This window comes from Octopus sinensis, linkage group LG2 (assembly GCF_006345805.1).
Source record: "Octopus sinensis linkage group LG2, ASM634580v1, whole genome shotgun sequence".
Classification (NCBI taxonomy): domain Eukaryota; kingdom Metazoa; phylum Mollusca; class Cephalopoda; order Octopoda; family Octopodidae; genus Octopus; species Octopus sinensis.
In genome coordinates, this window is record NC_042998.1 from 204,976,000 (window position 1) to 205,035,999 (window position 60,000).

The 60,000-nt window shown below is 39.7% G+C and overlaps 1 protein-coding gene across 1 annotated transcript; it reads right to left on the reverse strand.

The window, feature by feature from the left end:
- Positions 1-14,060: 14,060 nt before the first annotated feature.
- LOC115229454 (galactokinase) lies at positions 14,061-39,690 on the reverse strand. The gene is made up of 7 exons (XM_029799805.2): positions 39,410-39,690; positions 31,791-31,968; positions 30,597-30,852; positions 27,903-28,084; positions 24,259-24,409; positions 18,074-18,236; positions 14,061-14,780 (listed from the first exon to the last, which is right to left on the reverse strand). The coding sequence occupies exons 1-7, from the start codon at positions 39,575-39,577 to the stop codon at positions 14,709-14,711; spliced, it is 1,170 nt and encodes a 389-aa protein (XP_029655665.1). The 5' UTR covers positions 39,578-39,690; the 3' UTR covers positions 14,061-14,708.
- Between the last annotated feature and the right edge of the window lie 20,310 nt (positions 39,691-60,000).

A 60,000-nucleotide genomic window follows, 5' to 3' on the forward strand; every position in this document is an offset into this window, starting at 1 on the left:
AACGTTTTGTGAAGGGAAACAAAAGGGTTTTGTCTCGGCTGCTTTTTCATCTTTTTATAGAAGGGAAGTTAAAAGATGCAATTCATGTGTATGTATATATATATATACTAGCAGAACCGCCCGGCGTTGCTCGGGTTTGTTTCGACCCTTTAGAATTGGAATTTATGAAAAGTAAAAATTTTGCATTATGTAGCTTGTTATTCTCTTTGAGTGAACATTTTTCTGGTTGAAATACACCGAAAAATGGCGATACAGCAGTCAAAAAATCGTAAAAAATAGGGATTTTCATAGAAAAAAAAGCACCTTTTTGATGTAAATAATTTTTGGTGTTAACATGTCGTCTGGGTTCTTCCAATTCTTCGTGTGTCGGCGTCCATGCTCGCACCTGCACCTGTCTTGCTCCTCCCCTTCTTTCCCTCCCTCGTGAAGCTGTGGGGAAGGGGAGGGGAGGAAAAACACACGTCGTAAGCGTTGCCAAGGAGACCACCGTTCTTCTCGAAGAACGACTTCATGGCTTTGAAGTCGCCATGCTCAAAGCAGAGAATGGCGAGGAAAGCCGAAGACGAATTTACAAAATGGGGAAACACGCCACACAAAGGCAGGTTTCCGTGCAAAGAATTTGCACAACCGAATGTATTTTGTATTTATTAGTTGTTGCACAACTTTTACATAAAAAATATTATCCAAACACAAACTTTTGAAGACAATAAAAATGCAAACTTACTACTATATAGTAGCCCTTTGGCTGCTATTTCTAAAGTTTTCGGTATGTGGTCAAGCAACTTGTTGCAAAAACCCTTATTATTATAATTATATAAGTTTTTCACCGAATATGGTCTTTTTCCATACCGAAATACTACTAGGTGAAATTTGTTGATTTTATTAAATTAATTATATTTCACCCTATATCTGTAATGATATATATATTTATATATATAGTTAATCCAAACAGGAAAGCTCAAAAAAACACAACAACGCGAGGACGTGGAGCAAATATAGTATTATTGGACCCTCAGGAAAGAAGGAGGGTTTAACGTTTCGAGCGGAGCTTTTCGTCGGAAACATAGGAGAAGGAAAGATCCAGAGAAAGGAAGACAGAGGGAAAAAATCGCCAACGGTACACCCGAGGTCACATTTTGATATATATATATATATATATATATATTATATATATATATATATATATACACACAAACACACACACACACACACACACACACATATATATATATATGAGAGAAAGATATGGAGATATATATATATCTTGTCCTACATCTTGATGGCAAATTTGGAGTCCTAGTCACCACGCAGTGGCGCCCAGTTCTGGCATTTGTGTAACTCTCGATGCCAAAGTTTGGGACACGTCCCTCCAGGATCTTCCAGATGTGTATTATGGCATATCTTTCCCGCCTACGCTCCAAGGAATATAGTTTTAATCTCTTGAGTCTTTCCCAGTAGCTTACATTCTGCATAGAGGCTATCTTCTTCGTGTAGCTACGCTGGATCGCCTTGAGCTCTGTGATCAACTTGACACTGGATGGTGACCATAACTGAGAGCAATAGTCAAAGTGGCTTAGGACAAGTGTCCTCCAGAGGACCATCATGGTTTCTTGTTCTCTTGTTCTAAAGGTTCTGAGAATCCAGCCAGCCAGCCGTCTACATTTTATTGCCAGTTTAGCAACATATACATGAAAGGTCGCGTCATCACAACCGATTTTTTCCAGTAATAAAGTATCATATTGGAATAAAAAGGGCCATATAGCTCCTTGGACCAGACATGATGCTCGCTGTGAATTTAAAAAAAAAATTCCTGCAAATTTGTGAAAGATATTGTCGAAAATATGTCATCTTGAATTTGAACGCGATTTCCCAAAATGGCATGATTTTATCGATTTTTTTCTGATGGTATGGTATTGCATGGAAAACTAACGTCAGAATTAAGTTTCTTAGGGTAACATTAAGCTTCACCATGAGTTTGGTGAAAATCGATTGCAAGTTGCGAAAACTACAACAGAAAATGTGTTGCATATAAAAAGCTTAGATCCTCGACCCATGTCGAATTTATCGATTTTTTTCAGAACTGGGGGAACTTTTCAAAATTTTCGCTGCGTTAGTTTTGAATTATGACATTGAGCTATGTGTGTGTCAAGTTTCCTCAGAATCGGTTGAAAGCCGTGGTCAGGGTGAGGGTACAACCTGACAGACACACAGACAGACAAACTGCCGTTTATATATAGAGAGATGGGTATATATGTGTGTGTATATATGTGTATATATATGTGTGTGTGTATATGTATATATGTGTATATATATGTGTGTATATGTGTGTATATGTGTGTGTATATATGTGTATATATATATGTGTGTATATATGTGTATATACATGTGTGTATATGTGTATATATATATATATATATGTAAAGGACTAAACTCTTTGTAGTTTGATCATTGGTGATCTACTTCTAGCATACGGCTGACCACTTAGTGGTTTTTTAGCCCTTTAAATATACACATGTATTAGAATTTTCTGTTTTTTGTATGCTAGGCCACTGGTTTTAAATTGATATTAATTAAATTAATATTCAATTTATCTCCCTCATTATTAAAATTTTTATATATATGTGTGTGTGTGTGTGTATATGTGTTTGTATATATGTGTATATATATGTGTATGTATGTATGTGTATATATGTGTATGTATGTATGTGTATATATGTGTATCTATATGTGTGTGTGTATACATGTATGTGTATGCATATATATGTATAAGTATACGTGTTTATATATATATGTTCATGTGCACTTCATCATCATCATCGTCGTTTAACGTCCGTTTTCCATGCTAGCATGGGTTGGACGGTTCAACTGGGGTCTGGGAAGCCAGGAGGTTGCACCAGGCTCCATTCTGATCTGGCAATGTTTCTACAGCTGGATGCCCTTCCTAACACCAGCCACTCCGAGAGTGTAATGGGTGCTTGTTACGCGCCACCTGCACAGGAGCCAGTCAGGTGGCCATGGCATTAATCACATGCGTGTGTGTGTGTGTGAATGAGTGGTGTATATGTATATGAAGGACTATGTCTGTATGTATGACTGTGAGTGTGTATATGTATACAGTCGTACGTCTATTTGAATATGTAGACATGATGTAGGCGCAGGAGTGGCTGTGTGGTAAGTAGCTTGCTTCCCAACCACATGGTTCTGGGTTCAGTCCCACTACATGGCACCTTGGGCAAGTGTCTTTTACTATAGCCTCAGGCCAACCAAAGCCTTGTGAATGGATTTGGTAGACGGAAACTGAAAGAAGCCCGTTGTATATATATATACTAGCAGTATCAACCGGTGTTGCCTGGGTTTGTTTCGACCTTTTAGAATTGGAATTTTTGAAAAGTAAAAATTTTGCATTATGCAACTTGTTATTCTCTTCAAGTGAACATTTTTCTAGTTGAAATACACCGAAAAATATACACACATATATACACACATATATACACTTATATATATACACATATATACACACACATACATACACATATATATATACACATATATACTAACACAGCAGTCAAATATCATAAAAAATAGGGATTTTCATAGAAAAAAAGCACCTTTTTGATGTAAATAATTTTTGGTGTTAACATGGTCCGATTTGAATTTTATCTTCTACAGAATGAAGAGCAAGCCTTCTTCTATCATACTCTCAATTTTGGTCAACTTGCGCTGCAGGGTCTCGAAGGAGATAGTGTTAGTTGAAGGCTACCAAACCTGCCACACACAGACAACTTCAGCTTTATATATATAGATTTGATACACACTACTTTCCATCCTTAATAATGAGACTTGGTAGATCCAAAAGTTAAACACACAGACACACACACAGATATACACACAGACACACAAGTTGAGTTTTATATATATAGATTTCTCAACGGGGATTTCAGGGGAGAGTTTCAGGGAGTCGCTGGCGATGTATCGTGATGATCAAAAATCCGGCCTGCTAAGATTTGGTTAAAGTGATTCAAACTGCAGACTCAACGCAAAATAGTCACATTTAATTCAAAGCGTTAAAAATGTTATGAAAACAATTGGTATGTGTTCACAAAGTCCAAACGATTAATACAAAAAAACCCTCCAGGCTTCATCCTGAAAATTCATTTCTTTGCCGAATTTCTACAATGTTTATGGCGATTCGTTTTTGTATCTTGATTTTTTATTTTTCATGCAATTTACGCATGCTTGCACACGTGGTGAACACAGTTCACGTCAAACATCTGACTGAGTAAAGTTCACTATTCAATGCATGGGATAAGGTCTAAACACACATTATCGATTTTTGCACTTGCGAGATGAATTTCGGAACAGAAATAGTGCAGTTCAATTTTCATTCGCCTAAACTTTAAGTGACCCATTTTTGGTGGTTCTACGATTTGTTGGCTAGGAGGAGATGTGCCGGGAAGTTAAACACACGGACACACACACAGACATACAAGTTGAGTTTTATATATATAGATATGTATGTATGTATGTATGTATGTATGTATGTGTGTGTATATGTTTGTGTGTCTGTGTTTGTCCCCCCCAAATCGCTTGACAACCAATGGTGGTGTGTTTACGTCCCTGTAACTTAGCGGTTTGGGAAAAGAGACTGATAGAATAAGTACTAGGCTTCCAAAGAATAAGTGCTGGGGTCGATTTGCTCGATTAAAGGCAGTGCCCCAGCATGGCCACAGTCAAATGAGTGAAACAAGTAAAAGAGTAAAAAGAGTAAGAAATGCCTTGTACCCTCGAACCAAAGCAATAACAAGAAGATGGGGAGACGGGGGTGGGGGTATGTTGGCCAAAATAAGTTTATTAAAGATAAAAATTTAAAAATGGATAAACAAAGAGAAGGATCTTACACAAAACACAAAAACTCTGTTCACAACTGATTATTAATGTTAATTAACTGAATAAATATTAATTAACTAATTGATTTGGTATCTATCAATATTATTGAAATTATGATAGTGGAATTGGTGAGAATGGGTAGGGTGTTTAACGTCCATTTTTTATGCTTGCATGGATCGGAGAGAATTTGTTGAGACAGATTTCCTGCTGCTTGATGCCTTTCCTGCCACTAACCCCCGACCAGACATATCTTCCATGACAGATTGGAAACAAATAACCAATATATATATATATACATATACATATATATATTTTCAGTAAAAACAATTAAGATTCAAGTGAATTCCAATGAATTCACATGAATGCAGTACTTAACTTAGATGCACCAGAAATCTTTATGGTATTAACCATAAAATAATATGGGGTGATTATAAACAAGAAAAAAGCAACAAGAATGGATTAGTTGTTCAGTACAATTGTTTCATACGAAGAACAGATTTATTAAAAGCTGCAAATATTGCAGCAAATACAAGTGTCCCGTATTCATCAGCCAAAACACATATGAGTTTTCCAAACATCCTAGGGGGTGAGGCTACACTCATGAAGTATCGAAGAGAGTTCTATGAAAAGCAAAGTTAGATTGTAAGCAGACTTCAAAAGTTCTCTAATGATGCACAGTTTTATAAAAGGTTTTTAAAAAAGTTTGTTAGCTTCACAGAAAAGGTAAATCCATCCATAATAATGCAGATGTAATTTCCGGAGATATGAGGAGATATTTCATATATAGGAGATATATATACATATATATATATATATACATATATATATATAAAGTAAAAAGTAAAAGAGTCAAAAGGAAGAGTAAGTATGGATAGGCAGCTTTTTAATAATCACTACAAATGTATTGATGCATACTTTTTACTTTTTATTTTCACACTCGAAGAATTTAGAACCGCTATTATTAGAAGTAAGAAGGTGAGGCTTGTGTAGGATGAAAGATTGCAAAGATAAAGCATTGTAGAAGCACTTGAGAATGGATGAAACTGAAAATAGGTGGATAAAGAAAAGACTGCATGGTCAATTTCATATGGATGTTGAAGATAAGACAGACAGAGAAAAAAGATGGCTAAAAGTGATTTAAAACCAGAAATGGGGGCTCTAATCTGTGCTGCCCAAAAGCAAGCATTAAGAACCAATTACATCAAATACAGAATGGACAACACAACAGAAAGTGACAAGTGCAGAATTTGTGGACAGAATGGTGAAACCGTATGGCATATTACCAGCCAATGTATGCCACTAGCCCAGAAGGAATATAAGAGCCATCATGACAACATAGCAAGGATTGTCCATTGGACACTTTTGCAACAAGTATGGACTTGACAGAGCAAAAATGTGGTACGAACATAAACCCAAAGGCATCATCGAAAATGATAATGCAAAGATGCTATGGGATTTTGTGATTCAGGATGACCATGAGATAGAGAATAGGAAACCAGACATAGTGTTAATTGAGAAAGAAAGCAAACTATGCTGGATCATAGATATAGCATGCCCAGCTGACAACAAGGTATGCGATCAGGAAGAGAGAAAAGTCGAGAGATATGACAGGTTGGCTTGGGAGGTTAAGCAGTTGTGGTCGATGAAAAAGGTAGCAGTAGTAACAATAATTGTCGGAGCCCTGGGAACAGTGAACAAAAATCTCAAGAAGTACGTGGAACAAATAGGGGCTGCAATGAGGGTGGAGCACTTGCAGAAAACAGCACTGCTTGGAACTGCTCGAATGCTCTGGAAGGTGCTCGAAAATAAGAGGTGTTACCTTAGTTCACTGGTAGTGAACAGCTGACACTGTAGTACATCTCCAGCGTTAGAAGCTGTAATATTTATAATAATAATAAAGAGTGCATTGGGATGTTAGTAAAGTTTGTGGCTTCAAAACAAGAGAAAAGTGGTAAGAACACGAACCAGAATCTGTGATAGAAAATGTGATACACAAGATCTTGTGGTAAATCCCCATAAAACCTGGCCTTAGAAGTAAGAAGTCTGGATCTGATCACAGAGAAGAAAATAAACAGTGTAAGATCATAGGTTTTGTGATTCCCTATGAGAGAAGAGTCGATACCAAAGAAATAGTGAACATTGAGAAATAGCAGGATCTAGCTTGAGAACCGGGGAGATTGTGGGGGACCAAGACAACAATTATTTCTGTGGCAGATTGGGACACTTGGCACAACACTCGAAATACTACCACAGAAAAAACAAAAAAAAAAAGAAAAAAAACAGAAAAGAAAAATCGGAAGAGATTGGAATTGAAAGTCACATTATCAACTTGCAGAAAATTACCATCCTGTATTCTGCAAGGTTCCTGAGGAAGATTCTTGAAATTTAAGAAGACTTGTTGCCACTTTACCTCAAAATAAAATACCTGCTAACTAAATTAGGATACACTAATAATAATAATAATAATAATAATAATAATAATAATAATAATAATAAAATAAATAAATAATGCTTTCTAATTGATGTATCAATACCGGCAGATGACAACGTGTCTCTAAAAGAAATGGAGAAACTCTCAAAATACAAAGACCTGGAAATAGAGGTAACCAGAATGTGGAATTTAAAAACAGAAACAATTCCTATCATAGTAAGTGCATTAGGCATGATAAAAAAATATTCAGACAAATACATAACAAAAACACCAGGACTTACAAACACATATAACATACAGAAAATTGCACTACTAGGCAGTGCATACATCCTACGCAGAACACTTTCCATACAATAACCATCAGAGCATCACAACAAATCACAGCACATACCCAAGGCACACAGAGCTGCGCTCGGTAGTGAAGTGAAAGCACGATATAAAAAATATACTACTGAATAATAATAATAATAATAATAATAATAATAATAATAATAATAATAATAATAACAACAACAACAATCATAATTTAGGTAGAAGGTAACAATTTTGAGCAGGGAGTGTTAATCAATACCAATGACACTGGTCAAGTACTTGAGTCAATGGTATCAATCAGCCCCTCCCGCTAAAATTGCTGGCCTTGTGCCTAAATTAGAAATGATGATGATCATCATCATCATTATTATTATGGTGTTCTGTGTGTAAGTTGTTAGCAGTGAAATCAAGATGAATCACAGCCTCGATACAGGGGTCAGTTTCGTTCTTCTGACTCTACAGGAACTGACCACACAAAACTGAATAAAATAGAAAGAAAAGAGGAGACTTACCTATTATTTCCTGGTTTCTTGTGCCATTTTGGTCTCTTCTTCTGTTGGACATTTTTGACAAAATAATTACAACATGTTTGATGAAAATGTCTTAAGAATTCAACTTATGGTTGCTGTTGTTTAGAATTTACTCTCCAGACTTTTGGCAGTTCCAATAAACTGAAATATTTCTGCAAAGTCAATGACAAGAAATTGTCAATAAAAGACACCGGAACTGAAAAATTGTAAAAGTTCTTGTAGACACAGGAAATGGAGGTCACGTGTATGAAACAAGTTGGTGTTTCAATCTAAAATTAGTTTACCTCTTACTAATTGCAATCTCTTTAAAAAAAAACTTAATTAACTCAAGTAGTTAGAACAGATGCAATTATTGTTGGGAGGGGTCTCGTCAAGAACAAGTGCTTTTGACAAGATACTGAAGACTCCTGTAGTGTCTAGAGAAACAGCGATATGGCGTTTGGGGACATAGATTTGAAAGACAGACTCTAATAGAATCAAATAGATATTAATATTCTCGTTAAATGTCGCTATAAATAAACTCTATGACAATTTCTTTAATGGCATCAGGAAGAGGAATGGTCTCTGATCCAGGTTAAACTGACAACATCATCCTTAAGTGTTTTATTAACATATATATTAACACTTTACATCAATTTTCTATGCTGGCATGGATTAGATGAACCCTTCACAGTCTGAGTCAGTCTCTCACTGTCCTTTGAGACTGGTTTAGGGACCGTTTTTGGCAAAGTTCCTGACACCAACCTCTTTACAGGGTGGACATGGGGCTTCTTTATTATAGCAACAACACAGAAGTTGCCTTGTCTGATTGGAGAGTTCTCGTTGTGTTGTCTCCCTTTGTTTATCACCCATTTGAAAGAGGGAGGGAGAGAGGGAGAGAGAGAGATAGGGATCAAAGAGAGATTGTGATGTGGGAAGCAGAATGATGGAGTGAGAAAGAGGACAGAAGAATGGAAGAGGGAAGAAGGCAACGGACAGCTACATGTTGGTTTCAATTCCAACACCAAAGGAAATAAATTTCAATCTTGTTCCTGATTTCTTAGGGAAAGGCATGAACATCACACATTCCATGAGGCCAATGGAAGGGGTTTTAGATCTGCATGACTTGTTAACAAAAACTTTCAACCAGCTATTCAGTTAAACTACTGTATAAAGGATTTACACTACTCATGGTACCTATTCCGAGTGAGATGAACAGAGCCATTTTTTCCTATGAATATGATTGCAGTATTGTTGAGATGGAGAACTAGTTGATTCATTGACTGACATTTTGTCTTCAGCTGTTCACTCACCATGGGGCCAAATAGTAAAAATAAATCACAGCTGGATTTGAACACATAGCAAATAGTTTCATTCCTGGGGATACGCATACAACTGAAGTTGACTCACATGTTTTTAAACTAAACAATATTTGTCCAGTGCCGGAACATCTGGCACCGTTTCAACTAGAATATCAGAAACATTGAAAGAAAAAGACAGAATACAGAGAACAAAATCTATTCTATAAGAAATAATGGTAATTTCTTTTCTCTTGAGGAATCTTGGTGATGGACATTGGAGATAAGAGACATTTATCTGTGACAGCATTGTCTTAATGTCTGCTTTTACATACTTGCAGGGATTAGATGAAAATGCATTGAGGAAGGGTCTTTCTATGGCCAGATGCCCTTCCTGATGCCAGCACCTCCTGCCCTTTCCTGGTTTCCAAGTGAGGTAATAAATCTGCCAGTCTGGATCAACAAACAATTTGGACGTGGTTATGTGGAGAAGTGGAAACAAATGACACCATGTGAATGAGCCTTTTGTTTACAAAGATCGCACAATGTGACAAGATGTCTCAAGAAGCCCAGAGACATTTTCATGGTGGACTGTAAGTAAACGATATGTGAGGAAACCATTGTTTACCAAACAAGAGAAAAAAACTCCTTCACGCAAACATATGCAATGGCAGCTCCTTTTACAAATGCCTTTCATTATGAATGAGAACATCAGTTGGGGTCTATCTTTTGGCTCAGTACACATCCCTGCTTGAATTTGCCCAGGGTCTCCCTTGAATTTCCCATGGAGAAAATAGTTTTGGTTTACAAACATTTCAAGTGATGATCAGCCTTCAGGAATGAATTCAATTCATAAACCAAGATCCCACTGCCTCATCAGCAATTATTCCCCCAGACTTTTATGAGCTGGTGAGGGTTTATTGAGGCAGATTTCCCATGGCTGAATGCCTTTACTGTTGCCAACCCTTATCTTTTGCCAAACAAAGTAATATTTCTCCATGGCCAGGCATCTATTTATCGAATAATATAAATAATATAGACCCCTGAGATCTGCTGTGACTTTGAAGACCCAACAAATGAAGTGAGTTCATGGCTTGCAGGTCAGCCTGCTGTGCTTACCTTGGATCGTAGAGTGACCTGCTGTGCTTGAGGAGACCTGTTGAGTCAAGTACGTCAACACCAACATCAAAATGAAAATCAAATGTCAATTGTAGTTAAGATACCCGTGCCAGTAGCACGTAAAAAGCCCCAACCAATTGTGGCCGTTTGCCAGCCTCCTCTGGCCCCTGTACTGGTGGCACGTAAAAAGCACCCACTACACTCACGGAGTGGTTGGCGTTAGGAAGGGCATCCAGCTGTAGAAACACTGCCAGATCAGACTGGAGCCTGGTGCAGCCTCCTGGCTTCCCAGACCCCGGTCAAACCGTCCAACCCGTGCTAGCATTGAAAACGGACGTTAAACGATGATGATGATGATGATGATATCCAATGATATATATATATATATATATGTGTGTGACCTCGTGAGTACTGTTGGTGATTTTTTTCCCTCTGTCTTCCCTTCTCTGGATCTTTCCTTCTCCTATGTTTCCAACGAAGAGCTCCGCTCGAAACGTTAAACCCTCCTTCTTCCCTTCTTTCCTGAGCGTCCAATAATACTATATTTGTTCCACGTCCTCGCGTTGTTGTGTTTTTTTGTGTTTTCTTGTTTGGATTAACTATATATATATATATTATATATATATATATATATATATATATATTATATATATATATATACATACATATATACATACATATATGTACACACCTACATATATATGTATATATGCATGCGTATATGGGTATAGCACATCAAAAAAATGTGGACAAAATGAAAAATGAGAACATAAAAAAACAAAAACATGAAAAACGAACTTTCTTTTGGACAACAAAAGAAATAGAGAAAGGAGACAAGCAACACAAATAACAATCCCTTCATCAGTGGTCCCCTGTTTTATCTACTCTGTGTTTCGAAGGTAGGGACAAGATGTGACTTTGTTAAAACAGTCATTCCTACAAAGCAAATCAAATAAAATTTGGGATTTTTGCAGAGGGTTTAAAGTGGAAACAAAAACAGGACAGAAAGAACAAAACAGTAAAAGGGTTAAGCCATGACGAGGTGAAGTGGTGGACGCTGGGGAAAAGAGAGATGACAAGAGACAGGCAAAAGTAGGTCTTGTCTCTTGTAAAGCAAGAGGAAGAAAGGATGATAGCCGCTGGTCAAACGTAAGCAATGGGAGAGTCAAGGAGAGAGATTCATGCATGTGTGTATATATAAATGCATGTATGTATATAGATATACATACATTTATATACATACATTTATATATATATATATATATGTCATAGCAAAATGAGGAAAAGATCCTTCAAAGGGGTGTGTTTAACATTCAGTTCTCCATTTAATCTTTACATATCATCATCATCATCATCATCATTTAGCGTCCATTGTATGAGTTGGATGGTTTGACCAGAATTGGCAAACTGGAAGGCTGCACCAGTCTCTAGTCTTATCTGGCAGAGTTTCTACAGCTGGACCTCCTTCCTAATGCCAACCACTCCGAGAGTGTAGTGGGTGCTTTTACATGCCACCTGCATGGGTGCCATTTGGGAGACACCAGTGTCTGCCATGACTACAATTTCACTTTGCTTGATGGGTCTTCTTCTCAAGCACGGCATATCACCAAAGATGTCAGTCATTAGTCATTGCCCCTGTGAGGCCCAACATTTGAAGACCATGCTTCACCACCTCATCTCATGTCTTCCTGGGTCTCCCTTTTCCACTAGTAAAGATTGACACTTCTTTACACAGCTGTCCACATCCATATGCATCACATGACCATACCAGCGCAGTTGTCTCTCTTGCACACCACATCTGATGCCTCTCATGCCCAACTTTTCTCTCAGGTCACTTACACTCTGCCATGTATGCACACTGACATTACACATCCAGTGAAGCATACTAGCTTTATTTCTTTCAAGTATGTCCTCAGCAGTCACAGCCCATGTTTCACTATGGCTGTTCACACACAGGCTTCATACAATCTACCTTTCACTCTGACAGAGAAGCCCTTTGTTACCAACTGAGGTAGGAGCTCTCTGAACTTTGCCCAGGCTAATCTTTTTCTAGCAGCTACACTCTCAGAGCATCCACCCCAACTACTGACCTGGTCACCTAGGTAACAGAAGCTATCAACTACTTCTAGTTTCTCCCCCTGGCATGTGATGGAATCTGTTCTCTGTACATCTTCAGTGTTTATTGCCCTTGTGCACCTGCCACACACAAAAACTATCTTCCCAGTTAACTCTCCTCTGATATCACTGCACCGCTTATACCAGGTACATAACTTACCCTGGGTGCACCTTATGGAGTTTCTACCTATGCCTTTTCTACAGATTGAGAAGGGCCATCTACCTGAAGGGATTTGTGATTTGTCTGCCTTCCTGCTTCCTAAGTCTTTGGTTTTTGCTAGATTGACTCCCCTCGATTCTAGACCTTTCTTCCACACCTGAAACTTCTTCCCTAGTTCAGGTAGTGATTCAGCTGTAAGAACAAGGTAATGTTGGCTTATTTAATGAAAAGGACATTAACAAATTAATTAGAATTAATTATGTGGCTAGGATTAAAACAATATTAGTCTAAAAATGGTTTCAAAGACTCTTTAGAGCATCAGGCAAAATGTCTTTTGGTGCTTAGTTCCAGCTTTTTGCATTCTGAGTCAACTGTCTTTCATTCTTCTGGAATCAATACAATGAAGTACCAGTCATGTACTGGGGTTGATTAAATCAACTAACCTCCTCCTTCATCCAGTATTTTTTCAATCACGTGTAAAAGATAACTCCTGACATGTTTTGGCCACCTCAGCAAAACACAGCCACCATCCTAATTAATGAACAAATCAGTAATTAAATGCCCAAAGTTTCTTATTTGGGTCTGTCAGGCAGGGAGTGGGCAGAGTCATGTCGATGGCTTTCAGAGACACCCTGCCCCTAAAACTCGTGTAGTTAATGTTTTTCTTTAAAATACTTACATATTGGTGATTGCAGGGAGGGAGTTCTTGAGGGTCAGCCTGGGGGGGAAAAAAGGACTGTTCATAGTGTAGGATTGGTATGTGGGTAGGGGAGGGGAGATGGTATATGGTCAATGATTGGTGGAGAGACGAGTGAGTCAAGAGAGCATGAGGTGGAGGAGGAAGAGGAGGAGGAGGTGTGAAACATCTCTGAGGATCAAAGGCCATTGTAGTTGCAGTAAAATAGATGGAGAGTGGCCACAGCAGGTGCTTGGGTCATAGGCTGGGTCTTTTGTCTCTTGATGTCTGAGTATTGTAGAAGCAACAGCACAGGCCCAGATATAGCAGCAGGTCCTTGTGGGCCACACCTAAGCATAGGTCGGCCATTTTAAGGTTATTCAAGACAGCAGAAATAATTGTGCTCAAATGAAAAACCCATGGAAATGATCCTCCAGGAATAAAAATTCAATCAACACAAAAAGAAATCTTGAAGTCAGGAATATAGAAAAAATATTTTATTGGGACATCCTCAAACACCATCATCATCAGCATCATCTGCAATTGGATTTAACTTTTATAAGTGTGTGTGTGTGTGTCCATATCCATTCTTATAAGTGTCTGCATGTGTATCTATCCATGTGTGTGTGTGTGTGTGTGTGTGTGCGTGTGCGAGACACCTCAGATTAACCATTATCCGTTCATGGAATTGTAGCCATGGTAGAGATTCAACAGCATCACCATTAAAATTAAAATTCCTCCACAAAGACCAGCTTCCACACATGTCACTTCAGGTAGGTATTGAGTACTTCAATGTTTAAAGACATGAGATTTTATAGAACTTATCAACATTTTGAAGGAGAAATCCAGCCCAGGTTTAAACCCTATCAAAAAATACTTGTCCCATAGACAAGTTCACACAAACCCTGCTATCTGCCCCTTATTTGCATTAATAAATCCTAACCATTGTAGGTTAATTCCCTGATTATGGCTGCTCTCTAGAAGTCAATTCCAATCATTAAACTCACAATTCCTTAATTACTATAAAATATATAAATTAGATTTGACCTGTTTCAGTTATACAAACCCATTTAATTCCATTTTATTTTCAGATTAACAAACCTTCAAAATGATTACAAAAAAAAAAAACATTAAAAAAAATAACAGTTTTCAAAAAAAAAAGAAAAGACAGAGTGTTTAATGTGTTTGTAGTTTAAATGTGTCATAGCTTCAACTGACGGGCACCCTCAGACGGGGGACATACATAAAAAGTAGGCTGACCCGGGTATTTTTTCTGAAAAATAAAAAGATAAAAAACATTACAAAATATTTTAAATAGGAAGAAAATTATAAAATAATGAAATTATTGTGTATAGTACTCAGGTGCACATACAACTCGTTAAAGGTGCATGTACAGTACATCACATAGCTCACTCCCTCCATCAAATCAACATTGCTTTAACCCTTTTGTTACTGTATTTCTGTTGACATGCTCTCTGTTTCTTTCAATTAATTTTAAATAATAGGCGAAGGAGTGGCTGTGTGGTAAGTAGCTTGTTTACCAACCACATGGTTCCGGGTTCAGTCCCACTGCGTGGCACCTCAAGCAAGTGTCTTCTGCTATAGCCCCGGGCCGACCAATGCCTTGTGAGTGGATTTGGTAGACGGAAACTGAAAGAAGCCTGTCGTATATATGTATGTATATATGTATGCATGTGTGTGTTTGTGTGTCTGTGTTTGTCCCCTTAGCATTGCTTGACAACCGATGCTGGTGTGTTTACGTCCCCGTTACTTAGCAGTTCAGCAAAAAGAGACCGATAGACTAAGTACTGGGCTTACAAAGAATAAGTCCCGGGGTCGAGTTGCTCGACTAAAGGCGGTGCTCCAGCATGGCCGCAGTCAAATGACTGAAACAAGTAAAAGAGTAAAAAGAGTAAAAGAGTAATAGAAAGAATTTACTAAAATAACTTGATTATTATTATTAAGCTAGTTTTCGGAACACAAATTGTGATTAAGGTTTGGTGGAAGATTTTAATTCAAAACTTATGAAAACAAGACATTTGTATTACAGAGCCAGAGACGGTTTCAGCTGGGTTGTTAACGAAAGGGTTAACAGGTGCATGGTGCACTATGCGTCAGGTGTCAAAGTGATTGTAGAGCAGCATGAAATGAAGTGTTTCCCTCAAGTACACAATGCACTACCTGGTCTAGGAATTGAACCCACAATCTCCTGATCATGAGTGCAACACCCTAAACACTAGGCTATGCATTCTCACAAATAATAATCATAAATGCCCTGACGCAGTACCAGGCAGTGGCTCTCATGGCTTCTGATCTTAACTGATTGGAATTGTCATCATGTACATTGTTTTGTCTTGGTATAAAAGATGGGCTACAGCAAATATTCTGCTCAATACCACAGATTTGCTTGTCAGTTGTTTGACCTTAACCAGTTGAGCATGTCCCTTAGTGGCTGACGATATGTGCATCTCTGATCACGAGCAGAAGTAGTGGGGGAGCATCATAGCCATGTCTTGAGAGGGATTCTTTGGGGTTTGGATAATTCATCCCTGGAAATATTCTTAAACATCTCTTATTCAGAGAACTTTTGAGCATGATGGGCTACTTGACCTGAAGAAAATTGCAACTGGGCGCCACCTGCAAGGTCATGTGTTGTTTATCTGGATAAGAGATCACCATGTCACACACACGTATGGTTGTGATGCATATACCTTATCAAAAGAGTAGCCATGATGGGTATGTTGGACTTCATATATTTGTACCCTGATGTCATTTTGATGGCATGTGTTGCTCTCTCACTCAACAACAACAACAGCAACAGCAGCAGCAACAACAACAACAATAACAATAATACATAACAAAAACACCAGGACTAACAGGTATATATAACATACAGAAAATAGCACTACTAGGCACTGCACACATCCTACGCAGAACACTTTCAATACAGTGAAAATAAGAGCACCACAACAAACCACAGCACATACCCAAGGCACACAGAGCTGCACTCAGTAGTGAAGTGAAAGCATGTGATAAAAATAAAACTAATGGATAATAATAATGATAATGATAATGATAATGATAGTTGTAGAGAGAAGAAAACTAATGGCATAGAGAGTGTAGTAAGTTTTGTAAGGGAAACCATTTCATCAACTGTCATACATTTTAATGAGGACATAACCATATATAATAGATATGTATAAACACTGTATAAACACAGATGTATAAACACTGTCCCCTTTATATAGCAACAGTAAAGAAACAGTATACACACACACACACTGTTGTCTGCTTTTGAATTGCCCGTGCCACTCAAAATCATTGCTTTATCGCCATAAGCTTGCCAAAGCACGTTCAATGTCTCTGTAGCAGACTTCCCAAGTTTAACGCAAAAACTTCATGTTGGTTCTTTGTTCCAACTTCCTGACCATGAAAGAAATCAGGCTAAAGCACACCCGTGATCACAAGAACAACACAACTTGTGAAATAAACACAACAATGTCACTTGGCACACTGACTTATGAAGGTCACTGCTAGCTGTCACTGAGCACGCAGCCATGTGCTGCCATCTGTTGGCATGCTACGGAACTAGTCTGGGAACGTTTTGATACCACCTCGTATATATATAATGACACTCTGTCAGTGAGAACAATGAGTGTTCCAGTTGATGTGAGGAACAGAGTAAGTGGTTGAGTATCCCACAGACATATGAATCCTTAATGTAGTTCTCAGGGAGATTCAGCAAGACACAGAATGGGACAAGGTTGGCCCATTGTGAATTACAGGTACAACTTATTTTTACCAGCTGAGTGGAATGAAGCATCATCATCATCATCATCATCGTTTAACGTCCGCTTTCCCTGCTGGCATGGGTTGGACGGTTCGACCGGGGTCTGGGAAGCCAGAAGGCTGCACCAGGCTCCAGTCTGATCTGGCAATGTTTCTACAGCTGGATGCCCTTCCTAACGCCAACCACTCCGTGAGTGTAGTGGGTGCTTTTTACGTGCCACCGACACAGGGGCCAGAGGAGCTGGCATCGACCACAATCGGATGATGCTTTTTACATGTCACTGGCACGGAAGCCAGTCAAGGCAGTGCTGGCATCAGCCACGTTCGGATGGTGCTTTTTACGTGCCACCGGCACGAGGGTTACAACTACATGAAATAAAGAGTCTTGCTCAAGAACACAATGCACCACCAGAAATCCAGCTCAGAACCTTATTTATCCTGATCCAAATAACCAAACCACTAAGCCAGGCCACCTTCATGTGTGTGTGTGTGTGTGTGTGTGTGTGTGTGTGTGTACATAGATCGTATCAGTACAATTCCCCCCCCCCAACGACAACTACCCCCTAGAACAATTACCCTCTCTTTTCAACATATCAAGAAGTTTTAAATCATCATCTGTTGTCCTCAGGGGTCATTTGTCTTTAGGGGTTTATTGTCCATGGGGTGGGGCGGGTAAATGTCGTAGACTCGAGACAGGAGCATAGACACCCTCCTCCTCTTAACGAGGCAGAAAAGAAAAGAGAGAAAGTAATGAGCAGGGAGGAAATTGATGCTGACCCTGATGTGTTGCATGACAGATGCAACTGCACTCTTGGTTACCAACGTCACTGTGCAGCCACCGAAGCCGCCACCGGTCATCCGTGAACCGTAGACACCATCCATTTGTAAGGCAGCATCAACAAGTTGGTCCAACTCAGGACAGGAAACTTCATAATCGTCTCTGGAAACGGAAGAAATAATAATAATAAAAATAAATAAATAAAAAAATAAATAAATAAAAATAAATAAAAATAAATGAATAAAAAAAAATAAGTAAAAAAAAGGAACAAAGAAGAAGAAAAGGAAGAAAAAGAAGCAGGGGAAGAGGGGAAATGATGATGATGGTGATTATGATGATGATGATGATGATGAGGAGGAGGAGGAGGAGAAAAGGAAGAAGAAGAAGAAGAAGAAGAAGAAGAAGAAGAAGAAGAAGATGAAGAAGAAGGAGAAGAAGGAGGAGAAGAAGAAGAAGAAGATGAAGAAGAAGGAGAAGAAGAAGAAGAAGAAGAAGACAGTAAATCAATTAAAACAACTTGACTTAATGAAAATATTAAAACAGGAAATGTGAGTCATTAAATGACATAACGAACTTTTTATATTATTTTAGGGATGGAGGAGGAGGAAGAGGAGGAAGAGGAGGAAGAGGAGGAGGAGACAGAGGAGGAAGAATTACAGATTGTGTTGCTAAGTTTAGTGTTTGATCTGGGTGGGATAATAAGGGTAAAGCACTACAGCCATACTACTGCTACCATAACAATAACATCTACTGCTGCTGCTGCTACAGGCAGCCATTATCACTTCTAATACGGCACAAGTTCTGACTTAAAACTGAAACTAAATTTACTTTCTCCACCCCCACCCCTTCCCCCACCCCCGACACCTCCCCCATACTCTGATACAACAGCAAAACTAATTGACCTAATTAGGAAAAGGTCATTAAATGCCTAGAAACAATAATTGCTAGCATCGTAATTAGTGTTAATTAAAAGAACCTATGAGAATGAAGGTTAGTATAAGAAGGGAGACGGCGGGGGGGGGGGTTATTTAACCCCAGGTCAACCTGCAGTGACCACATTTTTAATGGTCTTCTAGCCATGACCAAGTGTCATCTGAGGAAGGTCGCATTACTATTTCTAGCAGATGAAGCAACCACACAGAAGGTTTGTGCTTTTGTTTGTACTGGAATCCTAAAGTTTAAGAGAGAGGAAAGGGTGAGGTGAAGGGGATAAGGTGCAGCTGCATGCATACATGAGTGCACATGAGTGCACATGAGTGCACATGAGTGCATCTTTGGTTTATGCCTCATAAATTCATGTATGGATACATTATATACACTGTCTTGTATATCCTGGTTTCGAAATGTGTGTGTGTGTGTGAATCAGTGTGGGAGAGGAGAGGCATTAGGCCACCACGTTGAAGGCGTCTCGAGCAATTGTATATTCGCTATGCTGCACCTATAAGACTTGGACAGTTTACAAATGTCACAGCAAAAAGCTAAACCTCTTCCCCATGAACTGCCTGAGAAAGATGATGAAAGTGATGTGGCAGGACTAAGGTCCTAGTCATAGAGATCCTCTCTGGAGCTGATCTGCCAAGCATTTACACATTGCTGAGCAGAGCACAAATCAGGTGGGCAAGCCATTTTGTCCGAATGCCTGACACAATGTGGACTGAAAAATTACTTCAAGGGCACATGCAAAGCCTCACTGAAGAGCTTTGGGATCAACCCTGACACCTAGAAATGCAAGCACAAAACTCTCCTTCCTGGTGAAGCTGCACCAACAGGTGTCACCTCCGATGAAATGAACAGGATTTCAGGGGCACCAAAAAAACCCCAAAAAACAAAACACAAATTATGCAAGTCCAGCAGAATTTGGACTCAGAACATGAAGACAGATGAAATGCTGCTAAGTATTTCAAATAATGGTACCATGATCATCAGCACTGTTTCTATCTAATAATGGTAGTCAAAAGGAAAGACTTACTTGTCAGACGTAGAATCAATGTTGTTTTAGTGCCAAAACAGCCAAGTATTTCAAGCATGAAAAATTCTAAACAATAAATGTTAACAGTTCAAGACAATGAACGCCCTATGCTGAACGCTTTACTTCCCTGGGCATGGATACATTAAAACTCCAACGTCTGGCAGCTGACTTGGCAGACATCCATAAAATTATTAACCATCTTACAAACAATAACTCTGAGCACCTCTCCAAACTCCACCCGTCTAACACCCGTGGACATATTTACAAAGTCAGAAAACAGCACAGCTCCCATGACTTCAGGAAACATTTTTTCATGCTGAGAGTTGCTGAAGCATGGAACAAACTGCTGGCATCAGATGTTAGTTGTCAGAGCACTGCATCCTTCAAAACTTCCATGCTTCCTGAGATTCGCCAACACTACACCTGATTTTCTCCCCTCCATACACATGCAAGCATGTATCTGACTCATACACTGTTCACTTCCCAGACATTTGTACATTACTGCATACACTTTATACGCACTTTCTGACAAGTTGTGGGGCACCTGAGCACTGTATACAATAATTTTATTATTATTATTATTATTATTATTATTATTATAATGCTGTATATTCTAGCAATAACTGACCATGGGTGAGTGAGGAGTGTGGTGGCCGAAGCCCAATGACCAACAGGAGACATGGTCATGTGACTTGATCATGTGATAGTCAGACATTATCAATTGTTAAACAGGAATCGAATATGATAAGAACTGTTGTCAATGTCTGCTTCCCAGCAACGATGAGATGGCCACAAGAAGTATGGCAATTTTTATGATGACACCCAAAAGTGCCGTGGGGGAATTTGGCACCCAAACCTTCCTCACTAAGGCATCTTTTTTGTTCAATATATCCAACACATAAGGTGCAGACACGGCTGTATGGTGAAGAAGCTTACTTTCCAACCCTGGGGTCTTGAGTTCAGTTCCACTGCATGGCATTTTAGACAAGTGCCTCCTACAATGACCCCAGGCTGACCAAAACCTTGTGAGGGAATTTGGTAGATGGAATCTGAAAGAAACCCAACATGTGTGATTGTTTCTGTCTTCAAATTATGGGATTGTTGTAAACGAGTCTCACCGTTATACAAGCAGTGTCATTCACTAATAGTCTACAAGGGTTGGCAACAGGAAGGGCATCCAGGCACAGAAAATCTGTCTTAATAAACTCCATCCTACTTATGCAAGAAAGAAAATGATGATAATGATGGTGATGCTATCAAATATAAACATGAGATATCCCAGCACAGGTGGGTTTGCTAGGTTTGTGTTCCACTATTTCTGTGTTCAAAGTCTGAACAGACACAGTTTAAACCGACTTCAACGTATGATTGTATTTCTGTTGTCAGTTAAATCAATCTTCTCTTTAACCCTTTCGTTAACAACCCGGCTGAAACCAGCTCTGGCTCTGAGTACAAATGTCTTGTTTTCATAAGATTTGAATTAAAATCTTCCACCAAATCCTAGTCACAATTTATGTTCCTAACACCAGCTGAATGATAACGAAGTTATTTTATTAAATTCTTTGTTATATTTGAAATTAATTGAAAGAAACACAGAGCATCTCAGCAGAAATGTGGTAGCAAAAGGGTTAAAATATATAATAGAGAAACAATTCTTAACCTTTTTGATACCAACCCAGCTGAAACTGCCTTTGGCTCTGAGTACAAATCTCTTGTTTTCATAAGATTTGAATTAAAATCTTCCACCAAACCTTAGTCACAATTTATGTTCCTAACGATAGCTTAATGATAATAACTAAATTATTTTACTAAATTCTTTGTTATATTTAAAATTAATTGAAAGAAACACAGAACATCTCAACAGAAATACAGTAAGGAAAGGGTTAACGACCTTAATGACCCTGGGGAAGCATGAACATTGTATTATCAACTTTTTCCTTTCCAGAAATTAAGTAAATTCATAATGAAGTTCCTGAATCTTAATTATTTTTACTTCAAACCACAGCAGCAACAGGGTCACACGATATTAAAATAATAATAATAATAATAATGATGATAATAATAATGAAATTATTGTATCAGTGCTCAGGTGCACCACAATTCGTCAAAAGTGCATATAAAGCATCTGCAGTAATGTAGAAATGTCTGGGAAGTGAGCAGTGTATGAGTCCACCAAATCTTGCTCTAACCACATCTACCTGCTTAAAAAAAGAAAGGAAACATTGAGAAATGAGCTTCAATAGGGACTGTCATGGCTGGAACAATACCATCGACCTGTCCAATCAGTTAGGCCTCGGGTTAAACAGAAATAGTAATCGTTTTTGAGCTAATAAGGGTGTCTCTTTGTGGTCGAAGAACATGCAAGAAACGGCAGCTACATCTCTCTTTGAAGAGTGAACAATTGAGCCAGAAAGAAAAGGAAGTGATGGTCACGGCTAGAATACTTCTGACCATAGGTCTTCTCAGTCAGGACTGACCTGTGGTTAAACAAACAAATAAACGAACAAACAACAACAACGGCAACAACAACAACAACAGCCACAGCAACAAAAGACCTGTTTGCAATAAGAAACATCTTTCAAGAGGTTCCATTGGGTGGAACGAAAAATTAGAATTGAGACGTTCTTGTTCCCCGGGACCCGCCAAAATAAAAATATCCTCAACAAAATAAACACTGAACCAAAAATAAAGATTCGTTGGCGATCCGATACAAAACTGGTTTTGTTTCTTTAATTCATCCAGTTTTGTTTTCTGAAAACATTTTAGAGACAGGACAAGAGACATTACAAGGGAGGTAATTACGAATACAATTAGTTGCAAAGAGTGCTCTCCCTTGGAAACTATACGCGACTCCTATTAAACACGACAAACGAACAAGGAATTTTAATTAAAAATGATTAATTAGTTAAAAAAGGGGAGGAAACTCTTGGAATTATAATGAAAGCCTTACAGACACAAAAACGGAAATGAGAGTACGAGAGCAGTAGATTGTATCCACTGTTACCCCAGCGTATGACTGGTACTGATTCTCACCCTTGTTCACTATATTTTGATTCGTAGCTCGTAAAACCCTCATAAGCCATTTATCTACTAGTTTCCTTTGCGACCTTGAAATCAAAGCACAGGAGACCTCGTCAAAAGCTCTTCCCCTGCTACACCCAACACCAGAGACAGCAGTTTACTCATAGACATGAACTCCTTTTCAAGTTGTCTCACAAGGAACAGGGTGACACTTCGTAGGACAAAACCGAATTCTATGTTGTCTCAATTAATCCAGTCCCAAATCAGTTTCGCAAAAACCCTTTTCTGTAATTTTCACAACTTTCTCCAACATGTCCACCCATCTAACACCTGTGGACATGTTTACAAAGTCAGAAAACAGCACAGCTCCTTCCATGACTTTAGGAAACATTTTTTTATGCTAAGAGTTGCTGAAGCATGGAACAAACTGCCAGCATCAGTTGTTAGTTGTCGGAGCACTGCATCCTTCAAAACTTCCATGCTTCCTGAGATTCGCCAACACTACACCTGATTTCCTCCCCTCCATACACACACAAGCATGTATCTAACTCATACACTGTTCGCTTCCCAGACATTTGTACATTACTGCATATGCTTTATATGCACTTTTTGACAAGTTGTGGTGCACCTGAGCACTGTATACAATAATCTCATTATTATTATTATTATTATTATTAATGTCTCCATAGTTTCCTCTCTCCCTCAACATCATCTACTTTACTCTTGCAGAAGGTTATGTGCGCATGTCACTTAGAACCCGTGGTGGACAATGCTGACCCACACATCATTCCAGTTGATGCAATCAGCACAGGGCAGCCTGCTTGTGAAAGTGCAAGTGGCTGAGTGCTCCACAGACACATATACTCTTAATGTAACTCTCAGGAAAATTCAGCATGACACAGGATATGATCAGGCCAGCCCCCATGGAATTACTGGTACAACTCATTTTTGCCAGCTGAGTGGAGTGGAGCAACATGAAATAAAGTGTCTTGCTTAAGGGCACATGCTGCCAGGAATCGAACTCACATCCACACAATCCTGAACCAAATACCCCGGCCACTAAGCCATGTTTTCACACCGTAGGATATTACAGAACTGAGGCCTAACTGCTTTTTGTGAATTTCAAAATATTTTCTCTGTCGTTCAGACGAAAATAGTGAAAGAAAGGAAATGAAAAAAAAAAAGTCAACTGACCTGAGAGAGATGTGACTGTCCACCATGAGTTTACCAAATTTGGTCATGTCTCCAGAAGAAAGAGCTTTGCCTGCTTCTTCAGTTCTGCTAATTTCTGTTATTACATGGCGTATCCGTTTTACCGTTTCTTGGTCCAGTTCATCTTTACAAGCTGGGGAAAAAAAAGAAAAAAACACATTTTTTACTTCTGAATCAAATACAGCTTCATGATGATGATGGTGGTGGTGGTGGTGGTGTTGGTGGTGGTAGTGGTGGTGGCGGCAGAGGAGGAGGAGGAGAAGAAGAAGAAGAAGAATTCTGATATTATTGGTCTAAGAATTGTATAGAGTTAGTCACATCTGCTTCCAAACCCCATGGTTTCAAGTTCAATCCCACTGTGTAGCACTTTGGGCTGGTGTCTTCTAGTATAGTCTTGGGTCAGACAAAGCCATATGAGTGAATTTGGCAGGCAGAAACTGTGTGGAAGCCCATCGTCATGATACATACATATATGTGTGTTTGTGTGTGTGTGTGCATGTGACTGTATGTGTTTCAGTGTGTGTAGTGTATGTCCATTTGTGTTCCTCAGTCTTCATATTACGGGGTGGCTTTATATGAACATAGCCACCCTTTATTTTTCATCTTCTTTGAAAACATGTCCAGCCATGGGAAAGTATTACCTTGTCTGGAAACAGACGAGGATTGGTGACAGGAAGGGCATCCAGCTGTAGAAAATCTGTCTCAACAAAATTCCACCTGACCCTTAAATGTACGATAACGATGATGATGATGATGATCATCATCATCATCATCGTTTAACGTCTGTTTTCCATGCTAGCATGGGTTGGACGGTTCGACTGGGGTCTGGGAAGCCAAGAGGCTGCACCAGGCTCCAGTCTGATCTGGCAGTGTTTCTACAGCTGGATGTCCTTCCTAAAGTCAACCACTCCGTGAGTGTAGTGGGTGCTTTTTACGTGCCAGGGGAGGCTGGCAACGGCCACGATCGGTTGGTGCTTTTTACGTGCCAGTCAAGGCGATGCTGGCATCGGATGGGGCTTTCGGATGGGGCTTTTTATGTGCCACTGGCACAGGTATCACAACTATCATCATCATCATTAAACGTCTGTCTTTCATGCTGGCATGGATTGGACGGTTTGACAGGATGCAAAGGGTCAGAGGACAAAGTCAAGCTCCAGAGTTTATTTTGGCACAATTTCTGCGACTGGGTGTTCTTAATCCCATCCATTCCACAGAGTGTACTGGGTGCTGTTACCATGACACCTGCATTAGTCAGGTCATCAAGTAACTCACAAGACAAGCAGAAAGACCCCTCAGCTGATCGGGGTTGTAGCAGGGAGGGAGGTGGGTTTCATGCCAAGTGTTGAGGGGCTCAAGTAGAAGAAGAAGGGACAGACACAAATGTCTGGCTTTAGAGATACTCAACCATTTTTTGTCTATAGACTTGTTTGATTCCTATTTCACTCTGTCACCAGAACCGATTGACTGGCACCCGTGCCAGTGGCATGTAAAAGCACCCACTACACTCTTAGAGCGGTTGGCATTAGGAAGGGCATCCAGCTGTAGAAACCTTGCCAGATCAGATTGGAGTCTGGTGCAGCCTTCTGGCTTGCCACTCCTCAGTCAAACCATCCAACCCATGCCAGCATGGAAAGCAGATGTTAAACGATGATGATGATGAGAACCTTCAGAACCATTTGAAGGAGATAAAAAAAAATCTTACTGTCTTTTTACAATTAGACATTATTTGCAATTGTATAAAGAAATTAAAATATTTTGTGTATTAGCAATGCCCCAGCATGGCCACAGCCTCAAGGCTGAAACATATCGGCCGAAAAGAGGTTGTCACAGTTCTAGGACAGCACTCTTCACCCTATGAGATGACATCTGGTGTACCACAGGGATCTGTTCTTGGCCCCCTTTTATTTGTTGCATATGTTAATGACACAGATGCCAACTTAAAGAACACCACAGTGCTGAAATATGCAGATGACATCAAGCTGTACCTCGAAATAAAGAGGTCAGATCCTGTACACGATAGATCTCTATTGCAAGCAGACCTGGACACAATGCAGCAGTGGATCATGGACTGGCAACTCAAGCTGGCTGTGGACAAATGTACCACCATGCATTTTGGGAGGAGAAACCCAGCGTCCACCTACTCCCTCCACAACACTAATCTCAAAAAGTCTTCTTGTGAACGTGACCTGGGTGTTATTGTCAACAGCGATTAGCGTTGGACAAAACACATCGCTAAAATTGTCAAGAAGGCTGAGGGTGTCTTGGCATCACTCACCAAATCTTTTGTGAGCCGCTCGCTGGCTATTTATCTGTGGCTTTATATAGCTATGGTAAGACCTCACCTGGAATTTGCATCACCGGTCTGGAACCCCTATCTTGCCCAGGATATTAATCGTCTGGAAGCCGTTCAGCGACGTGCAACCAAAAGAATACCCTCCATCAGGCATTTGCCATATTCTGAACGCCTTACTTCCCTGGGCATGGACACATTGAAACTCCGACGTCTGGCAGCTGACTTGGCAGACACCCATAAAATTATCAACCATCTTACAAACAATAACTCTGAGCACCTTTTCAAACTCCACCCGTCTAACACCCGTGGACATGTTTACAAAGTCAGAAAACAGCACAGCTCCCATGACTTCAGGAAACATTTTTTCACGCTGAGAGTTGCTGAAGCATGGAACAAACTGCCGGCATCAGTTGTTAGTTGTCGGAGCACTGCATCCTTCAAAACTTCCATGCTTCCTGAGATTCGCCAACAACACACCTGATTTTCTCCCCTCCATACACACGCAAGCATGTATCTGACTCATACACTGTTCACTTTCCAGATATTTGTACATTACTGCATATGCTTTATACGCACTTTTTGACAAGTTGTGGTGCACCTGAGCACTGTATACAATAATTTCATTATTATTATTATTATTATTATTATTATTTTTATAAAAGAATTGTAGAAGAATAACTGATTTATTGTAGATAAATTTTAATAAAATCATGTATGGAGCTTGGTTGAGAACGACTGGTTGAGAGGATATATATGGCCACCCTGTTTTATATAAGGGTGGGTGGTGTAGGTGGAAAGAAGATGGTGGTGATGAGGTGTCAGAGTGTACTCTCAAAGTTCAATAAAGTGAGTACCAGAGAGAGAATATGGACAAAGAATGGGGAATGTGCAAGGTGAAAGAAATATGAATAGGTGAGAAAGGAAAGGGTGAGAGCTGAATTATGGGTAGTCAATGGGAAATATAGAGTTTGGGAACAAGGTGAAAGAGATATGAATAAGTGAGGAAGGAAGGGGTGAGAGCTGAATTATAATAGAACTGTAAACAGGTGAGAAAAACAGAGCTTATGTGTGGAGAGAAGAATTGAAAGAGAGACGGAGGTGAGAGAGAGAGACGGAGGTGAGTGGTATGTAGGAGTTGGTTGAGAGACAAACAAGAGTTAAGTGGCAGGGGAGGTAACAAGAACATAGTCTTATGTTGATTTAACAAAATAATAAATTAAATGATCATGATTTCTATGTGAATTTGTTAATTTAATGAAATAATTAAATGGAATTACGTTGAGCAGAAAATATTTGAGTTAATTTCTGCTTGAGGTACACAACACTGATTTACCTTCAAGATCTTCCATTTTGGCATCTCTGAGAGAGTCTTTGGACATAAGCTTTGCTGCAAGTTTACACTGATCCCGTCGTGAAGAATATTCCGTTCCTGTCAGTTCATGTTTTACATTGGAATTGGTAATCAAAACAACAGTTTCAGGATCTTTCATGGCAACCAATTCGGATTCCATCGATCTTTAGGGAAGATAAGAAAATTTACAAGAAATTTCAATGCTTTTGGGATAACTTCGTACACACAAATAAATATTTTATTGTTTCTAGGTAAAGGCATGCATCTATGCTTAACTCCAAAATATTACGAATATGAGCGCTAAGAGTACCATACGAGTGAGATCGCTGTCAGAGCAACAAAATGGCTTTCTTGCCGATGGCACGTTAAACACACCATTTGAGCGTGATAGTTACTGCATCGCCTTACTGGCACTTGTGCTGGTGGCACGTGAAAAACATTCGAGCGAGGTCGTTGCCAGTGCCGCTGGACTGGCTCCTATGCAGGTGGCACATAAAAAGCACCATTTGAGCATGACCGTTGCCAGTGCCGCCTGACTGACCCTCGTGCCGGTGGCACGTAAAAGCACCCACTACACTCTCGGAGTGGTTGGCGTTAGGAAGGGCATCCAGCTGTAGAAACTCTGTCAGATCAGATTGGAGTCTGGTTCGCCAGACCTCAGTCAAATCGTCCAACCCATGCTAGCATGGAAAGTGGACGTTAAACGATGATGATGATGGTGATGATGAATGCAAAACCCTTGCAACTGAATTCTCCATAAAATATTTACAACAACAAAATCCTCAACTTTTACCTTCTCAAAACACAAAAGGTAAATTTTCTAGTGTTCAAATAACATCAACAATTTTCTTCCCAACTACATGGTTCCAGGTTCAACTCCACTTTGTGGGACCTTGGGCAAATGTCTTCTATAGCCTCAGGCAGCTGAAAGCCTTGTGAGTAGATTTGGTAGATGGAAACTGAAAGAAGCTTATTGTATGTGTGTGTGTCTTTATGTCTGTGTTTGCCCCTGAAACCCCTTGACAACTGGTGTTGGTGTGTTTACATCCCTGCAACTTAGCAGTTTGGCAAAAGAGACCAACAGAATAAATACTGGGCTTATCTATTAAAATTCTTCGTGGTGGTGCTCCAGTATGGCCACAGTCTGATTGAAATAAATAAATGATAAAAGAATTAAACCCTAATTAAACATCTGCGGACCAAATAACCCTTTCACCTATTCACATTCTTCTGTGACCCCTAAAATACAAAAATGACTAAATTTCTATAGCATCCTCAGGACTTGAACCTGACATGCTTAAATGACAGAATAAGAAAAGGGGTGTGTGTGCTCAACACATTGTCTAGGAGTTATACTCTTTTACTTGTTTCAGTCATTTGACTGCGGCCATGCTGGAGCACCGCCTTTAGTCGAGCAACTCGACCCCGGGACTTATTCTTTTGTAAGCCCAGTACTTATTCTATCGGTCTCTTTTTGCCGAACCGCTAAGTGACGGGGATGTAAACACACCAGCATCGGGTGTCAAGCAATGCTAGGGGGACAAACACAGACACACAAACACACACACACACATATATATATATATATACATATATACGACAGGCTTCTTTCAGTTTCCGTCTACCAAATCCACTCACAAGGCATTGGTCGGCCCGGGGCTATAGCAGAAGACACTTGCCCAAGATGCCACGCAGTGGGACTGAACCTGGAACCATGTGGTTGGTTAGCGAGCTACTTACCACACAGCCACTCCTGCGCCTATAATTATATTTATAATTATTTTTCAAAAACCTGTCTTCTGATGTGGTCCCATGCAACTTAAAGCTTTGAGGTTTGTCACAGGAACCAAGCTGATCCCTTGAGCCGACGAAACTTTAATTGGTACAGGGACCAGGGACCAGATCAGACTGGTTTTAAATAATAATAATAATAATACACACACACGCGCGCACGCATTAAGGTTTGTTTCTATATTGAGTTATAATAAAATCCTTCTTTGTAGAGTAATACGTGTGGACATATTTATTATTATTTTACAAGATTAGCATCAGCATTGAATTTGAAGGGTCAGCTTGCTTAACCTCCATCCTTATCAGACTGTGTGTGTGTGTGTCTGTGTGTGTTTGAGTGTCTTTTTTGGAACATTGAAACCTGAGGCAAATAAAGCTACTTATAATTATTTCAAATTAGTTCCATCATGTACTGCCTGGTTTACAATCCGGGTGACTAGGCCATAGCCCAAACCACCAGATGTTTTAAGCATCTCAGTGGTGATTCCTGATGGGCCAGGGGCTTTTCCTGGCTTCATACCCTTAATTGCTTTATCTACCAGGGTGCTGTCTATTCGGATAGCTGCTCCCTCTACTGGGTCAACATTTGGCAGGCTCTCCTCCTCCCATTCATTCTCCACACTCAGCAGTCACACACCCGCGCACACAGGGTTACCATTTATAGCTGAGTGGACAGAAGCAACATGAAATTTAGCTCAGGGTCATTATGTACTGCCCAGTCCAGGAATAAAACTCACGACCTAGCAATCGTGAGGGCAATGTCCCAACTATTCAACCATACACCTCCCCAGATATAAAGGAACCGTCTACACTTGACACCATTATTGGAATTGCTGAGATAATCATAAGAAAACCATGAGCAAAGTTTGTCAAAGACTTCCTCACCTGCAATCAATTAATAAAGCATAACCACTCTGTCCCTTGAAAGAGATTAGCTGATCCATAATCCCACAGGGAAGATTAGCAAAATTATGTTCAGCACTCTGACAGCTGAGAGCTTTCTCATCTTTGTTGTTGCTTTTGTTGTCAGTTAATAAGTCGAGCAACATATAGACAGACACTTCAAGGGCGGCTGAACTGGACAAACCTCCACCAAATGGAACTGAAGACACAATCACAGCATCAAAGGGACACGGTTTTCCTGTAAAAAATTACATCAAGGATTAATTATTATTTGCAGAACATCTCAACTGTTTTCATACCAATCCATCCAAGACCACCACTAAACAACTTAATATTATAGTAGATGCACTGACAATATATAATTATAGATATCACCACCACCATTTTACATCCACCGTCCACCCTGGCATAAATTGGTCAGGTGATCATAAAGGAATGTCAACTATTATTCAGAGTTACTGTTCTCTCCTCCCACCACCTCCCCAATGCGATCCTTTCCAGCTGAACACAGCCGGGTACCCTACCCATCACCAACCTCTACACAGAGGTTGTCCCATCCTTCATAAAACTAAAAGACAAATAACACTAAAGACAATAAAACCCAGTCGTGTTGGGCCCAACATCTTCGACAAACAAATATTTCTACTCTACTTCATGTATTGAGTACTTCGTGGTTCTTCTTGTGACTTTAAACTGAGAAAATTCAAAAATATATTTAATGTCTGTTTTCCATGCTGGCATGGGTTGGACAGGAGCTGGCAAAGGTGGGAGCCATACCAGGCTCCATGGTCTGTTTTAGTATGGTTTCTATGGCTGGATGCCCTTCCTAATGCTAACCATCTTACAGAGTATACCACACACATACACATACAAACACACACATACGCATACAAACACACACATACACATGTACATGCAAGCACTAAGTAGTAACTTGAACCCCTACATGGTCACTCAAGATGCTAGAAATGACAGCCAAATATCATCCATATCACATCTTGTCCTCTAAAATAAAGCAAGGCACACTGGATAATTAATGTACTCCAAGATATACTACAACTGAAAATAAACAGAAGGGATGATCATAAATCAGTCTGATCAGGGTATTCCTAGGGCTAAATAGCAACAATTTCAACTCAGACCACACAAAAGTGATGAAACAAAAACTGGTGCTACCTTTGTAGTAGTGGACAACACCCTTCACATAATTGGCCCATTTTGGGGTCCCTGGTTGAAGGTCCTCAATGGCAAACTCCACATAATTGCATTCATTGACTTCCGGTGACAATGTGAACACTCGACAAACAGACCTCTCCGTCTTCTTCCCAACTACCACCGTCACCAACGGCAACGCCTACAACAGCAACAATTTATAAATAAAGGCAGGAAAATATTTTTAAAATAAAACAATATAAATAATGAAAATATTTAAGAAAATAAATATAAATGAAGCGAGTATGCTCTGCTGGATGTGCAATGTCAGTGTGCACGTGTGACAGTGCGAGTGTCCTGTGAGAAAAGATGGACATAAAAAACATCAGATGTGGTGCGCAAGAGAGATGACTGAGTTGGTATGATCATGTGATGCGTATGGATGAGGACAATTGGGTGAAGAAGTGCCAATCTCCAACGGTGGAGGAAATCTGTGGAAGAGGTAGTCACAGGAAGACATGAGATGAGGTTAAGTACGCCCTTTGAACGTTGGGCCTCACAGGGGCAATGACAATTGACCGAGACCTTTGGAGATATGCTGTGCTTGAGGAGACCCATCAAGCCAAGTGGGATCATAGTTGTGGCCAATGCCAGAGTCAAATAATTGGCCTCTTTAAAATCACCCTTTAATCATTGACTGATATGCTGTGCTTGTGAAGACCTGTTGAACTGAGTGAAATCATAGTCATACCAGTGCCATCTGACTGGCACCTGTGCTAGTGGCACATAAAAAGCACCATTCGAGTGTGGTCAATGCCAGTGCCGTCTGACTGGCACCTGTGCTAGTGGCACATAAAAAGCACCATTCGAGTGTGGTCAATGCCAGTCCCGCCTGACTGGCACCTGTGCTGGTGGGACAAAAAAAGCACCATTCGAGCGTGGCCAATGCCAGTGCCGCCTGACTGGCACCTATGGTGGTGGCACATAGAAAGCACCCACTACACTCCCGGAGTGGTTAGCATTAGGAAGGGCGTCCAGCTGTAGTAACATGGCCAAATTAGATTGGAGCCTGGTGCAGCCTTCTGGTTCGCCAGTCCTCGGTCAAACCATCCAACACATGCCAGCATGGAAAGCGGATGTTAAACGATGATGATGGTGGTGATGATGATGATGAGGCATGGCTGTGGGGTAAGAACCCTGATTCCCAACCACATGGTTCCGGGTTCAGTCCCACTGCATGACACCTTGGGCAAGTCTACTATAGACTTGGGCTGACAAAGCCTTGTGAATGATTTGGTAGATGGAAACTGAAAGAAGCCCGTCGTATACCTGTGTGCGTCTTTGTGTCTGTGTTTGACTCGCACACCACTGCTCAGCAACCGGTGCTTTTGGGTTTAAATCCCCATCACTTGGCAGTTTAGCAAGGGTCCGTTAGAATAAGTACCAGGCTTTAAAAAAAATAAGGACTGGGGTTGATTTGCTTGACTAAAGATTCTTTAAAGTGGTGCTCCAGCATGGCTGCAGTCGAGTGATGGAAACAAGTAAAAGAAAAATACCTTAAAAAGAAAATGTAGGCGTAGGAGTGGCTGTGTGGCATGTAGCTTGCTTACCAAGCACATGGTTCCGGGTTCAGTCCCACTGCGTGGCACCTAGGGCAAGTGTCTTCTACTATAGCCTCGGGCTGACCAAAGCCTTGTGAATGGATTTGGTAGACGGAAACTGAAAGAATCCCATCGCATGTATATATGTGTGTGAGTGTGTGTGTGTCTGTGTTTGTACCCCCAACATCACTTGGCAACTGATGCTGGTGTGTTTACGTCCCTGTCACATAGCGGTTCGGCGAGAAAGACCGATAGAATAAGTACTAGGCTTCCAAAGAATAAGTCCTGGGGTCAATTTGCTCGACTAAAGGCGGTGCTCCAGCATGGCCACAGTCAGATGAGTGAAACAAGTAAAAGAATGCATAAAAGAAACCTTATAGGAAAGAGAATTTTTAAAGTGAGGATTTGAACCCGACTCGCTAAACTCCTGTGTGTACTTTAAAGTAAATTAAAGTATTTTAAGGGTCAGCAAATCTTTGAAATAGAGACAATGCCAGAACACAGTACTCAGTGGGAAGTATTTTTGTATCACTGAAAATAGGACGCTATTGTTCAAGATTACTGACTAGAAAAGAAAACTTGGGTTTAGTACACAAAGAATCCCACAAATAGAGAAGAAAAAGAAGTTTGTGAGACATTGATGCCTTTCTGGAAGGTGCCAGAGACGTCAACATGGAATTGAAACTATGCACAGCAGGATTAACCAACAAAGGAGGATCCTCTAATTAAAGATTTTCAGCCTAAATTCATTAATGACAGAATATAGATCTAAGCAATCCCAAAAGATGTGGAAACTTGTTGCCTGTAAAAAACTTACTAAATGCAATGGAAACAGCATTGAATTAAAATTGCTATCTGTGTATTATACTAAATGTATATACACTGTTGAAAGACATGATGCTGTGTAATTGTCTGTGATAAAATCTCTCCATAGACTTTCATTGTTAAAAAATAAAATCAATAAATATATATATATATATATATATATATATATATATATATATATATATATATATGTATATATATATCATCATATATATATATATATATTATATTATATATTATATATTGTATAAAAGACTTTCGTAGGCACTTTTCTCTGTAACTTATCAAGCTTTCGGGTTTGTTTACAAAATTATATGTATATGTGTGTGTGTATGTATATATACATACACACATTCAAAATGTGACAGCGTGTGTACTGTTGGCGATTTTTTTCCCTCTGTCTTCCCTTCTTTGGATCTTTCCTTTTCCTACATTTCTGACAAAGAGCTCCGCTCGAAACATTAAATCCTCCTTCTTTCTTTCCTTTCCTGAGCGTCCAATAACATTATACTTGTTCCACGTCCTCGCGTTGTTGTGTTTTCTCTTTGTGTTTTTATGTTTGGATTAACTATATTTACATATATATATATATATATATATATATATCTATATATATATATATATATATATATATATATATATATAAATGTATATGTATATATATATATATATATATATATGTATATATATATATATTGATAAAAACGGTTAGATAACAAAAGAAAGATAGAGACCTTGATATTATGTAAATAGAGGAATTTATCTGTAAATGTAATATGAGACACTTATTCGGTAGCCAAGATAAAACTGAGTTTCGGATGCCGAGGTGGTGTGGATTTCCACCTCAGCATCCGAAACTCAGAGTTTTATCTTGGCTACCGAATAATTGTCGCATATTACATTTACAGATATATATTCATCATCATCATCATCATCATCATTTAGCGTCCGTTTTCCATGCTAGCATGGGTTGGACGGTTTAACTGGGGTCTGTGAAGCCGGAAGGCTTCATCAGGCCCAGTCAGATTTGGCAGTGTTTCTACGGCTGGATGCCCTTCCTAACGCCAACCACTCTGTGAGTGTAGTGGGTGTTTTTTACGTGCCACCTGCACAGGTGCGAGACAGAGCTGGCAAATGGCCACGAACGGACGGTGCTTTTACGTGTCACCGGCACGGGGGCCAGCAGAGGCTGGCAACGAACACAAACGGATGGTGCTTTTACGTATATTATGTATATATATATATATATATATATATATATATATATATATATAGATATATATATATATATATATATATATATATAGATAGATATTTATATTTATATATATATGTGTGTATTTGTGTATTATATATTTATGTTTTATATATGTATGCCTAAATATGCATCTGTGTATTTTTGTGTATATATATTATAGATGGTCTAGTATGCGTATATACTGCTGAAAAAAGTATTTATGTAATATAGCATGAAATTTTAAATTTTAATTTTAATGTATTAATTGACTTTTATTTCGTATATGATTATTTACCATAGGTATTTGGAATCCATTCTTCGATTTAAGGTTTTCTTCAGTTTTAGAATTGGGTGAATTTGTACTCTTTTACTTGTTTCAGTCATTTGACTGTGGCCATGCTGGAGCACTGCCTTTAGTCGAGCAAATCGACCCCAGGACGTATTCTTTGTAAGCCTAGTACTTATTCTATCAGTTCTTTTGCCGAACCGCTAAGTTACGGGGACGTAAACACACCAGCATCGGTTGTCAAGCGATGTTGAGGGGAACAAACACATACACATACATATATATATATATATATATTGGAACCTCGTCCCAGCACGAGAGCAATAGAGCCTTGGGGCATAATTAGTTTGATGCCCCATCTTGACTTTCTTTCCTCATAACTTAAAAAGCAAGACGGGACTCTTTCGGAGATGGCCTCATGAGAGTGAAAATGAAAATTGTTCTGCTTTAACTTTTACTCTGCAATTTTCGTAAAATTTTTATATTTCTTTACTTCTCTTTGCAGCCACGAGCGAGATAAACAAATACACTCGAATGTACACTCATTAGAAAAGGGAAAACTCATTATTGCTACTAACGATCGTAATTTAAACTCCGGAAAAATATACATCACCCACAAGATTACGAGTAAACTAAGTTTGTGAGGCGCTAAACTGTAGTTATGCCGTGTTGCCATTCTCGTTATGTGAGTGAAGGATTATTACATAAGCAACGTCAACAAGTGTTATTGACGACTGAAAGAAAAGCACTTGAAGATAAGGACATTGATTAGGATAATCAATAAACCCTTGACAAGGACGACTGAACTTTGCGATATATTCAAAAGGGAATCGTCTCAATAATTGACACCAATTCCATGTGACATTAGAGAATCTCGACAACTGGAAGTTAAACCCTTGAAATTACGAATTACCATTCTCTCTACAGACATTTGAGTTTTCGGTGAGAAATTTCAGTGAAATAAATTAAATTATGACGCAGCACGATGCTTTGTCAGTGAAGAGGTCGCGGTCGGAAAGCGACGAAAATATTTTGACAAATTAAATCTAAATGTTGAAGTGAATCGAACGGTTTTTGTGTGTTTCTTAAATGGCTTATAAACACCTTCCACGCTGCAATTGTTTTCGTTCCAGTACACGATCTCAGATCAGGTCACTTGCTATGCAAGTACATCTCCGAAATTAAATTATGTTTCATTTTAATTACGGATTTTACCGCCGAACAATTAGAGAGAATAAAGTGAAATCACCAACGTGAAGGGCTCTGCAGACATAGCAGCCAATTCGCCCTCATACACAATGAATGGATAATGTAGTTCTAAAGAGATGATAGCTAAAAGAACAATGACGAGATGGCTACGGTCGGAACGCTTTTCATCCTAGGTTTAGTCGATCCAGGCTGACGTGGACCTCAACAATAAATATTTCCTGTTTCGTTGCATTGTTTCCGGCTGTCGCCTCATTCAGTGACAACCTGCTAGAAATAGAAGCCAAATTTACCTTAAATTGCTCCTTTATATCATTAAAAAGGACCTGGGCTTCCCACACATAGCAAATAGACGAGATGGTCACGGCTGGAATGAATTTTATTATGGACCTGATCGATCACATCGAGGAAGCCTTTATTTGGATGCTCGACCTGTTATGAATAGCAGTCAAATCTAATCCTTATTTTGTCTTAAGGAAGCGGCAATGCAATGATAAATATAATCAAACGGTGATTGTCACGGCTAGAACGCCATCGATCGATCGAGATTAATTCATGGCAAGACAGCGAAATTCGCTTTTCATCATGCTAAAGGTAACAGCCAACTGACACTCAAATCACATTGTATCATCTTAAAAAAGGAAGGACACATTAAACAACAAAGTCCCGGATACCTTGATAAATATATAAGACGGGATGGTCACAGATTGGATAGGTGGGGATTTTCCTAACGATAAGCGACAATAACAACAGAACAGGGCTATAAATATTATCACAGAAGGCAGATAATCAAATCAAACAAAAACCCGGACAAAGCCACTCCAACCGTGATCATCCCAAACATTTTTTAAAGATGTAATTTGAAAGATTTGGTTGCTATTTCAAGTAAGAAGTACTACTAGGGGTTCCGTTACCAGTACCCCTAAAGACAATTCAATAAAATTAATTAAATTGACATTTTTTTACCTTTAAATTTCCAATCATCTTTATTGAACACCTGTTTTTCATTTACCTGTGAATGTCTTTTAAAACGGATTAATTAATGACATACCTAAAAAAAAAATGTTTAATTCCTATTTTAACGTCATAAATAAACGTAAATATTTTATTTTATTTTCCTTATTGAATATTTCAAATGTTCAATCCTCCCCGTCCACCAATATTCATTTTTACTACCAAATTAATTGTATCAGATACTCCGAGATTTATTATTCTAATAAAATAAAGGTGAGGGAAGAGATGGATGTAAAAACCGTGCAAGATTTGAATTAGTGAAGTTTGACACCAGATTATGACCTGAGACAGAAATACAAATGGAAAGTAAGCCAGAGACGTCAGCAGGCCGGGCGAAATTCCGCCCAGGTCGACTTTGCCTTTCATCCTTTCGGGGTCGATTAAATATGTACCAGTTACGCACCGGAGTCGATATAATTGACTTAATGCATTTGTCTGTCCTTGTTTGTCCCCTCTGTGTTTAGCCCCTTGTGGGTAGTAAAGAAATAGGTATTTCGTCTGTCGCTACGTTCTGAGTTCAAATTCCGCCGAGGTCGACTTTGCCTTTCATCCTTTCGGGGTCGATTAAATATGTACCAGTTACGCACCGGAGTCGATCTAATCGACTGGCCCCCTCCCCCAAAATTTTGGGCCTTGAGCCTAGAGTAAATTAGCAATAAACCCTAACCACATGTAAAGTGGTCTATGTTTCTATTTAGACCATTGGTTCTCAACCTGGATTCAAATAAGATATTTTGGGGTCCCCGCAACAAAATAGTAAATCAGGGATCCATAATAGTATTTTAATGGCCCCTAAAAAAAGTTTGCTTTAGATGTTTGGTATATATCGCAAGAGACAGCACGGTTTCTTTCTTGAAAGTTTTAAATAGTTCAACTTCTGCAAGTGAATGAGTAAAAAACCAAATAGGAATTTTGAAAGAAGTTTCTATAAAACTAGATTTTAAACATCGAATGGCGATGGGGGGGGGGGTCTACTAGAATGAAGTAGTAATCAAAGGGGCACATGCCCTGCTGCTGCTGTAGACCCAGGATTTAAGGCATTCCAACTATGATCATCCAGTCTTTCATTTTTCAAGCAAACTATACTAGGGACTATATTATCATTATTATTATTATCCTATGTATCCGTTTTAAAGACGGTAGGGCATGGTTTGAAGAGATTCACCTGTTGTTTCTAGCAGATCAAGTGACCACTAGCTAAGGGTGTTCTTGTTTAGCCCTGGGTCATCTTTAATCGAGTAGTCCTATGATCGGTGATGCCAGCCATGACCATCCTGACATGAGAATTCTTTCTAGGATTATATCACTTAATATCGCCCCCCACCACATTTCTGTTTTTTGTTTGTTTGTTTAACGGAGGGACACGATATAAAGAAGGAGAAAAGGTAAGACACGGTGTTTAAACTTCCATCAGAATTACTCAAGACAAAACAAGAAACAAGAGGATGGCTGACACAAATGGAAAGACTCCTACCATTGGAAACACAAATCCATTGTTGTAATCTGTGTGTTCCCCGATCAGGTTAACGCGACCCGGAGCACAAGCTGCCACGTCTGGATCGCTCTGGAACCGATCTCGGAATGCTGTTTTGGCTTCTTTCACTAAATCTTCTACGTCCTTGAGGTGTGTAGCATCAGCCATTGTGGATCTGGAGGCAGATTGTTCCGTCAGGGTGGAGGTCTCGATCCGGGATCCGATGGGAAATCGACAAAACGTCAACAAAGAAGAAGGCGAGGCGGTGATTAAAGGCGCGTTTAGAGGCAACCAATCAGAAGACAGCTCTGCATTGGACCAATCGGAATACAGGGGAGTTCAACATATTACGCTGACAAGGTGCGAATGAAGTCACATCGCCACCACCGCCGCCGCCACCACCACCACCACCGCCACAACCACCGCCGCCGCCACCACCACCACCGCCACAACCACCGCCGCCGCCACAACCACCACCGCCGCCGCCACAACCACCACCGCCGCCGCCACAACCACCAGTTGTTGACACCAATGCTGTCATCATCATCACCGTCAACACCACCAACAACATTCCATAACTGATGACAGCGTTGTAAGTGTATGTTCCCTAAATAGCATTTACCGTGTGGTGGTGGTGGTGGTGGTGGTGGGTCAAGCGAGCTGTAAAACTCTGGTATAAATATCCTCCTCCATAGAAAAGTATTGACTTATTTTGTTTTATGTGAAATCGCTTTTAAAACTCGACGAACTTTTCTTCCCCGAAATTGCTGGCCTTGTGCCATAAATTCAATCCATTGTTGTTGCAGTTGTTGTCATTTTCACTGTGGAGTGATTTTATAATTTACTAGCAGTATCACCCGGCGTTGCTCGGGTTTGTAAGGGAAATAACTATATAAGCATTTTTAGTGAGTTATAGCAAAAAAATAGCAAAAAATGCATTAAAAATGGAATAAAAAAATTATGGTAATTTTTTTTTTAAATCGTTAACAGCTACTTTAAACAATAAAATAAAACTAAAATAGAAAGAAAGAAAGAAAGACAAGAAGAAAGAAAGGAAGGAAGGAAAGAAAGGAAGAAAGACTGGAAGAAAGAAGGAAAGAAAGAAAGACAGGAAGAAAGAAGGAAAGAAAGAAAGAAAGACAGGAAGAAAGAAAGAAAGAAAGAAAGAAAGAAAGAAGGAAGAATTGAGGTTGATTCCTCTGCAATAATTGATACGATTTAAATGTTGTTTAGTGAGATTGTTGAGTAAAACAACAACAACCACAAAAAGCGACAAGAATAATAGTGTGGAAACCGATGGAAGAATTGTCCAGATTTAAAATGTCACCAAAGCACGACATTCAACATTTTCGAGTTGATTTTTAAAACGAAGGTCGTCGACAATGTTTGTTATTGCAGTGGGAGAGGAGATGGCCTTGTTGTGACGTTTGTTATGACAGTCTTGAAATTCTCTGGGAAATCAGAAAAGAAGGCAAAACCCTTATCTCAGTCATTATTTCTGCAGACAACAAAGAATTAATTCCTGAACTTATTTATTTATTGTTATTGTTATTGTTGTTGTTATTATTATTATTATATTATTATTATTATTATAACGCCAACTCACAGAGTGGTTGGCATTAGGAAGGGCATCCAGCCTTAGAAACATTGTCAGATCAGACTGGGCCTGGTGTAGCCTTACGATATCGTGATGTTGTTGATTGAAGATATTGTGTCTACCAGGCGGGAGTTGTATTGTTTGTCAAGTCACAACAAGGACCTCAGACAGACACTACTTTACGCAATATGCATGCAATTACAAGCAATGCCAATTTTTTGCAATACACCTAGGTTGTAGGGTATTTCTAAGGTTTTCAGATGTTTTTTTTTTTCAGATTGGGTGGTATTGAACCCTGTGCTCCAATGACAAAAGGGACAAACTTTATGTTCAACTCTCGTAGCTGCCACATCTTAGTGATCTCAATTCTAAGCTCTCCATAATTATCAAACTTTTCTCTTTCTTTCATGATGATATGTTGATCTCCTGGCACTGCCACGTCCATTATTAGGCCCTCTTGTTTGTCCCTCCTAAAGGTTACCTTATCCGGCCTTCGGTGCTCTAATACCATGTCTGTCTGGAAGTCAGTCCCAGAGGATTTTACCTTCCCCTTTTTGTCCATTACCTTTTCCAGTGTATGTTGGTACCAAGCACCCATAACCTCATATCCATACTCACAGCATAGTAGCCGTTGTCTCCAAGTGCAGTCTTCTAGCACCTACAGAGTATCTCAACAGACATGATAGAGCTGCACAATATATTCACTGGGTAATTTGCAAAAACCTTGATTTGCCCCATGAAAAAAACTGGTGGGAACACAAACCACCTCCAGTGCTTGAAAATGACCACATCTCACTCCTCTGGAACTTCACCATTCAAACTGACAGAAAGATAGATGCAAATAGGCCAGACATCATATTGAAAGACTTCAGACAAAGAACATGCCTCCTCATTGATATGACTGTCCCAATCGATATCAACGTATCTGTCAAGACCTACCGAAAACTGAGCAAATATAAAGATCTTGAAATAGAAATCAGCAAAATGTGGAACCTGAAGACTAAAACAATACCTGTTGTCATAGGTGCCCTGGGAATGATAGCAAAAGGGGCTGATTGCTACCTAGCTCAGATACCAGGAAACCCCCAAATGGCAGAAATTCAAACGATAGTGCTCATGGGAACTGCTCATATCCTACGCAAAATACTTTCTATGTAATCTCAAGTTTTAAAACAAACATAATTTTTGCATGTTTTTTTTAGACATTCACTAGTACAACACCAAAAGAAAAACAAATATATGGCACACTAGGCATAACAACATGAACTTCCAACTTGTTGTCTCTTGAGGTCTCTGGGTGAGACTTGGAGCCAACTTGTACAAATGTAAAGCAAAAGTCAAACATAGAATAATAATAATAATAATAATAATAATAATAATAATTATTATTATTATTATTATTATTATTATTATTATTATTATTATTATTATTATTTGCAGAGTTCTACAATATATTTGAACTTCCAGTGGCAGAAACGCCCACCCCCCTTTTTAAAGCTGATCTCGGCAAGGTTCTATTCACTTCACTTCACATTCTTTCGAATGGATAAAATAAATACCAGTGAACTACTGAGATGGGGGGGGGGTTATTCAGTTATATTAATGAATATTTTTTCACCTCTGACATTCATTGTTGATCAAAGCCAGAATCAGACATCAAGGAATCACATTTCTAACCAAGCCAGCAGATCAGTTTCAATACCTAGTTGCTAATATTTATGGGAAAGGCATGAATGCCATGTCATCTCATCTTATCCCAAACATGTATCAAGCAAAGACAATAGTTATTAAAACTGAGACAAAATGGAGGAGAAAGCCAATAAAATTGATTTCAAGCAAATTATTGTTACTTTGAACCCAGAAGGACAAAAGGTAAAACTGACCTTATCCAGATTTGAACTCACAACTTAAAATGATGTAACAGGTTACCACAAGGTATTTGACCAGATCCCTCTCTGGAGCCACCCTGGATAAAGTGGGATGGCATCATGCCAGCAATGGCAGTGAACTGGCAGCATGGTTAGAGAAGTTTTTTGGCTCTTTACGTTCTGACTTAAAACTCAACTGAGGTCAATTTTAACCTTAATCCCCTCAGAGAGGGGGGGGGGTCAATAAAGTCAGGTACCAGACCCCGTGAAATGACACAGTTGTAAGAACATCAGACAAGATCCCTTGTGGTATTTGTTCCACCTCGTTGTGTTCTGAGTCCTTAGCTGGTAGAATAGACTAAATCCATCCTGGCCCAGTTTAGTGAAATTGTTTCAGCCGAATTTGAAACGTGGCTACCAAGAGCTCATCACTGACCTGTAGGAGCTGGGTTTAATATTAGTTTCAACTTTGGGCACAAGGCCAGCAATTTTGGGGGTGGGGCAAGTCAGTTACATTGACCCCAGCACTCAACTGGTACTTATTTTATCGACCTCTAAAGAAGGAAAGCTCAACCTCAGTAGAATTTGAACTCCGGGCGAAATGCTGCCAAACATTTTGGCCAGCATGCTAACGATTCTGCCAGCTCGCCATCTTAGTTTGGTTTAATGTCAAGTCCTTATATGAAGCATAAGGCTGCCATCTAGTGGTACTTTATGGACCTAAGAAAATTGAAGTTATCCTTGGTGGGATTTGAAACCAGAAGAGAAAAAGACATTCGACTTAGAGACAAGGCCAGAAAATAATTGTAAAGAGATGTGATTTAATTGATATCGGTTAATTACTGGTATCTTGTGATTGGACTAGTGGTGGCCGTGGGACCTTTTATGATGTTGCCAGATTTGCTAGAAATAGCAACCAAATCTCCTTCAAATCACTTCCTCTCTCATAACAAAGAGAAGAATATATTAGATGATATAGTTGCAGATACGTTATGTCTGAAAATAAGAAGAGCTGGTGACGAGAGAAGCTCCTTTTGATCTCAGGATTTCTGGGTTAGGATTGAATAAGGTTCAAAAAGCAACTGAGAGATAATTTTATCAATTAAAAAGTTGTAGAAGTCTGTTTGAACACTCAATAAGGAATGTAACTTGAATACAGTAACATAATAGTCGGGCGCTCCACCGATTCCACCAGTCTGTCAGTTTACATTGGATACTAAACATATTCAGCCAAGACCCAGATATTTTCAGAGAAGGTCCATTCAATGAAAGAACAAGCGACCCACAGGGGGAATTTTACTGAATAGCACACAACGTTTATTTGGGTGCTCTACTGACTACATCATTCCTTTACTTCAAATATTAAAGGATGACGGAATCAATTTAGTCGACATTTCATATTCTGTTCTGAGTTCAAATCCCACCGAGGTCGACTTAACCTTTCATCCTTCCAGGGTCGATAAAATAAAGTACGGGGGCGGGTTTAATATTTATATAATACATCCTACAGGAGGATGGAATTGTAACAGAAGAGAAAGACATTTGTATTTGATCAGTGCTTAATCGATCCCAGATTGATTGAATGTAAATCTCAATGAAATTTAAACAGTGAAGAGATGTAAGGTCTCATTGAACGATCTTCCTTTCAAAAGAGAACACCAGTTTTTACTGGAGTGATATCAAATTAAATGGAGTCGTGAGGCCTCTATTTTCGTTATTTAATCACTGAACTCAACCCTCACCATTTTTCCTATTTTACTTTCCAGGGAAGTTGGGGAATACCCGGAACTTTCCAAAAAAATCCTCGGAACTTTCCAGGAAGTTTCCGACCGATTTTCTAGGAAGTCGGGGTAATCACCGGAACTTTCCATGAAATCCTCGGAACTTTAAGTTTCCAACCAATTTTCGGAACTTTCCACGAAGTTTCTGACCAGTTTTCTAGGAAGTCTGGGGAATCACCGGAACTTTCCATGAAATCCTCGGAACTTTACAGGAAGTTTCCGACCAATTTTCCAGGAAATCAGAGGAATCCCCTGAACTTTCCATGAAATCCTCCGAACTTTCCAGGACGTTTCTGACCAATTTTCCAGGAAGAGGGGGGATCCCCGGAACTTCCCATAAAAATCATCGGAACTTCCCAGGGAGTTTCCGACCAATTTTCCAGGAAGTTGGGGAACCCCCGGAACTTTCCATGAAACCATCGGAAGTTTCCGACCAATTTTCCAGGAAGTCGGGGAATCCCCGGAACTTTCCATGAAATCCTCGGGACTTTCCAGGAAGTTTCTGATCAAATTTCCAGAGAAGTTGTGGAATCCCCGGAACTTTCCAGGACATTTCCTAACAATTTTCCAGGAAGTCGGGGAATCCCTGGAACTTACCATGAAATCCTCGCAACTTTCCAGGAAGTTTCCGACCAATTTTCCAGGAAGTCGGTGGAATCCCCAGAACTTTCTATGAAATCCTCGGAACTTTCCAGAAAGATCCCGGCCAATTTTCCAGGAAGTCGTTGGAATCCCCGGAATTTTCCATGGAATCATCGGAACTTTCCACGAAGTTTCCGATCGATGTTCTAGGAAGTCGCGGGAATCCCCCGGAACTTTCTATGAAATCCTCGGTACTTTCCAGGAAGTTTCCAACCAATTTTCCAGGAAGTCGGAGAAGCCTCGGAACTATCACCAGTGCCTTTTTTATGTGACACCATCACTGGTGCTTTTTACGAAGCATCATCACTGATGCTTTTCATATGACAGCACCACCTGCGCATTTTACATGGCAACATCACTGATACTTTTTATGTGGCACCAGCACCAGTGCGTTTTACATGGCACCATCACCAGTGCTTTTTCCATGGCCTTAGCACCAGTACTTCTTTTACAGAGCACCAACATCAACAGGGTCATAATGTATCTTGCAAAACAAAAACCCAACCCCTCAACTGGAAGACGGGGAGTCAAGTGGTGTCAGAAGCCTTTTACAAAATCTCTGGCTATTGATCAACAATATACATTTTTTATCAATGTTTGTAGACGCATGGCTTTTTTGAGAGTTCGTTACTTTTACCTACTAATTAGACATTGAAGGTTCAAGTGTGCATCATATCATTTTACAACATTCTTCAGAACTGTTCCTTTTTTGTGCAGTTTCAGTTTTATTTGGTGATTAGGAATGATTATCAAAACAATATTTCTTGAGATAATTATTTAAAGAGAGATAATTATTTTGGTTTTCAATTTGAAATTATGAGAAATTAAAAACAAAAACAAATTCATTTTCCCCCACTCTCTCTCTCTCTCTCTCTCTCTCTCTCTCTCTCCATCTTTCTCTTTCTCTCTCTCTCTCTCTGAATAATTAACTCTAAAAGTTGTGATTATATGAAAGCTTTGTCATTATCATAGTTTGAAACATAAATTCCTGCTGTTCCTCCTCCTCCTTCTACTCCCCTTTGTCCTCCTTATCATTATGGTCATCGTTATTGTCATCATCATCATCATCATCATCATCATCATCATTAATATCATCACCTTCATTAAATTCATCATGGAGACAGGTGTTAAGTGATGATGATGATGATGATGATGAAGACAATCGTCATCACCATCGTTGTTGTCATCGTTCTTGTCACTATCATCAATCTGCAAATTCTTGTCCTCTTCCTCCATGGAAATACACCTTCCCCAACACAGGGCCTAGGCATTTGTCATCATCACCTATCACATGGCTCTCAAGGTTCAGCATCCTAAAATCCCAATTTCTTTTCATACCTTCCTCAGTTTTCCTCTTTCAAAACTTTCTTCTTTTTCAAGTTACTTCATCTGTCCTTACCTAACCATTACCCACCATTTGACAAAAGAAAAAAATGGTAAATACTCTAATGCTCACAAATTTGTGTGTATCGAGCTGCCTGCTGGGGTCGTTGACATCACCCCAAACTCATATACAATGGTCTCTGCATTGCATTGGTTGCTAAGAGGTCATGAGGTGTTGCATGTGCATGAGCATCTTGCCTCTGTCTCAAGTCTGGGAACAACAGAACCACATTGGACAAACGTATTCCCTCCTTTATAATATAGAGAAGCGGTGCAATGTCACAACCCCAGTTGGGCATGTTTGGCTGTTGAAGAAAAGTGCCATGAATTACAACATCGAATGGAGAGTGCTACAGAGGTGCAACAGTAGAATGAGATGTAGGCTATGCCTAGTGGAGGTAAGAACTATAATAAAGAAACCCCGTTACCCAGGCACCTACCTTAATTGCAAAAGCGATGTTTTCTGCTCATGCCCACATGAAAGGAAATATGTGATCGGTTGCCAACTGATCTCATCATCATTATAAGCATTAGAACTCCCATCATCAGTACTTCCCACCACCACCAGTCTAACAGTTCAGTGCTGTGTTCATAACACACAACCAAAGATACATAACACCCATATATATATATATATATATATAATATATATATATATATATGTATAAACGGCAGTTTGTCTGTGTGTCTGTCAGGTTGTACCTTGACCCTGACCACGGCTTTCGACCGATTCTGATGAAACTTGACACACACATAGCCCAATGTCATAATTCAAAACTAACGCAGCGAAAATTTTGAAAAGTTCCCCCAGTTCTGAAACAAATCGATAAATTCGAGATGGAGTCGAGAATCTAAGCTTTTTATATGCAACACATTTTCTGTTGTGGTTTTCGCAACATGCAATCGATTTTCACCAAACTCATGGTGAAGCTTAACGTTACCCTAAGAAACTTAATTCTGACGTTAGTTTTCCATGCAATACCTTACCATCAGAAAAAATCGATAAAATCATGCCATTTTGGGAAATCGCATTCAAATTCAAGATGACATATTTTCGACAATATCTTTCACAAATTGGCAGGAATTTTTTTTTAAATTCACAGCAAGCATCATGCCTGCTCCAAGGAGCTATATGGGCCTTTTTATTCCAATATGACACTTTATTACAGGTAAAAATCGGTTAATTAAATCATATGTGGCACACATAGCAAACCGATTTGTGTATTAAACACAAACCACAGACTGTCTAGGGGACGCAATTGGTTGGGTTGAATTATCGATAGCTGTTTGATAGTTATTTGGGAGTGAAGAGAAGACATTGCAACCTACACATGCGCCTTCGTTCCCTAGAGGGAAAGGACTAGATTGGGATTATTTCCTTATGTGTTTACGGATGGTTGAATTTTGTGTGTGTGTGTATACATATATGTGGGGGTGTGCGTATGTGTGTATATATAGCGGGGGGAGCATGTGCAGGCTTTCATATTACATGCAGCTTACGTCAGTTGTTCATGTATACAAAGTTGCATTAAACACACACATGTATGTATGCATGGAAAAATGTGTGTGTGTGAGTATAATATATATGTATGTGTGTGTGTATGTATATATATATATTTCTTCTGATATTCATACGCATCTTTGAATATATATCTATATACACACACATATATATATATCTCCATATCTCTCTCTCATATATATATATATGTGTGTGTGTTTGTGTATATATATATATATATATCAAAATGTGACCTCGGGTGTACCGTTGTCGATTTTTTCCCTCTGTCTTCCCTTCTCTGGATCTTTCCTTCTCCTATGTTTCCGACGAAGAGCTCCGCTCGAAACGTTAAACCCTCCTTCTTTCCTTCTTTCCTGAGCGTCCAATAATACTATATTTGCTCCACGTCCTCGCGTTGTTGTGTTTTTTTGTGCTTTCCTGTTTGGATTAACTATATATATATATATATATATATATATATATATATATATATATATATATATATATATATACATATATATATATATTTAAATATATATATCATTACAGATATAGGGTGAAATATAATTAATTTAATAAAATCAACAAATTTCACCTAGTAGTATTTCGGTATGGAAAAAGACCATATTCGGTGAAAAACTTATATAATTATAATAATAAGGGTTTTTGCAACAAGTTGCTTGACCACATACCGAAAATTTTAGAAATAGCAACCAAAGGGCTACTATATAGTAGTAAGTTTGCATTTTTATTGTGTTCAAAAGTTTGTGTTTGGATAATATTTTTTATGTAAAAGTTGTGTAACAACTAATAAATACAAAATACATTCGGTTGTGCAAATTCTTAGCACGGGAAACCTGCCTTTGTGTGGCGTGTTTCCCCATTTTGTAAATTCGTCTTCGGCTTTCCTCGCCATTCTCTGCTTTGAGCATGGCGACTTCAAAGCCATGAAGTCGCTCTTCGAGAAGAACGGTGGTCTCCTTGGCAACGCTTACGACGTGTGTTTTCCCTACTATTAAATTAAAGTGATCAGTGTGATGATAAGGAAGAAGAGGAGGAGGATGTGGTCATCATATCAAAAGGATGATGATGATGATGATGAAAATGGTGGGGGTGGTTTTGGTGGTGGTGGTGGTTATAACAACCACACCACTCCCAACACCATCACCAATACCATAATCAACATCATGAACACAACTACCACCAACAATATCGCCACCGCCACCACCACCACCACCACTACCACTACTACAGTCAACTGTACCAGAGCCACAGCAACAATGGCCGCTACAACCACCACCACCACCACTACTAGTAACACCATCAACACCAACACTACAATCAAAACTGATGTTGATGAAGGACCAACGTCCAAAACGTCTTAGCCTTCTCTCCTTCTGTCAACTGTACTGATTCACCTCTTCCACAAAAGAAAAAAAAGAATGTCAAAGAATACTGCAATCTTTCCGGAAAATTCTTTGGTGCATTAAAAATACCCATCAAATTGATCTCTTCAATTCTCCTCCCCCACCACCCACCCACATTCCCATTTTGTATTTATCTATCAATATTTTTGTCTGCCAATATTTCAATGAATCAAAACCGAAAAAGAAATTGTTTTCTTTTTTTTTTGTTAAGTTATGTCTTTCTGCACCAAATCTTTCGGTTCAGCGAGATTGGATAAGGGACATAACTACGACACAGCTTTCTCTTGAATTTTGACAGAATCACTGAATGTATAAGTAGTTATCTCCCTTGTTCCCTCTCAATTTCTTATTCCCTATCAGATCAATAACAGGGACCACTAAATATACTGAATCGATTTGATTGGACTCTGATCAATCTGTTGCACGGATACTTCGAAAGCAATATTAAAAATAACTGCTTTGCATTAAATCAGCTATCAATATTAAAGTACATTGGATCCTGCACCACCTAAATATACGTTTGTGTGTAATCAACTATCTGTCTCTCTGTCTCTCTGTCTGTCTGTCCGTCCGTCCGTCTCTCTTCCTCTGTCTCTGTCAGTGGCGGCTCGTAGATAAATTAGTCGGGGTGCCGCTTCAGAAAATGTTTAGCTGTTGTTTTAATATTGTGTAAAAGGAAACAACCATAGAGTGGCTGTGTGGTAAGTAGCTTGCTAACCAACCACATGGTTCCGGGTTCAGTCCCACTGCGTGGCATCTTGGGCAAGTGTCTTCTGCTATAGCCCCGGGCCGACCAATGCCTTGTGAGTGGATTTGGTAGACGGAAACTGAAAGAAGCCTGTCGTATATATGTATATATATATATGTGTGTATGTGTGTGTGTTTGTGTGTTTGTCCCCCTAGCATTGCTTGACAACCGATGCTGGTGTGTTTACGTCCTCGTCACTTAGTGGTTCGGCAAAACAGACCGATAGAATAAGTACTGGGCTTACAAAGAATAAGTCCCGGGGTCGATTTGCTCGACTAAAGGCGGTGCTCCAGCATGGCCGCAGTCAAATGACTGAAACAAGTAAAAGAGTAATACATAAACTTGATTGGTTTGCCTTTTAGCCACTGCCAGGTAGTGTGTTTAATTTGTTCACTGAACACCGCCGCGAATTCCCCCTAGTTTTTCAAAAATCACCCCAAAATCACAAAATAATGGGGGAAAATCTGCCCTATTTTTCAAATCCTTGGAAGCAGGATAATATTCTTATTCTACATTTTATCATATTAAAGAATACAAACACGTTTTTAAGCACAACACACACGGAATCAAAAAGAAACACTACCTTTCACCAGCACAATAGGATCGGCACTGCGTGAACCACAGTGCTCTCTCTCCCTAGCGTTCAACTTCCTATCTCAGACATGTGTGCATGCGCATAACAGGGGTGGGAGTGCTGAGGGTATTATGGGACCATGAGGGAGCGGTGGCCCAAAATGTTTGAGAACCTCTGACGTAGATAAATCTTATTTAGCTGTTATTTTTAGCACACCTCACAACCACCTCAAAGCTCAATGACAAAAAGAAACAAACAATTTGAATATGTTTAATTACAATTTAAATATGCTTAAAAAAAACAAACATTTAATTTAATAGAAGCGAAGTTGCTGGAGCTTTCTGCCATAATCACACGGAACACAGAACACAGAATCGAATTAGTCAAAACGAGCTTCCTCGTAGATAAAAGACTGTTTGGATTCGCTTGTTACAATGGCAACAGGCACGTTGAATTCTCGTGTTCCGCTTCTTACTATCGAAACAGCCATGAATGTGTCTGTGACTTATGGTTGGCTAAAATTACCAAAATTTTCAAACTTTAATTACTAATAACTTGTAGCAGAGCTAAGTGAAATTAATCCTCTCTCTCTCTCTCTCTCTCTCTCTCTCTCTCTCTCTCTCTCTCTCTCTCTCACACATATATAACATAAATACGGACGTAGCAGATAACAGTTAACCTTTGGCCGCTTGGGCCCTGTTGTGTCCACTACTCTGATTGGTTGGTTTTGGTGCAGTTTGTCTCTTGCTTTATTTCGTGCCAGTGTGCGACCCAACCAATCGCAGCCTTCTGATAAGGTCCCGTGACGCACTCTTCTAAATGCTCCGTTTGAGCCTATAATTTGCTTTAAAAGCTTCAGCGATTCACCCTAACTCGCCTTTGGTTCAAGACCACTGACCACAGACCACAGCCAGTTCCCGCGACAGACAATACCAGCAAGTATTCAGGACCTCCACCACCGTCGCCTTCAATCTTAACGTCGTTTCCATTTCCGTCGCCTTCATCTTATCAACGCCAACATTCGCCCAGGTTTAACTTCTCACTGTTTGTGAATACTTCACCATGGTTAACAGTAGCTCAACCTGCGAGAACCTTCTGTACCAAGTAACTCGGAACAGCATGGAAGCCACAACCTCTACTCAACACGTAGTAACCGGCTCTGCCTTGTTCGCCTCAACTTCATTGTTACAGAACTACTATTGTGCAACTTACTACGAACTGGTATTATCTTCATATTGTGTCTGAACTTCTAGCGTCCTGATAGACTCATTTCTATGCTCTGTATTTTATCTCACACGCATACACCCTTGTTTGTACACACATACACATTATGTATGCTTGATGGCCTGTCTGTTATTACTTATTATATATGTACTTATGGCGAACACACAGGCACACTCAACTAATACTCATACACGTTATTGTATGCATGACGGCCTGTCTATTATTATTATTATTATTATTATTATTATTATTATTATTATTATTATTATTATTATTGAGTGAGAGAGCAGTGCATGCCATCAAAGTGACACTGGGGTACAAATATAAGAAGCCCAGTATACCCATCATGACTACCCGTCTGATAAGGGTACACCAGGCACATGCATCACAACCATATGTGCGCGACATGGTGATCTCATATCAAGATAAACAGCGCATGACCTTGCGCGTGGGGCCCAGTTAGAATTTTCTTCTGGTTGGGTAACCCATACCACTCAAAAGGTCCCTGATTAAGGGTTGCTTAAGGATGTTGAACGAAACACCCGTGTTTCCAAAGGTAAATTATTCAAACCCCAAAGAATCCCTCTCAACACATGGCTATGATGCTCCCCCACTACTTCTGCTCGTGATCAGAGATGCAAATATCGTCAGCCACCAAGGGACATGCTCAACTGGTTACGGTCAAACAACTGACAAGCAAATCTGTGGTATTGAGCAGAATATTTGCTGTAGCCCATCTTTTATACCAAGACAAAACAATGTACATGATAACACTTCCAATCAGTTAAGTTCAGAAGCCATGAGAGCCACTGCCTGGTACTGCATCAGGGCATCTTTTATTATTATTATTATTATTATTATTATTATTATTATTATTATTATTATTATTATTATGTGCTGTGATTTGTTGTGATGCTCTGATGGTTATTGTATGGAAAGTGTTCTGCGTAGGATGTGTGCAGTGCCTAGTAGTGCAATTTTCTGTATGTTATATGTGTTTGTAAGTCCTGGTGTTTTTGTTATGTATTTGTCTGAATATTTTTTTATCATGCCTAATGCACCTACTATGATAGGAATTGTTAGAAAGCATTTTTCTTCTTCATGATCTCTGACAACTATTTCTGGTCTGTTGGCCTTAATTTCTCTATCTGTGTGTATCGGCATATCCCAGAGTATGGTTATTTTCTCGTTTTCTGTGACCTTTTCTGGTGTGTGCCTATACCATCTTTTTTCTGTTGTTATTCCATAATGTTGACATAGCTTCCAGTGTATGTAGGTTCCAACTCTGTCATGTCTGTGAATATATTCCTTCTTAGCCAGGACTGGGCAGCTAGAGATAATATGATTTATTGTTTCTTGTCCATCTCCACATATTCTGCAGTTACTTGTAATATTTCTTTTCATTACATGTTTTTGGTAATTTCTGGTGGGGAGGCTTTGGTCTTGTGCTGCAATTAAAAATCCCTCTGTTTCTGCTTTGAGTCCTGAGCATCTCAACCATTGCTGGGGTTTTTCTTTGTCTATTTCTTTTGCGTTTAGTTTAGTGCAGTATTTACCATGAAGGGGCTTTTCTTGCCATCGTTTTATCATAGCTCGTTGCTGTTCTATTTTTAGTTTGGATTTCATTTGTTTTATAGCTTTTGTTGTTTCTTCATCATCTTCTTCTTTTTCTTCGTGTTTATTAGGTGGTATGATTTCTTGTTTGTATTTGTCAGCTTCCTTAAATACTGAGAACAGTTTTTTGTTTTGCTCGTGTTTTGCTGCTATCTGGATCAGTTTTCCTTCCTTCTGAAGTAGGTATTTTGCAGTCCTATGGTGGTTATTTTATAGTAGTTTTCCAGCTGTATAAGGCCTCTACCACCTTCTATACGTTGTATATATAGTCTTTCTATGTCAGATTTTGGGTGATGCATCCTAGATCCTGTCAGTTTATTATTATTATTATTATATTATTATTATTATTATTATTATTAATTATTATTATTATTATTATTATTATTGAGTGAGCGAGCAGAGCATGCCATCAAAGTGACACTGGGGTAAAATATACGAAGCCCAGCATACCCATCATGACTACCCGTCTGATAAGGGTACACCAGGTACATGCATCACAACCATATGTGCGCGACATGGTGATCTCATATCAAGATAAACAGCACATGACCTTGCAGGTGGAGCCCAGTTAGAATTTTCTTCTGGTTGGGTAACCCATCCCGCTCAAAAGGTCCCTGAATAAGGGTTGTTTAAGGACGTTGAACGAAACACCCATGTTTCCAGAGGTGAATTATTCAAACCCCAAAGAATCCTTCTCAACACATGGCTATGATGCTCCCCCACTACTTCTGCTCGTGATCAGAGATGCACATATCGTCAGCCACTAAGGGAGATGCTCAACTGGTTAAGGTCAAACAACTGACAAGCAAATCTGTGGTATTGAGCAGAATATTTGCTGTAGCCCATCTTTTATACCAAGACAAAACAATGTACATGATAACACTTCCAATCAGTTAAGATCAGAAGCCATGAGAGCCACTGCCTGGTACTGCATCAGGGCATTTATGGTACTGCATCAGGGCATTGGTACTGCATCAGATTATTATTATTATTATTATTATCATTATTATTATTATTATTATTATTATTATTATTATTATTATTATTATTATTATTATTATTATTATTATTATTATTATTATTATTATTATTATTATTATTATTATTATTATTATTATTATCATGTATGTATGTATGTACTTTTGTCGCACTCACGGACACACTCTGTTCGCATCTAAATAAAACCTTTCTCTTAAACATTCTACGGTTGTGTCGTCTCCTTATTCTTTCTGACACTCACACTCATTTATCCCTATTTTGGCTTTTATTGTAAGGCGTCCGTGCGGTGTTTGAAGGAGTCATTCATTCGTCACCATCTCCTTTTCGCACGGTCCTTCTACAGACACATTTTATTTATTGATTTATAACGAAAATCACAAACGATTCTGCCAGCTTGCCGCTGTAGTTGGCCGAAATAACGATCACAACTGCATCCGCGCCAGTTCGTTGTGATTGTTGCTGTCGTCGGTTGTTTGTCGCTTGAGGAACGAAGATGTATTTCGTTGGCCACGTGAATAATAGCTGGAAGAACTCGTGAGCATTTAACTGAATATTTATTGCTGGACATAAAGATATTTAATGTTGGCTATTTACTATGAACAATAATAAAGAAAATTGCCGACTGCGAGAGTCAAACTGACCTGGAATTACCGAAAGCTATCTGCCTGACATGATGCAGTCGGTCCAGAAATATACGAAAGCAACTGCGCAAATTTCCGTTTGGTCGGAAGTTTGCTCTCTCAGCTACGCTTTTGGGAGGGCAAGGGATTGCGCTCTAGAACAATCGAAAAAACCATACCACGGCACAGCCTCACGCTGATTTATAGCGGTTAGGTTTCGAATCACCGCTACAGTGGAAATGCAAAGTGTCGGGTGAAATAATTTTTCAAGGAAATGGTTTAAAGCTTTTGTGCAAGGTGTTGTCATCGTTAATGGGTGTAGGTCATGGTTGGGATAGTTATGTTTTTGCAGTAGATTGTTGTTTACCCAAGGTCAGCCATCATCCAGCACACCTATGAACAACGACAATCAAACCATGACCACCCTGTCTTTCTTTTTCAGCAATACTGTACTCTGAACTACGTTATCGAATGTCCGTTTTAAAGATGGCAAGGTGTGGTTTGAGGGGGATTTGGCTGCTATTTTTACCTAAGCTGGCCGATCACAGAGGCTTTCACGCTGGTTCTGGTTCTCACTCGACCTGCTATAAACAACAACCACATCAAATCACAACAATTTTTGTCCTATTCGTTTTCTACACAGTTGTTAACACCCAGCAGACTGGGTTTTTCTTTTCTCTGTTTTCGTTAACGAGTGAGGGTCTTTATATGGACCACAATCTACTCCTAATTTCCCCGCCGTGTCAGCAACTAACGTCTGCTGTTACACAAACGAAAGCAGTTTACCAGATGACATAACATTATTTCAAAGCAACCGACAGACAGACGAAACAATCAGCTCAGAAACGATTAAGTCACACACAATTCTGACATTTAACGGAGAAACCCTCTTCAATTTTATTAGCATTTTATCTCAATGATCATCTTCAACTTCAGTAGGTTGATGTTTGTAGAGAGAATGTGGGAAGTGGTGGTGGTGGTCGCGGCGGGGTTGCTGCAGCCGATTGCAAGTAATGATTTCTTTGAAGTGAAGTGTTTAGTGAAGGACTTTGATGCTGAGACATAACAAGAACGATAAAAGGAGAAGTGTGTTAATTGGCTTGGAATGATATTGATCCCAGGCCACTGCAGTAACAAGAGAATTGAGACGATGTGTGTTGTGTTTGTGGTTGTAACGAAGGATTACCGAGCGAACCAGTCGGGTCGGATTTTTTTCCATATACAAAAACGTCTCTGCAATATTTACGATGTAGCAACAGGGCATTGGACTCGGTCATCGCTGTGGTTTCTGTATGTGAAGAGGATGTTTAGTATTGGGGACACACTAGTTTCAGTTGTTATGAAAGGGGTTTCGATATCTGCTATTTCTAAAGTCTGTGAACAAAAGAGAGTACAATGTTAATCATGAGTGTTAGGAGAAAAAGGATCTACCTGTGCACCATCTTGGACTGCGTTCACCATAGCCGACGATCTTTCGGTACAAGTACCATAACTGCCAAGTCTGTTTGTTTACATTTGAAGAAGATCGTCACTTTCCGTAAAGTTTTTTTTTATATATGTGGGGTTAGGGTTAGGGTTAGGGTGGGGGGAAACGGTTTCTTTTTTCTTCAGAAATGTAAATAAACCCACGTGGGTTTATAATTGGCAGTTATGGTACTTGTATCGAAAGATCGCCCCATAGCCTAAGTATGACCAATGCTTTATGAAGTAAATTTGGTAGACAGAACATGAGAAGGGGGGCCGTATCAACTTACCTGTCTCCTTTCCCCCCGTCTTCCATCGGGGCGGGTCATCACACCACGTGGGTGGAGAGGGAATCCTTGGCTTATGTTACTGTTGTATGAGGGAACTGTAATGCGGGGAAATAAGAAACGATTTGCCCGTCTTCTCGTCGTCTGCCGTGCAGCTGCACTCAATACAAAACTCGCAACCCGCCCGTGCACCTAACAATAGCAGCTAACAATTCCTCTCCGATCACCTCATGTCAGTCCGTCGTGAACGCCAAGGCAAAAGAGGACGACCCTGGTCTTCCTTCCCTCATTTCCTCTCTCACTCTTCTTGTTCTGGTCAAGTCCTTTGACCGTTGACATCACAGCCCTTTCCTTCCGGCTCCTCTCATCCCCACACGGCCTCTGATCTCAAAGATCACCTCCTCACTTTACTCAACGTCAAAATCTGCTGTCCACTCAGGTGGACGCCTCACACGCTGTGATCTCTGTAGGGACGAACCCTCGTTCTCTTCCTCTCCTCCACTGACGTCCAACCAAGCGACAATCCTGAGAACATCCAAGACGTGACGCAGCATTCCAACCACAGAAACGTTATTTCTGGTGTTAACAGCCGTCACTTTTCCTCTGCTCCACTGAGATGTATAGCGGGCCTTCAGGGGCTTGACCCTGATTTCATCTTCCACCGCCACGAAGACAGGCTCTCTCTCTCTTCTGCAGGGCATTGTAATGGTTTATTCAGATGCTGCCATTCACATCTGAACATCGCTCTGTGTGGCACAGACTCTTCGGCCTGTCCTGACCGGAGTGACATATTCTACCAGACACTGCTTCCAGCGTTTAGATGCGACGTCCCCTCTCTGCCACGTCCTCGATCATTCGATCCCATTTCCACTCAGCCTGTACGCTGCTCTGAAGAAGCGGGCATGTTCCACTTATCAAGCATCTTCTTCCGTATCTCCAAACGAGAAGCAATTCGTCTACAAGGCCCTGCTCCAGGAATATCTCGTTCAGAATACATGCAATCTCGCCTGCAGTACCTGTCTTCATTTCCCTCCAAATGGCCATCCGACTTGGCCCACAGTTGACCATCACGAGATATTCCCCCTGCCGATAGTGTGTCACATCTACCATCAATCGTCTCCAATTGTGATCTATCGAGACACTTCCCTGCTCATGCACACCTGGAGCAGGATCAATGGATTGACACCTATCACAATTTCCGACCACCTTTTGGATGTTCTGCCTAGTAACATTAAGCGTCAACCCTCCTGGCCAGATACAGGGTTCTATCCACACCCATATGGTGCATGGCATGCGGTCTCCTTAGTTTTGAGTCATTTAACCGACACACTGTAGCTATCCCCTGCTCCGAATCTTCCGTCTCCGCCAACCAGACCTTTTTCCCCCTGGTTAAAACATCTGCCTTGTTCCTTTCTGAAGGCACAAAAACCAGGCTCAGCTTCACATTCGATAGCCAGTTCCCCTAGAATCCCTAGGCGGCACTTTACTATCATCTCTGCTACCCCTTTGGTTCGAACCCTCTTTTCGTTGCTGATCACTTATCCTATCCAGCCGAATCGGTTCAATTGAGTGCAGCTCCCATATCAGGGCCAAATTCACCCGCTTCAGCACTGTATCCAACTCAGTCACATTGATATGGTTGTAATCATCAGCTTTTCGAAGCCAGGCCGCGTCCTCCACTTTGACACCTCCGATTTCCAGTACAACCCCTATTGCTATGCTGCTAGAATCACACGACGACCGTCAGCTGAATGCCATAACCACTAACCCATTCACCTTCGCGCGCGCGTACACACACACACACACACACACACACACACACACACACAAGCATAATTAATCATAGCAATGGTTTTCTTTTTTCAAAATTTCAATTCCTCCAAGATGGTAAGCTGGCAGAACCATTGCCATGCTGGACAGAATGTTCTGTGGATTTCGTACGTCTTTATGTTCTGACAATGGCATCTAATGTATACACACTGCAGAAATGCAGACTGCAGCTCCCCCTATTTCCACTCAATATTTTCGATAACATTCAATATAATCAGTCCCTTTTTCCTTAATTCTTTCTTTATACTTGTACATTATACAATCCTTAAGCTCAATGTCAGGAACCATCACCTAGATTATGAAAAAAATACAAAAATCCTTGTATAGAACTGTGCACTTCACAGTTCCAGCGACGCGGTGTTTGGCTGTTGTGCACATGCTCACATGTCCAAGATAGGAAGCTTCACACTAGGGAGAGAGAGCACTGCATGAATGACAGTATTGGGTGAAAAGTAGTGTTTCTTTTTGACTTTGTATGTGTTGTGCTTAAAAACATGTTTATATTCTTGAATGTGATAAAGCGTAGAATTAGATTATTATCCTGCTTCCAGCTTCAGTGTTGCTGCCAGGATGTGAAAAATAGGGCAGATTTTCACCCCTTATTTTGTGCTTTGGGGGTGATTTTGAAAAACAAGGGGGAATTCGCACCAGTGTTCAGTGAACAAATTAAACACACTACCTGGCAGTGGCTAAAACACAAAGCAAGCAGGTTTATGTTTAAGTTTTCTATTTATATGTTTGTGTCATTTTATACAATATTAAAACAACTACAAATTTTCTGAAGCTGCAACCTCACCACTAATTTTATCTATGAGCTGCCATTGGGTTCTGATATCAAATTCCACTGAAGTCGACTTTGCATTTCATCCTTCCAGGGTCGATGAAATAAGTACCATTTGCATGCTTACCCAAAATTACCCAAAATTCCAGGCCTTGTGACTAGATTACAAAGGAATATTCTAATTCATTCCACACACTCATTTATAAAACTGTATATCTTATTTACTGAATTCTCAGTGAATACGGTGCAGT

Excerpts from the sequence above, each read along its gene's own strand:
- LOC115229454 (XM_029799805.2), bottom strand. The coding sequence starts at position 39,577 with ATGGCTGATGCTACACACCTCAAGGACGTAGAAGATTTAGTGAAAGAA. Across the intron at positions 30,853-31,790 it reads TGTTGTCCACTACTACAAAG|GAAAACCGTGTCCCTTTGAT; the intron begins GTAGCACCAGTT and ends AATTTTTTACAG. Across the intron at positions 24,410-27,902 it reads CAAAATGGAAGATCTTGAAG|CTTGTAAAGATGAACTGGAC; the intron begins GTAAATCAGTGT and ends TTTTTTCCCCAG.